Genomic DNA, 72,089 nt, shown 5'->3' on the forward strand with positions numbered 1-72,089 from the left:
CGTACGATTTCTTGTTTAAATTTTTAATGCTGGGTCAGGAAAATCGTGTTTATTGCACCAGTTCATATAACTTAAATTTAAGGATGAAAGTAATCACACAGTCAGTGTTGAGTTTGGATCAAGAATAGGGAATGTTGGAGGAAAATCTATGAAGCTACAAATATGGGACACATGCACAGTGCAGTTATTTTTAGCCAGGGGAAAAGGAATAGACTGTCCAAGGGACATCGTGTAGCCAAAATTGAGCTTGCAACGGATCTTCTCCACCTACGAGAATTTGGTAGTAGTAGCAAGTTGTTTTGAGCAAGGAGTGTTTATGAAAGCGAAACGTGTAGAGCTTGAATGAAATGGAATTTTAATCAATGGGACTAAGTGTAACATAATAGGACCAACCTTCCTCTGCCAGTGTCAATTCAGGAGTCACGCAATTGAATGTTACGGAGCCACAGCTATACTGGCCAGAAACCACTTTAGAGTTTTTGCCAAGGCAGAATATGACCTTGTTAAATCAAACTCTGGAGCCAGGTCTGTTGAGATTTAGAGCAAGAGGGGCGCGTATCAGCCGAACAGCTTGTTCAACATGTCACTCAGTATAGGGAAAGGCAACAGCAAATAACAATCATTTTGGGCACCTCTGTGCCTAGTTTCATCGCAGCCTTAACTTTGTTATGTGTTGTTTTCTTTCTGATCAGGTAGAGAGCCAATTCCCAGAGGGATGAGAGGGTAGTCCAAGTACCAGTAGATTGGATACCGAGAGTGTAGGTCAGGGGTTGATTGTGCATTCAGCGGAGTAGTCATCCATTAAGGATTTTTTTATGTTTTTCCCCTCATGTAATGTTGTTAGGAGCACTAGACCACATTTAAATTTGCTAATAGTAAGTAAGTATGTCATAAGTGCCAATCCAAACAAGTTTAAGAGTTAGTTAAAAGACACCCCGGGGACTGGGTCTTTCCAAAGGGGAATAATGTAACAGCACCTAGGATAGGGAAAGTTAGTTTTGTGCGATATTCGGAGCACGAGTTACAGCCGGGTGCGGGCCAGATTGCAGTAAGTTACACATACCAGCAGTTGCGAAGGCAAATAGAGGCCACGGGCATAGAACTGCCGGAAAAGGCGCACACAGCAGTTTCCATGGCGTAAGTCACAGGCAGAAGAGGGCCACTGGCTAACTTAAGTGTTACACGTATGTGATGCGAACTGGCATGCTTGGCAAAACAGAGGTGCACAGTTAAGTATAAATAGGTGCTGTTTTCTAACGAGATTCATTCAAGTGTGGCATGGCGAGGCATGTCACTTTGCCGGCTACACGAAGCAACAGATGGGGCACCAGTGTACCAGTCCATGGTGGGTCATTGGTTCGACCCTCTGAGGCTACCACAGGGTCCACAGCTAGCCAACAGAGGGCCACTCTTTGGCTCGTTACCGCGGGCAGTCGTCTCGGCTCCTGACATACCGGAGACATCTGAGGCGAGGGCCGCAGATGCAGACGCATAAGCCACCGCAATCTCAGCCACGCCGGCGAGGAGGAGGACACAGCTGGCCACAATGAGCGGCGCTGAGTCGGCAGAGATGCAGACCGCCAAGTCAACCATGGCACCCTGACGACGACGCACTCCGCTGGCATACAAGGCCGGCTCGACACAGCATTGCGATACACAGGCTGCTGGGGTGCTTCCTCAGCATTGCGGGGCCGTGTGACGCAGACTAAGGTGAACGGAGCGCTGTAGTGGAAACAAATAAATCATTTGGAAAGTTCTCACCGAGTTTTAATACGGCAGCCCTCCACTACATTTGGTGTCTTCACGCTACATTTGGTCATTCTGATACATTTGGTGACAGAAGCCGCCACAACAATACATAGAAAACTAAAAGAGAGCAAAGAAAGGAATAGATACTGAAAACAAATGCTGAGACTGAAGAAATTAATGTAAATTATGCCCACGTGGTTGTCAAGGACTAAGGACATGGTCTATTGCCAGTTCCCACCTGCAGAGCTCTCAGACACGGGTGTCAGGGGATGAGAATCCAGATGGTATATATATTGAAAGAGGACCCAAAGTTCTGACTGTCATGCTGCAGAGCGGAGGTCACCAAACTTGTTTCACCATGGGCCAGATAAATGACAAAAAGAGTGCGGGCCACATCATCGTTCTGCACAATACTTCCAATCCAGAACAAAAGCTCTGGGAACAAGACAAAAACTACGTTCAGCATTCAGTGTAATCTTGATGTAATGCACCAAAAACACAGATAACAAATGTATTTATTTGCTAAAAAGTTATCAAAAAAGGCGACATCAGACCCTATGTGCACATATCTGAATATCGGGAACTAAGCAGCAAAAAACATCAGTGAGATTTATCGAACTATTGTTTCGTTTCCAAGATATAATCAATGTTTAGTATTGTTTCATCTAATCAAGTGAATTGCTTTCAAATGTTCATCAGTCAATCTTGTCAACATGGTGTCTTCAGATATTTAATTTTTGATAATATTTGCTCATTCCAAACACTGGTGCTATACACCAGCAGCAAATTTCTCTGGTTTTGGAAACTCAGCATCAAGTAAGCAGCAGTAAAACTGAACACATTTTTCTCCTATGTGCTTCTCTTTCAACAAATCCTCACCATGCAAGTCACTGAGCTCCAACTGCTGCTCAACTGGCACATCATCAATGTTACATTCAAATGAATTCTATAACAAGAATACCACTCTCAGTTCTGTCAAAATCTTAAAATCTCTCCAGACTTGAAATCCTCAGGGGTTTTAGCGCAAAAATTTGAAACATTGTAAACAAGAAAAATTTTCTCCTTTCAGCTGTGTTTTGGACTGACAGCTTTCTCTAAAATCCTTTGATGATTGTGTAGAGATCACAGGCGAGGTTATCGTTTGCCTTCAAGTTTCTAGCGATGTGATGTCAACCAAAGATGACAAATTTGACAGCCAGGTAGGATCCCAGCTGTGGAGCATCTCTTCTTTTCTAGTGAGAAAAAATATCTATTTCATTTTGGAGCTTATAGAAATGGAACACGACTTGACCACAGCTGAGCCGCCTCCGTGCTGTGTGATAAGGCAAGTCATAATTCAGAAGCAGTTTCTTCACAAAAAGACTGGATCTGATGATGATGATGATGCATGAACTTCACTCCAATAATTACTATTTACATTACACGTGAAATATCTAGGTGTTTCTACAGAGTGCTTGCTGATGTATGAGGCAGAGTATGAACAGAGCACTTGGAATTTGTGAAGCTTCCAACTGAGTCCAGATCTGCCCCACCAGGTCTTTCCTCACTCCAGCAACGTTTTTTACTCCATCAACTGTAAGATCTCAAAGCTGCTTACACTGAAGGTTATAGTCTTGCAATTTGTTTTCCTTCCATGAATATGTTCTTCCAGTTATTTGATACATGCTGCAAACAGATACCAACTCTGCCATTATCTGAAAGTCTAAATTGATACAATGAATTGGACAGTAGAAGTCATGAAGTAGTCAAGAGATTGGTAGGCTCATCCAGCAACAGATAAAAGCATGTGAAGCTCCTAGATTTCTCACATATCTGCATTTCTCACATATCTGCACTATTTTGTAGCTTTTACTAGTAACATTCATTTCCAGCAAACTTTCTCATCACGAGATTTCTTTGGCTTTCTTAATTACATTTCATGGATTCATATTTCTCAGAGCATGACTTTCCAGAAAAGTCTGAATATTTTGATAGATGTGTTGTTTCATAGCGACGCCTAGGACAGTACTATTTCAAACTGACAATACTTTTGCTGTATATTATAAAAACAGTTTCTGGTCATTTGTATCAACAAAGAAATATTTTAGTTCCCATTCTTCACTGAAAACACAACACACTGACTTCTTTTCTTTACTTAGTAGCATAATGAAGGGTGAACATGGAAGTACACATTGGATTATAAACATAACTAAAATCTTGGAATAGCACAAAATAAGCAAACATTACAATAAGCTACAAAATCTAGATACAATAATTTAAAATTGAACATAGTAAATCTAAGGCACATGGCAGCCAGAGGGCCTCACGTATGATCTCATATTCTGCTTAAAGTATTCAAATTTAAGGTATCACGTCTCACATTTCAAACATTTTTATCAAGCAAATTCAAGTATCGCTGGCTGGAAGGATGTGCCTGATCTGGCCTGTGGGCTGTAGTTTGGTGACCCATCTTGTAGAGCATGCACTGAAACAGGATAATGTGTGTGGCAAAACATCTACTACCCAGAGCATCATTCTACTGGTGCAGGAACAAAGAAACGGAACTAACAAAATTCTTGAAAGGAGAAGACCATATAATTTTTTGTTGTGGAATTGAGGGTTTAATGAATTTCTGTAACATGAGTTATGATCCAAGTCAGTGGAGGTTTTTTGGAGACTCTTCAAATTCTAGCCTGAAAGGTGTACTTTTGCGTAATGGAAATTTGTTTGGCTCAATACCTGTTACCTGTTCACAACACCAGAAGCAGACATATGAAAACCAGAAAGTTGTGTTGAAATACATAAACTATGAAAAACAATATGTGGGGATTTGAAAGTTACTAGCAGGTTCCTTGATCAACCTGCCAACTACACAAAATTGCTGTTTCATTTGTGAGTGGGACAGACAAGCCAAAGACAAGCATTGGAAGGTACACCCTCCAACCACATTCGTACAATACAGGGTGTCCACAATGAGACTCCAACATATTAATATCCTATATCTTTCTCATTTCAGATGGTGGACATGTGAATCCTGAAGAGGCAGGCAGAGCAACTCAACAAGTTTGTGATGTGCAAATTTGATATGCCAAGTGGCCGTTGTGGAGCTGCAATCAATAGTTTTGGCAAAATGGAGGATATGAAGGAGCATGCAAAAGCGGTCTGGTGGTATGCAGATACAAAATCGGCGACCCAAGTGTAAAGAAACTTTTGTCGAGTTTACAAAAAAGCACCCCCATCGTTCAAGACTATAAAGAAGTGGTGTGATTAGTTTGTGGCTACTGGGAGTGTTGCGAAAGGGCATGGTGGTGGTACGCCTAGGATCAGCAAACATCATGTGGAACAAGTGCGGCAGTCATTCAGACAAAGTCCACAGAAGTCAGTGTGACAGGCTGCACGAGATTATCGCATGAAATGTTCAACAGTGCACAAAGTGCTTCATCAGTGATAACATCTGTATGCATATAAAGTGCAGGTTGTGCAAGATACCAAGCCTGATGATCGACCAAAGCGAGAAGAATTTGCATTTGTCATCTTAGATCGCATTGCCGCAGACAAGACATTTTTATCGTGCGTGATGTTTACTGACGAGGCAACTTTTCACGTGTCAGGGGCTGTCAATCGTCACAATGTGTGCATCTGGGGATCCGAAAATCCACATGTACCTAGGAACACATGCGTAACAGTCCAAAAGTTACTGTATGGTGTGGTTTGATGATAAATCACATTGTTGGGCCGTTTTTCTTTCAGGAGCTGACTGTGGATGGAGCCATCTCCTTGGACATGTTGGAACAATTTGCCGTGCCACAGATAACAGACCTGCAGCCAAATGTGATGTTTCAACAGGACAGTGCACCACCCCATTGGAGCCTTGATGTCCGAAAATTTTTAAATGACACATCCTCGCAACAATGGATTGGCCGTGGAGGTCCAATTCCATGGCCGACACGTTCGCCTGACATAACCCCCCCCTCGATTTTTTCTTGTGGGGTTATGTGAAAGACCGGGTATACGCTCCACCAGTAAAGGACCTGCAAGACTTGAAACAGCACATAAGAATTGTCATCAACTCTGTCACAGAACAGATGCTCCGCCGCAACATATGGCCCGAAATCGATTACAGACTTGATATTCTTCGCGCTACCCATGACGCCCATGTTCAAGTGTACTGAACCGTCCACCTGTGTATGAAAACTTGATGAGCTGCTGTATGATTTCCCTGTATTTGTTCGTCAATAAATTGCGTCAGATTTTATGAGTTCAAATGTTGGAGTCTCATTGTGGACACCCTGTATAATAAATGAACCAACCAACTGTTCAACCAAGCAAAATACTATTACCTCCCCCTCCTCACATCCAGCTTTGATTAATGAAACAGTTCACCACAGCACTACCAAAAGATGGTGACTAATCCTGTATTTGGTAACAAGATTTCCACAAGTATCTTATGAGAAACTTAAAGAAGGACTCTCATTGGACTGCAGATCTAAAACTTAAAGAAAATTTGTGTAAAAGCAGAGTGATTCTAGTGGAAAAAGGGCTCAGGTTCCGCTGAAAGTAGTGGGCAACTTTTTGGCCATCAACAAACATTCAAATTATAAAAGAAGGGTTTAAAAAATGTTGCGGAGTTTCGAGGAAGTAGAATGCAGTGAAGAACATGGAGAATGGTTTCACCAGGACACCAAGGAGATTGAAAAGACATACCAGGGATGCGGAATGCAAATAGCATTTTTAAGAAAACATATACCAATGTGTTTTCTAATGCAATGTATAAGATTTCTAGAGAGGGTTACAAAATAAGCAATTTACTTTTAATACAATTAAAAAATTTCCCTGTGGAAAAAGATTTCAGTTGACACTTCAGACATGACTTGTACAAGAATCTGAAATATAGAAAAACAAAGATCAGAACAAAAAATACTTTGTGGTTGCAGGATACAAAACGAATGAAATGAAGTGGGAATTATTTAATGCTCACTTTGATAAAAACAAGGACAGTTCAAGAGGTCCTGGATGTAACGAAGATGGACAGGTGGAAAACATTGGGGTAACATAATAAAAGATAGAGGAAATGACAGATACATGGCAAGAGAACACAGGATATTATGAACAAAACTGCCCCACAATGTAAAATAAGAGACAATGATATGAAAGGAGCAGACAGTCACGTAATATAATCAGAGTTTGACAGAGCAATGAAACATTCAAATGTAAAATTATAACACAGTGTGGGAACTAAACACTGTTTATATTGATCCAAAAGTCTCTGCAATTTGAAAGATCTACAACATTTCATCATACTTACCAAAGGAACTATATGTGAATATATTTAATTACTGCATAATCAGTCAGGTACCACCATCTGTAAATAGCAGGTTACAGTAATATACAAACAACATAACAAAAACTCTGTGGAGGGCTGAACAAACTTTGTTTTTGCTTGAGGGGACAGGTAAAATAAAGTGTTCAAAATCCTAAAAAAGAGAGGATGCAGTAAAAAAATTATGGTGAGAATAATACAGGTGGGAAAATAAAACAAGTTGGAAATGAGATAAGGCAAAGTCTTAATTTATTCCCTTTACTGTTAAACTAGTATTGGAAGCATCGTATCAACTGAGACAGTTTGTAGGAGAACTGAAAAATGAAGGTATTTGTAAACATTTGAATTGTGGTACTACAGGGAGTTGTTAATAATCAATTTGACAAAATAATTGTTAAATGATAAACTTGCAGAAATAATTTTTGAGTAGCCTGTAAAAAACATATATCAGATGATGGGATAGGTTACTAAGACATCTAAGAACAGTCAACACTGGAAGGAATACTAAAAGGAAGCATGGATTTAAAGTTCAATGTCCCGTCAACAGTGACGTCACTAGAGATGGAGCACAAAGCTGTATATTGGGGAAAGAAATCGGCCATGTCCTTTCATCGAAGGAAATTGGCCATGTCCTTTCAACAGAACCACCCTAACATTTTCCTTAAGCTATTTTCTGAAATCATAGGAAATGTACGACTTCCCTTTACCATTATTACAAAAGAAGTCTGCTTTATACTGACAGTCGAATTTGTCTCCTCTTTCTGAAGTGAGGTAAATAATTGCTGCCAAGTTTTAGATAAACTGGTATACTACAAACGCTTTAATTCATCCTAAAGTAGATCACTAATGTATAGGCTGGGGTTTAAGCTAGCCAGTCCTGCATGGATTTCCTTTAAAGCACTGTAATAATACTTGCTTTGCGGACAAGTGGGTTATTCCGTGCCAACTCACCAATGCCATTCTGCTCAACCATCATGGATTTTATGAATATTCTCACATGTCCCTGATGAACACTGGTAAAGTTCAACGTCCATCGAAGCAATACTGGCAGATAAATAGTCGCTTGTTTTATTCGATGAGCAACTTTGCACAGAGTGAACATGAATTTCTGGCTCATGAACTGTTATATCTCAGACAATATTTTGTCAAAAGGAACGAAGTTTGGCCATCTTGTACACCTGTATGCACTCTCTTAAGAACAATAATGAAAAGAATTTTACACGCCATTCAATACGCTATACAAAATTGCCCAAAGCAATTTCGAAGTTGGCTTCTTACTCCCTTTCTCAAAAAAGATCCAGGACAGTTTTTTTTTTTTTTTTTTTTTTTTTTTTTTAATTTTTAAGAAAGAAAAATTTCCCTTACCAATTAATGGGTTGGGTTGTTTTGGGGGGAGGAGACCAGACAGTGAGGTCATTGGTCTCATCGGATTAGAGGATGGTGGGGAAGGAAGTCGGCTGTGCCCCTTCAGAGAAATCATCCCAGCATTTGCCTGGAGTTATTACGGAAATAAGGGAAAACTTAAATAAAGATGGCCTGACGTGGGATTGAACCGCCGTCCTCCTGAATACAAGTCCAGTGTACCAAATATGATCCTAGCTCCTATTGAAGTAATCCCTTTGGCTATCTACAAACATTTGCCAATGTTTCTGGGGGTCTTGGAAGCACAGAAATTTTCATCTGCAATGCTTGTTAGCTCACTTGTCACAGCCCGTTGGATGCCCACGATATCTTGATGAAGCTTTCCCTTCAGTCGCCTTTTCACTTGCACATTGTTGTTGTGGTCTTCAGTCCTGAGACTGGTTTGATGCAGCTCTCCATGCTACTCTATCCTGTGCAAGCTTCTTCATCTCCCAGTACTTACTGCAACCTACATCCTCCTGAATCTGCTTAGTGAATTCGTCTCTTGGTCTCCCTCTACAATTTTTACCCTCCACACAAGCCCTCCAATACTAAATTTGTCATCCCTTGATGCCTCAGAACATGTCCTACCAACCGGTCCCTTCGTCTTGTCAAGTTGTGCCACAAACTCCTCTTCTCCCCAATTTTATTCAATACCTCCTCATTAGCTATGTGATCTACCCATCTAATCTTCAGCATTCTCCTGAGCACCACATTTCGAAAGCTTCTATTCTCTTCATGTCCAAACTATTTATCGTCCATGTTTCACTTTCATACATGGCTACACTCCATACAAATACTTTAAGAAACGACTTCCTGACACTTAAATCTATACTCGATTTTAACAAATTTCTCTTCTTCAGAAATGCTTTCCTTGCCATTGTCAGTCTACATTTTGTATCCTCTCTACTTCGACCATCATCAGTTATTTTGATCTCCAAATAGCAAAACTCCTTTACTACTTTAAGTATCTCATTTCCTAATCTAATTCCCTCAGCATCACCCGACTAAATTCGACTGTGTTCCATTCTGTTCAACTGCTCTTCCAAGTCCTTTGCTGTCTCTGACAGTACTACGATGTCATCAGCGAACCTCAAAGTTATTATTTCTTCTCCATGGATTTTAATACCTACTCTGAATTTTTTTTTGTTTCCTTTACTGCTTGCTCAAAAAACAGATTAAATAGCATTGGGGAGAGGCTACAGCCCTGTCTCACTCCCTTCCCAACCACTGCTTCCCTTGCATGCCCCTCGATTCTTATAACTGCCATCTGGTTTCTGTACAAATTGTAAATAGCCTTTCGCTCCCTGTATTTTACCCCTGCCACCTTTAGAATTTGAAAGAGAGTATTCCAGTCAACATTGTCAAAAGCTTTCTCTAAGTCTACAAATGCTAGAAATGTAGGTTTGCCTTTCCTTAATCTTTCTTCTAAGATAAGTCATAGGGTCAGTATTGCCTCACGTGTTCCAACATTTCTACGGAATCCAAACTGATCTTCCCCGAGGTCGGCTTCTACCAGTTTTTCCATTCGTCTGTAAAGAATTCATGTTAGTATTTTGCAGCTATGACTTATTAAACTGATAGTTCGGTAATTTTCACATCTGTCAACACCTGCTTTCTTTGGGATTGGAATTATTATATTCTTCTTGACGTCTGAGGGTATTTCGCCTGTCTCGTACATCTTGCTCACCAGATGGTAGAGTTTTGTCAGGACTGGCTCTCCCAAGGCCGTCAGTAGTTCTAATGGAATGTTGTCTACTCCCGGGGCCTTGTTTCGACTCAGGTCTTTCAGTGCTCTGTCAAATTCTTCACGCAGTATTGTATCTCCCATTTCATCTTCATCTAGATCCTCTTCCATTTCTGTAATATTGTCCTCAAGTACATAACCCTTGTATAGATCCTCTAATACTCCTTCCATCTTTCTGCTTTCCCTTCCTTGCTTAGAACTGGGTTTACATCTGAACTCTTGATATTCATACAAGTGGCTCCCTTTTCTCCAAAATTTCCTGTAGCCAGTATCTATCTGACCCCTCATGAGATAAGCCTCTACAACCTTACATTTGTCCTCTAGCCATCCCTGCTTAGCCATTTTGCACTCCCTGTTGATCTCATTTTTGAGACGTTTGTATTCCTTTTTGCCTGATTCATTTACTGCGTTTTTAAATTTTCTCCTTTCATCGGTTAAATTCAATATTTCTTCTGTTACCCAAGGATTTCTACTAGCCCTCATCTTTTTACCTACTTGATTCTCTGCTGCATTTACTACTTCATCCCTCAGAGCTACTCATTCTTCTTTTACTGTATTTCTTTCTCCCATTCCTGTCAATTGTACCCTTATGCTCCCCCTAAAACTCTGTACAACCTCTGGTTTAGTCAATTTATCCAGGTCCCATCTCCTTAAATCCCCACCTTTTTGCAGTTTCTTCAGTTTTAATCTACAGTTCATAACCAATAGATTGTGGTCAGAGTCCACATCTGCCCCGGGAAAGGTCTTACAATTTAAAACCTAGTTCCTAAATCTCTGTCTTACCATTATATAATCTATCTGATACCTTCTATTATCTCCAAGATTCTTCCATGCATACAACCTTCTTTTATGATTCTTGAACCAAGTGTTAGCTATGATTAAGTTATGCTCTGTGCAAAATTCTACCAGACGGCTTCCTCTTTCATTTCTCGCCCCCAATCCATATTCACCTACTAAGTTTCCTTGTATCCCTTTTCCTACTCTCGAATTCCAGTCACCCATGACTATTAAATTTTCGTCTCCCTTCACTACCTGAATAATTTCTTTTATCTCATCACACATTTCATCAATTTCTTCATCATCTGCAGAGCTAATTGGCATATAAACTTGTACTACTGTAGTAGGCATGGGCTTCGTGTCTATCTTGGCCACAATAATGCGTTCACTATGCTGTTTGTAGTAGCTTACCCGCACTCCTATTTTTTTATTAAACCTAATCCTGCATTACCCCTATTTGATTTTGTATTTATAACTCTGTATTCACCTGACCAAAAGTCTTTTTCCTCCTGCCACCAAACTTCACTAATTCCCACTATATCTAACTTTAACCTATCCATTTCCCTTTTTCAATTTCATAACCTACCTGCCCGATTAAGAGATCTGACATTCCACACTCCGATCCGTAGAATGCCAGTTTTCTTTCTCCCGATAACGGCGTCCTCCTGAGTAGTCCCCACCCGGAGATCCGAATGGGGGACTATTTTACCCAAGAGGACGCCATCATCATTTAACCGTACAATAAAGCTGCATGCCCTCGGGAAAAATTATGGCTGTAGTTTCCCCTTGCTTTCAGCCATTCGCAGTACTAGCACAGCAAGGCTCTTTTGGTTAGTGTGACAAGGTCAGATCACTCAATCATACAGACTGTTGCCCCTGCAACTACTGAAAAGGCTGCTGCCCCTCTTCAGGAACCACACGTTTGTCTGGCCTTTAAACAGATACCCCTCCGTTGTGGTTGCACCTACAGTACGGCCACCTGTATCGATGAGGCACACAAGCCTCCCCACCAACAGCAAGGTGCATGCACATACAAGAAAAAATTTCAAAGCAAGAGGTTGGGCAAATTTGGCAATGTGAGATGGCAATAACAGAATGCCTGGTCTGATACTTGGTAACAGATAAAGCATTATTGGCTCTTGCATTGCCATGCAATAAAAACCAGTCCTGGGAATGCCATAAATCAGGACAGTGACATCAAATTGCTAATCAGAAACATTTCAAGACTTCAATGTAATGTTTGACCTGGAGGAACAGACTTGTGGTGAACTAATCCTTCACTATCACAGAATGCAATTAATATTGCTTTTTTTCTCTAAGGTTGTCATTTGACTTTTTTCGAGGCTACTGATACAGGACTCCGCCATTCAGCACCTTTGACACTTCATGTGGGGGTCATACTGGTAGCACCAACTTTCATCCCCATGAATAATCTTTGACAGGAATGTGCTATCACTTCTGGCTCTATCCAGTAGTTCAGCAGAAATTCTTTGCCTTTCCTCTTTCCGTTTGTCTGTGGGGGAAGAGTTTTGCATTAAGTTTCCGTTTCCTAAATCTTCACATAAAACCTTATGACATGCGTCACAATTAGAATAAAGTTCTTCCGATATCGCTTGCACAGTTACATGACAGTCTTTTTACAATAACTACCTTATACACTCCACACTTGCATCAGTATGTGCTGTAGATGGGTGACCAACTCTGGTATTGTCTTGTACTGAATCCCTGTCTTCACAAAACCTTTTGTGGTACTTGAAAACATGACTTCTTGAAAGTGACTCATCTGCATATGCTTGCTTAATCATTGTCCACATTTCACTTGGGTTTTCCCAAGCTTAACTTTTGCTAACAATCATCATCCATCGTGTCACCGTAATTAATATGCCAAGAACTCAATGTGTTGCTAAGCACAGCCCTGCCACCTAGCGAGTTTGCATGGAAACATGGCCAGTCATTTCAAGGACGCGCGCATACCAGGTAACATAAAAACATCATTTGTTCCCTTTTAGTACTGCAAGCTCATAAATAAAAAGAACCTCTCCTGATAAAGGGTATGAGGTACCTGAAACTATTTAAGTTCAGGGTGTATACGGGGAGGGGGGGGGGGGGGGAAGCCAGATTTCCCAGTTAAAAGTACACTTTCTCCTGGGTGAAAATACACATTTTCCCAGTTTAAGCGCCAGTAAACTTTCCCTCAGAACTATTTTTATCAATCTTTGAATGGTTTAGGTTTTAGAGACCGGTGTAGAACTTCCGGGCACTTTAGAAAACGAACACACACCGGGTTGGGGGGTTGAAGACACCACACACGCATGTTTTGGGACAAGCATCTATGTGCAGCAACATGTACGCTGCCCGTTTTCGTATTACGAAAATATATATTTCAGTTCACCAATCACAGCACTTTAGTGAAATCGAGATAGTGATGCTTTTGTAAGCCAGTCATAGATCACATCACGTGATCTCAACAGCCGATGACAGCAGATCTTCAGAAGACAGGGCATGTGATGTAGTCAGACAATAGACACATCATGGTTATGAAGCGTTAACACACAAATAGGAAAAATTAATGGTTTAAATTAATGTACATAGTGTAGCTACAAGAAAAGCTAAGCTTTCACGTTCAGTATTCGTTTTCTTTGCATGTGTTACACTTTAAGATACATTGCACAAATGTGCCAGTAAAATTTTAAATAATGACGTAAATGTCTGGCCTTCAAAGTTTCACTCTGTGATTTAAGAAATTCATGGACATTCTCGTACGTAACATAATTCACCTTGCAAAAATTAAATTCACTTTGAAAGTAACGCTTTTCAAACCACCATTCGCAATATTTTCCTGCGACCTGTTAGAATTCGTTTCACCAATTATCAGACAACACCAGAAAACAGGTGTTACTGCCCATGCGCAACTACGATGACGTAGGAAGCCCGTATGTTCGTAAGTATATAGCATCTACAGATCTTCCATAGCATTAAGAGATCTTGTATTATGTCATAAATGAAACAGAACATCACATGATACTCCGGAAACAATGGAATTTTGTAAATAATACTAATAGTTGAAACTAGCCAGTGGTGTGGAATGAAACAGATTTCAAATAAATTTACTGCCTCTGCGAAAAAGACTAATATAAGGCAAATTTCTTTAGCAGATTGACAAAAATAACTTAATTGTTCTGCAAGGCAATTAATGCTTGACTGCCAAAAACGTGGAAATAAAATAAAATCAGAATACTGAAACTAATAACATATTTTAGCCTTCCGTAATTATGTGAATTATTTTAATTCACTTGATAGCTCCCGGCCACAGAATTATTTTGCTTTCCATTTAACACAAGAGCTGCAAATAAACCCTCGCAATTAATACTGTATGGCATTATTTGTACCTCAGAGAACAAGAACTCCCCATAAAATTTGCGCTCTTTATTGCCTATTAGTTAATAACTTGCCTTTTTTTTGTAACATAAAATTAAATATAAGATACATGAAACCAACAGAGACAAGTGACAAACAAGATAGTACAGATTTCTTCAATCTTTAAAGTCCTAGCATTTTTTTCTCTCTAATCTTGCTACAGCTTTACATGGTGTGCTTTCCTTTCTGCGAAAGGATCTATTATCTCATCAAACGTTTTGCTACATGAAAAAATGAAATGTTGTATAATACCGAAAAAACTGTTAATACAAAAAGTACCCATGGCTGGTGTGGTTTCTGGATCTGATTACATGTATTTTGTCACTGTCTGCTACGTAAAATGAAATAGGCCTGTCTAAATAGTGCAGCAATTGTAACACACACCAAACAAACAAGACCGTTTTGGCACCAACAGTCACTTTTTTTTTTTGACACGACAGAATATAATTAATGAAGTACTAATATCAAATGCCAATTACGCCTACTACAAGCAAAAGGCTTTATGTTCGGAAATAATTGCACATTTCATTCATAAACTCCAGCTTCTCAAGCATGAGATAGAAAAGTAGTAGTTTTATATAAATTTGGAATAGTCATATTCTTCCATTATTTGTGTGATGTCTCCGTTTCGTCTCCTTCCTTGTTCTAACTTACGATTCATTCAGAAATAAACTTAGAATATGTTCAAAAACCAACAGGGATGTGTTTAAAAATCATATGAATAATCGATTGACCAACATGCGCTGGGATACTAGGCGCTCTATGAAACAAGGTTTTTTCCCCTCAACTGCTCGAACGAACCTAAGGTAAACAGTTGTGACGTCGTGCTCATCGAAGGCAATTTGTTGTTATGTAGCAATGCACAGTCTTCCTAAAGCCTTTGACATTTTGCTGTTAGCAGACGCTTGTATCAGCACTGTGTTTTGTTGTTGTATATGGCACATTTCCTTTCCTACTTAAGTTTTATTTTCATTTTTTTCTCTCTCGTTCACGTTTTATTGCTGCAATGTTATTCTGCAGTAGAGGGATACAGTAATATCCTTTGTTAGAGTATTGTTTCTTACCAGTCAAAATTACAAAAATTTAACTGAAAACTAAAACAAAAAAAGTCCCCGAATTCTAAAAAATTCTCGGGTTTTTCCCGGTTTTCTCCTGGATGGAAAAATTCCTGGGTTTCTCCCGAATCTCGCGGGTCATATACACCCTGCTGCTATTACACAGCTATCGGGGGTGATCCCTATGGCGTGGGGTTGCCAGTTCCTATTCTTCAACAGACAGTAACAATGTCATCATGGATTAACGCAATATAGTGAAACATTACTTGTCAATTTAAAAATAAAAACAACATGCAACAAAACATGGACAACAGGTTACTACAGTATAGCTGCTGTCGTGGTACATTCTCTCAAAGATGTCAGTCATTTACAGGTAATATTAGTGCACACTGGATAATCAAACATGTTTTTCTGAATTCTTTAAAACATGCTATTTTCAACTCTGATTAGTCTGAAATCAATTACAGAAAACATATTTTCTAAAAGCAAATTGAATGTATTTACTTTTGCAAATTTTATGAAAACCACATTTGAAGTGATTCCACAAAAATTTAGAAAGCAGTATGTGAATGATATTTTGTATTGGAAAACCTTATGTAACTAAGTTGTTGTGTCTAAAGTTTTACGTTTATCATACCTTTAATCAGCGAGATATAAGAAGCCAAAGTTAAAAGTTTATTCACAGAGCTATTTTTCCGACAAGTTTGCCTCAATTTATGCAGCACTGTTAGCCCATGCTGGAAACTTTCACTGTTTTTGCAGGGCTTAAAACATGTTTCAAATGAGACTGGTTTTGAAGCTCTAACCGAAAACTGTATTTATAAAAGAAGTGTTGAATATACAATATTTTCAGCTTCTCACAAAAACTCTCAGCTGTTTAATGTATTTGCAGATTATTGGAAAATAGTAGGTGTATGAAATTTTGTATTCCACATTCTGTAACTATTTAGCTATATCATATTAAGTTTCATAGTTAGTGTGCGTTTGCTCTACGAGGCTACATTTTTTCATGCCACAATTTTCGCGCCCAAATCTAATTCAAATTATTGAACACGGTTTGGTTACGTTAGATAATCAAATACACCATTTTAGGTGGTTAAAGCCTTGGTCTTTCCAAAATATTGCCCGAGATATAACAGCTCAAAGTTGTCCGAAATTCACACTTGCTCTGCGCAAAGTCACACGTAAGTTATAAGGGACTGTATCTTGGCCAGTATTGCTTTGATGAATGTTAAATTTTACCAATGTGCATCAGGAACACGTGCTAATATTCACATAAAATTTTGTCAAACTCTGTGAGTGTGAAGCAAGAAAATGTTCCGAAATTAGGCGATTTGACATGGAATGACCCAAGTGCATTACCATGCTAACTGGACGGTGCGAGTTATTACCCAGTAAAATTACCTAAACTTCTCCACTGATCAAATGAATGCATTGTTGGAATTATTCTGAGTAGCATTTGTACTGTGATCATAGATTTCTACATAACAAGACATGATCCTGACACAGAGTTCTACTTTGCATCTTTAAAGGGCTTTCTGACAATATTCTCTCTATCTGGAGTGCAAAATGTTCTCTGCTGCAAGTCCGGTTATTGGTTCTACAACAATCCTTAAAGAGTTCACTGCTCTCTCAGTTAAATTTTTTTTTTTGAAATTTCCAATTTACAGAGATGCTAACGCCTAGGGACCCCCAAAAATCATGTTACAGTCATAGTCACTAAAATCTGCCTGTTGACTTATTTTGACAGAAAACATATCCACAAAGGTCAAACATTTTTCTTGCAATTTTATACTCAGACATGCTTAATGGCATTATGCATATCAAATTACAGATCTACAGTCGTTTGGCCACATAGTTAAACAAATACTCCTCCAGCTCATTTATTTTTAATGTCTCAATAAAATACACAGCAAGAGGTTCACACTACTTTTTATTATTGTAATAACATGATGATGGATTTATGTACATGAGTATGCAAATAAAAAACTAACTCATAAATGAACATGCTAAACTGAGATTACATTTTCTTTCAGTAAACAGACAAATCATTATATTTAAGGATTATCTTCCTTATAACTGCATACAAAACCTGTACTTTTGTGTATATATATATATTTTTAAAAAGATCATCATTAAAATTAGCTTACAATGGAAGGTCACACTCTGCTTGTGAACATGAATTATACTTTAAAAATGTAATATAATGTGCAGGGAGGCTTGTATTCTGGCCACCCCGGCCATTCGTCTTCACTATCACTGGAAAGACTTTCAGTACTGACATATTTTTTCTTTATCTCCACCAAATCAGTAAGAAGAAACACTTCTTCAACGTCCATATCACTGTCACTTTCCACCTTCATGTTCCAGTTTATTAGTTCTTCCACATGGTCATTTTCTTTTACAGAAACTATCTCTCCTCCTGGAATTGTATTTAGTGGAGTGACCCTAGAGTTCCACCCCAGCCAATCTTCTTCTTCCGCCTCAGAGTCGGCAGTGCTCATATGTGCATGCTGTGAGTCACTGACATTTCTATTAATCCTGCCAGAGCGTGTCTTTTCCCTATTTTTTTGGACCACATTGCTTGTCAACACATTTGAATCACCTTTGGAAGAATTCATGTGTCCTTTTTTATCACAATTTTTATTAATGGAAGCTACTTTACGAGCTTCGTCTTTTTCTGAGACAACCAAACTTTCTGTATTCTCAAACTCTGCCTCAAATGGAGTATAACTATCTTGTTTTACTTCAGAAGCAAAAGTAGAGGCAGCTTTCTCTAACTCTAGATGAAGCTCTGTTTTATCGACTTCATTTGGAACTCTGACTGCTGGTTTCACAGATGTATCACACCTGCTTTTTTTCATTTTTGTTTGTCTATATCTGGGTGCACTTGCAGAAATACTTCCTGCCTTATGAGTATCTGATGGTATCACTAAGTGACCACCACTCATTAACTCTCTTTCAGACAAACGAGATAGCCTAACTGAACACGGTCTGATTACCCCACACCAATTGTCTTCAACATTTCGGGTAAAACATGTGAGCACCTTTCCTTCTGTGCTTAAAATAGTTCCAACACTCCCGTTTTGCCTTCTGAAATTGTTAAATTTGAACTGGAAATTCTTCTTTGTTTTTATGTTCTTCTTGCTTTGTAACACCTTTGCTATATCCGCTGCTGGATGAGGCATCATCTAAAAAACCAAAAAACAAACAAATGCCTTACATGAAATTTTAAACATGTAACAATATACAATTATTCTAGAGACCAAGCAATTATGGGTTCTGCAATGCAACTGGCATTGATTCATGCAAGAGTAGACATCATTAAGCTGAAGCTGTGTATATTTACAAATGAGTGTATTCCCAACAATTTCTGATATGTCTTGTGCAATTTGAGTGTTTCTCCGGTAAAGAAAGTTTTCTTCTTTTGAATGAACATGAGTCTCAGTACAAATATTAAAGCTGCCAATTCAGAGTCAAGGGAGGGAGAAAGAGAAAGCGTCCACACTTCAGCAACCACTGGGTGGCATGACAGATGATGCTCTGCACTGTACAAAATATTACAGTTGCTTCCCGTTCCATTCACATATAGAGTGTAGAAGGAATGACAGCTAAAATGTTTTGCCTAGCTGACACTGTTAATTTTATCTTTATAATTGCTGAAACAGTAATCAAGTTTCTGTCATCTGTAGCAGGCCTGAAGAATGAAAGTCAGTAAGTAAGCAGACATCTCAACCTTCTCTATAACCACACCAGACATTTAGCTTCAAGTGGTGGTCTGTTCTATTAATGATAAAATGAGGTCTAATAAACCTGAAATTTGTATGCAATTTTTATAAATTCACTGCTTTGCTTTCACGAAAATCCCCCAGTTAATATATATTGTGTATGTTTTCTGTAGCTGCACTAATAACCTGAAACTAAACCACTCATAAGCACATAAATTGAAAGTCCTTTAACACTGTCAACAGTACTAAAAAGGGCTCTTTGTGGAATGTTTTTACTTGTACACAATTTATCAGTGGAAATTTCAGTACACAGTGATGCAATAACCATTTGTAAATTATGTTTTCCTATGAATTTTTGAAAACCTAAATATATGCAATTGAAATCTCTTCCTAAATATTCTTTTGACAATAGAAAATCTATACACACAAGCATCTGTTTATTAATGCTTTATCAGAGCAGATCAGCAGAGTGTGGTGCATGTCTAATCTTGTCTACACTGTTCAATTTGTCAACACACGCCAATGGATCTTTCAAGAGTAGACCATCTAATTTCAAGGCGAGAAGTGATTATTGCACCGGAAATTGTCACTGAATTGGTATAAGCCATAACAAAGTCACGTGAACACGTTTAAGAAAGAAGTGGTACAGTCACTTTTTTGTGTGTTTTGGTGGCTCAGTGCCTGGATTTCAGTTCCCAGTTTGTCTTAGTGCTTCTTTCATCTCCGGTAATATTTGTTAAAGTGAAAAATGCCGAGTTACATTGTGTTTCAGAGGCCACATTAAACTGTAGGACAACTGGTTGGGTACATCAGTTTCAAAGTTTGGTGGAAGGCAAGGGCATATACCATGCTTAGTACAGCACAGTGGTGTTTAAACAAACCTTTGAGTTGACGATTGCTTTACCTTCGGAATATACAGTGTCAAGACAGCTTTCATCATTACTGTGGATAACTTGAGAGTTGCAGTAGCTGGACACTTGAGAATGACAGAGGAACCCAAATTAACGGCACAAAAATAAAAGCAGAAGTGCTGTATGCCATTTTCAAATATTCCTTTACAAAGGAAGACAGAAGGCTATTGCCCGAGTTTAATTTTTCAATCAATGCGAAGGCGAGTAATAAGATATTAGACTCATCAGTGTTGAGAAAAAAATGAAACCGCTAAACTGAACAGGTCCTCATGTTCTACATAGAATTTGTGACCAAGTTAGCTCCTCGTTTAACTGTAATATACAAATGAAGCAAAAGTAATGGATGGCACTAGGGGGAAATAAAAGGGTAAAGATAATGCTGAATGGAGTAACAGTAGAAAATGTGCAAACTTTAAATGCCTAAGAAGCAGAACAGAAAGCAGCTGTCAGCATGGCACACAAATTAAAACCAGGTGAGCAATGGAAAAAAAAGAGATATTCTGTATGGAAAGGAGAATTTTCTGCAGCAATATCGACAAAGATTTAAGAAGATGTAAGAGAATGTTTTGGATGGAGTGTGCTCCTGTACAATGCTGAACTGCAGACATTGAGGAAGAAAGATAGAGCAAGGCTGAACCTTCCTAAAGATGTAGCCATGGTGAAGTATGGGTATAATACTCTGGATGGATAGTGTGAAAAATGAGGGTGGTGGTAAAAAGAGTGGGAGAGCAAAGGCAATTACTGAATGTAATAAAAAGCAAACTGAAATGGACATATAATAAGAAAGGAGGTATGTATAAAGAAACAGTTTTAGAGGCGCATAAGCAAAGGAAAATGAGTTGAGGGAGGAAGAGATTTCAGACCCTGGATGATGTAATGGATGGCAGCACATATAGTCAAATTAATAAGGGAGCAACAGATCCCAGGGAATGGAGATACCAAGGACCTGCTAACATAGTACGAAACTGATGATGATGACTATAGATCGCTTAAACAAAAATGTTGTGAACAGTTGAAAGAACGTACAGGAAATAGACCATCCTATACCCTTGACATCCACCTGTTGTACAATCTTAGCATATATTCTGAGATGAAACATAATGATATATTTCATACTATACTGATTCCATATCATCATCATGCAAAATCCACCCACTTTTCTCACACGACAGCCTGAAAGCCATGGACCAAGGCAGCTACATAGACGCAGTAATTCTTGACCTCCGAAAAGCATTTGGACCGAGTCCACATCTTCAATTATCAACAGAAGTACAATCGTACTGTGTATCAAATGAAATCTTTGAATGATTTACGTTTGTCTAGTACAAGGACACACCACGAAATTTTCAATGGAGAGTCACTGACAGCTGTAGAAGTGATTCAGTTGTGCCCCAGGGAAGTGTACTGGGAGCCTTGTTGTTAATGTTGTATACTAATGACCTACCAGATAATATTAACAGCAATCTCAAACATTTTCCAGATCATACAGTTAAGTACTATGTGAAAAAAGCTTCACAAACAATGCAAGATATGTACAAAATTTTGAAGCAGTGCAAAAAATATTGTCAACTTCCTTTACATTTGTGCATTCAACATAACATAAAAATGTAATATCCTTCAACTACGATAAGTCACATTTGGAAATAGTAAACTTATACAAATGTCTAGGTGTAACAATTTATCAGGATACGGAATGGAATGATCACATAGGCTCCTTTATAGATAAATGGAGGTGGTAGACTTCAGTTTGTTTGTAGGATACTGGAAAAGTGCAATCAATCTGCAAAGGAGAATACTAACGAAAATCTTTCACAATCAATCCCAAATATTGACCAAGTATGTGTGATCCATACCAAATAGAACTAACTTGAAGTACTGAATCTAAACGAATTAGAGCAGCGTAAATTTTCATAAGTTTGTTTCATAGCCAGAAGAGTTTGAAGGATATGTTGAAAATCTGAAGTGGTGGTGGTGGGGGTGGTTTGTGTTTAACGTCCCGTCGACAACGAGGTCATTAGAGATGGAGCGCAAGCTCAGGTTAAGGAAGAATTGAGAAGGAAATCGGCCGTGCCCTTTCAAAGGAACCATCCCGGCATTTGCCTGAAACGACTTTAGGGAAATCACGGAAAACCTGAATCAGGACGGCTGGAGACGGGATTGAACTGTCATCTTCCCGAATGCGAGTCCAGTGTGCTAACCACTGTGCCACCTCGCTCGGTGAAAATCTGAAGTGGCGGCACTTTAAGATAGATAGCAACTATCTTGTGGAAGCCTACTTACAAAACTTCAAGAATCACTATTATGTGAGAAATTGAAAAATATGCTACAGCCTCCCACAGGTCAGTCCCTTAGGGCCTGTGAAGACAAGATTAGACTAACTAAAAAGCATAGTCATTTTTTTACACGTTCTATACACGAATGGAACAGGAGAAACCCTTACACATGGTACAACTGGAAGTAGCCCCTGCCATGCACTTCACACTGATTGTCCAGTTCTGTAGTTCACACTTCAGCAAAAGTGCTGTCTTTCATGATGACAACGCACAAGAACAATGTACACACCTAGTGAACAGCGTCCTCTGGAAGAGAAGAATCAGCTGAATGGAACGATTCAAGTTATTTGCCTACATTAAGCTGAATGAACATGCTTGGGATCTACTGACTTGAGCTGCTTATCAGCCAACTGTGACAGAGTGTCAACTGTGACTATTCATGTGCAGCCATTGCACATATCAAAACATGACTTCTTGAGTGACAGAAATGTCGATTGATTTGCTGGAATGTCTGCTCTAAGTCTATATGGCAATAACTGTTTATTTAAAACGATAACCAAACCCAGTTTCGATGCTTCTCAGAAACAGACATCTTATTTTTTCCCATGGGATGAAGTCATAACTGTTCTAAGAACATTGTATATTCAGCTGTGATGAAACACAATCATTCTTCCTATGGGGATGGGGGGAACACCACTGATTCACCTAATTTGTAAACTCGCACCTAAAATACACAGAGCAGCAGCTCAAATTTCATCGTGAATCTAAAATGTTTACAGTGAAAGTGCTATGAACAGAACAGGTGTGTTTGAGTTGTGTACTAGGGAGTTTAGAGGAGACAGAATAAATGTTCATGACGAACAGAGGAGGGAAGACCTGACGAACAGAAAGAAGACCTTCCATTTCGACTGATGACTTGGTGCAAAAAAAAATTGAGCAAACTGTTTGTGAAGACAGCCAATTGACAGTGCATGAAGTTTACCCTATGTTTCCACAACTCTTCTCATACGAGACACACACAGAAACACACTGGGATACCAGAAACGGCACAAAATGGGTCCCAAATCAGCTGATGGAGCAGGACATGAAAAATCAGATCAATAGTGCCCACAAGTTTCTTGAGCAACTTGACCTGGAAGGCGAGGATTTTCTGAGCTCTATTGTGACTGCAGATTAAACATGAGTGGATCATTACACACGAGACGTTAAGACCAATTGTGAAGTGGTACCAAACCGATTCCCCATCTGCTACAAAATTCCCAAGCCACAATTTCATGCAAAAAGAAATCATGGCGTCAGTGTTTTGGGACTGATAATGCATCACTCTGGTCGAATTTCAGCATCCGGGGGAGACCATCAATGCACAATGATATTTTAAGATCCTAAAATAAAGAAGGATTCAAAACAAAAGCACAGGCATGCTGATGGAGGAGTGTGCTTGCTGGACTACAACATCTGTCCCCATACAGCCTTAGCCACCAAGGTGCTCTTGGCCTCATTTGGCTCAGATGTTTTGAATCACCCCACATATCCTAACTTGGCCCCTCCAGATTATCATGTGGGGGAAGGAGCAGACGAGAGAGTTCAAGGAGTCATAAAGCAGCTTGCGCCAAGAAGCAACACATCCAATGAACAGGATGGTGATTATATGGAAAAATAGTCAACTAGTGCATAAACAATAACCTGTAATTTTTTACAAATACACTTTTACTAACAACATACAAAAACCTAGCACACTTATTCGGAACGTTACAGTTGACGCCCAGCTGCCTTGAAATCTTTCCTGGTTCTCAAAATTGGATATCATGCCCATTGTATTTTGGCTTTCGAAACTAATATACCGTATACAATATGCCATTGCACTTTATACTCGGGGACATTATTCTCAGGACCACAATTTCCTCTTCATTGCCATAAATATGCTTTACAAGCACTGCGTTGAGTACAGGTCTTTCCTAAAAAGAGTCCCGGCCTGTTTGTTCTCACAATTTCACAGTGCCATTGAATTATGACATTGAAAGTGTGTTTACATTTATAAGAGTTTCATATGGCTTGCTTTATGGGATAAGCATCAAAAAATCCTCAAGCGACTCAAAACTTGAGCTCTCATTTGCTATTCCTTCTCCTGATATTTATGGATGATTAGACACTTAAAGAGTGGGACAGGATTGACCAGCGATGCCAGGGAGAATCCAAACAGGCAAGGGAAGGAGAGAAATGTTACTGAATGTTACCCAGCAGCAGATTTTGATTTCACATGTGTGCTCTTTCTTACACAGTTTGCCTTTATATGGTTTTGATATCACAATAAAGTTATATAGTATGGACACTTTAACGTGGCAGTCAACTGGGAGAATTAACAAACGAGAACGTATACTGTTGTGAGGAGATGAGAGGTGTGTGGGAGAAAGCCCCACCTCTGTCTTGTAGGACTGGCAGCGTGGCCTGTGATTTAGGCAAGTAGAATGAACACATGGTCATTGAGATTTCAGGTCCTTTTTGGTGTCATGGGAGTCATATCTGAACCCCACATAATAGTCTATACTTGAATTGGTGTAACTAGATTCCTGGCAGTTGCAGTGGGCTGGGCACAGCTGCTTTGTGCACCATCTCAACAAATCACACACTGCAATGTTGTAAATGTTTCTATGGCATTGCCTCAGTGTTGCTGGGGCTCTATAGACAGCTAATGTTTTTTGCTGCAGCCGTTTGTGCTCTGCAACTGAAAACTGGCAACACCACTGGCAGCTGTCAGGAATCAGCTTATGCCGACTCTACAATACAATAAGAAAAGAAAACAATGGGCAACTGCACAACACAACGAGGAGTACTCAAAGAATTCAGTAACAGCTAATGCACACGTGCTTGCTGAGAATGGCAGTAGCATAAACAAAGTAGTAAGACCTGATCTCTTACCGATAATCTTATGCAACCATACTTCAACTGGAGAAGCGGCTTCAGTTTCAGTCCACACTACACATTTTATCAACTGAGAATGATACAAAGGGCGTTCAAAAAGTTTTGCACAGTCGTCTCTAATTTTTTATTTTTTTGCAGGAGGAGAATGAATTTTTTTTGTGAACATACTCGGGTGAGCCATAATGGACCGTGAAGTAGATGCCAGGTTGCAACAATGGTCAGTGATGGAGTTCCTCTTCAAGACTGGCTCCATAATTAACCGGAACCGTTACTGTTTGTGAAACTTCCTGGCAGATTAAAAATGTGTGCCCGACCGAGACTCGAACTCGGGACCTTTGCCTTTCGCGGGCAAGTGCTCTACCATCTGAGCTACCGAAGCACGACTCGCGCCCGGTACTCACAGCTTTACTTCTGCCAGATGGTAGAGCACTTGCCCGCGAAAGGCAAAGGTCCCGAGTTCGAGTCGCGGCCGAGCACACAGTTTTAATCTGCCAGGAAGTTTCACATCGGCGCACACTCCGCTGCAGAGTGAAAATCTCATCCTGTTACTGTTTGTGATTGGACAAGCTGTGACGTGCCGTCAAGACCCACAGACCACCGCTTCAGGGTCAGCTCATCAGACTACACCATGACAATGCCAAACCCCATACAGTCCTTATGACGCAGGAGAAAATCAGGAAAATGGGTTGGAAAATTGTTCCTCATCCTCCCCACAATCCGGATTTGGCTCCATCTGATTTTTACGTCTTTGGTCGTCTGAAGGCCCACCTGCCCGGTAAAAATTTGATAGTAAGAAAGACCTCATTTCCTGTATCAAGCGATGAAATAAAAGTCAATCCCCAGAATTTTGTCATAGTGCATTTATATCATGGAAAGAACATTGGGCCGGATGTGTCACAGCTGATGGAGGCTACATTGAGCAGGCTTTATGTATAGCTGAATGATCCAAGTATGTTTATAAAAATTTTGTTCTCCTCCCGCAAAAAATAAAAAAAATTAGACACGACTGTGCAAAACTTTTTGAACACCCTTTGTACTTTCCAAAAACTGAGAATGATTCTATTATTAAAAAAAAAAAAAACACACACACACACACACACACACACACACACACACACACACACACACACACACACACACAGGAATGTAGGACGAGGAATCGGGGTGCCCGCCTAGAGAGCCAACAAGTACCTTCCTTGTCAGCTGTTGAGGTAGGTGCCCCAGATGCTGGTCCTACACTCCCATGCATTTGTTTAGTATAGGCATGGTTTTGCACAACTGATTGTCATACATATATGGTTTCTTAATTATTAGGTGACACCTGAAGGTCAGGATTTAGGCGCAGAAACTGGCTGAGCAATAAATAAGAAATTACTGTCAACTGAAGCGGTTTTTTACTATCTGATCAAAGTTTTTCTGCCCACAAAAAAGTACATACACATACTTTTTGTTGGTTCTACCCCTCTCCCCCTTTTAAGACAGAACTGCACTTGTCAACGTTAATTGCTTTGAGTGTGTCGAGGTAACTGTGTATCATTCCGCTCCTACAATTCTGTTATGGTGTATTTATTCTTTTCTGCATATTTATATATAGTGTGTCCACTCTGAGTTATTCACTTTGAGTAGTGCAATTATCTTTTTGAGAAAACTCTTTTCTCTTAGTAGATTTAGATATATAACATAATTCACAGAGGAATTACAACTGTCAACTGTAGAGAAACTTATTAGGATTTTATGTTTCGTAATGGAACTTCCGAGCAGAGTTAAAAATATATACAGTACTGGGATTCTAAATCCTGCAAGTCAGAGTAGCAGAATTGTGTCCAAGTCCTCTACACAGTTTTAATCTATGAGAATTTAAAGTACTTCATATAAAAGTTTATAAAAACACAAACTCCCTCTCACAGGTTGCAAAAACATCTCTAAATGGGCTGATACCTGATTATAATTTTAGTTCATTCACTGAAATATGACAATGAGATAATGTATTTTTTCTCTTTAGTAGAGTATCTGCTGCAATGAACATTTGTAACAAGTTACACTGCATGCCTGAGAGGAACTACAGCCCAGGCATAAATGTCACAAATATTCGTAACACTGTAAATGCCAGTAAATTGTGAAATAAAAACTCGTCAGACACACAGAAAACAAGCAACAACTTGAAGTTTTGAGTTGGTCCATATGACATGCTCCAGTAACTAATTGGCAGTGCATTGCTCTACAAGGCAGTGGTCAGATCTGTGTCCCCGTCAACCAAACAGTTTTAATTCATCACGAATAATTATCAAACAATACTTGAATTCTAGATAAAGGCTAATTACAGTGATCAAAAGATTAACTGTGTTACGATTGCCACCAAATACTGTTGAGTCAACATCACACTGGAACGCGACATTTTGCTTCTCCTTCGAGTTGCCTTTCAATGATTTTTGGCATTATAAGCATAATAGAAAATAAAATTAAATAGTTATTGAAACAATATATGAAAGTAAATCAAATGAACTGAGGTATTTTAGTGAAGTAGTCAAAATCAGCATGAAACATAACTGTATCCATTACACATAAAAAATAGACAAATAAATAAAGTGGAGCAAAAAATTTGCTCGTACATACTGCCTTGAAAATGCATATGAACAGTAAAAATAAATTGATTTGGAATAACTTAGAACCATGGAACATAATGTACTGACAATTAGTGTACGCAATGCCATATGTGAACAATACTATACATTATTAGAGTAGAACAACGCTGCTGAAGACTTGTATTCTGGACAGTCTTGACAGTCTTCCTCTCTAACACTAGAACATTCTTCAGTACTTTGCAGGTTCTGTTCTACAGCTTCAAATCCTTTCAATTGCATCTTTCCCACGTATTCCTCCTCTTCAGAGTCAGGTATTTCACTGTAGCCATCTTTTGTACCCGCTGCATCACTGCTTGATTTCCTATTTCTTTTGAGGACTTGTTTATTTTGCTTATGCCTAGTCATGTTAATAAAGCCAACTGCACTTTGTCTTTTAATACTCTTCATATGTGGCAGGTTTGTATTTTTACCAACATAAATCTGTTTCTGCCAACCACGTTTTCTTGACTTTGGAAGTTTGCCTTTACTTTCTTGCGATTCTTTGAAACTGTCTTTAATTGTTTCGGTTTCACGTGCAAACGTATTTGTTGTTTTCTCTAACTCCATGAGAAGTTCCTTACTGTCAACCTCATTTGCAGGTTTAACGGTTGTTCTGCTTTTTCTCATTGTCCTTCCCACACTAATACGCTCAAGCAGAATCTCTCTCTCTCTGAAAACTGGAAAAGTGAACAAGAATGCCGAAAGTGTTTAACAATTGAATTTCATACAAATCAATTAATGCCACTGTGAAAAATTTCTAGTATTCTCTAAAGACCTGTGTTTAGTGCATAATTCCCATGCGCAGAAGCTGAATTGCACTTCGCTGCGCCAGAACAGTAAATGGAAAAGTCTTCAATTGTCCACAGCTTTTATTCCAGAGATCCTCTTGTATGTTCGAGGATGAATGAGTCATCATCTGAAAGTAAATTACAATAATAATCTATAAATAATCATTATATTACAATAAAAGTGTATGTGATACATGAAAAATAGTGTGTAGGGAAAGCAATTTAACTGTTTTTCACACAAAGAGTAGTGTGGTGTGAATAAAAAAGGTATCATTAATTGAATGGCAATTTAAACACTTTAAACTAGTTGCATTAAAATTTTGAAAAACTGTTTCAGTTTCACTCATACAATATGGCAAGGATATGATGTCACCAGGTCGTGTTGTATGCTTTACGCAAGTAAAAAAAGATGGCAAGCAGGTGTTGGCGTCAGGAAAAGGCTGTTCCTATGGCAGACTCGAGGGACACAAGATTATCAGTGATAGAGTGACCCTGGCGGAAACCGCCCTGACATTGGAGCCAGTGGGCCACATGACTCCAAGACCCAACCCAACCGCCAACACACCATACATTCCAGCAGCTTACAAAGAACGTTGGTAAGGCTAATGGGCTTATAGCTATCCACATCAAGCGGGTTTTTACCAGGTTTGAGCACCAGAATGATGGTGCTCTCCCGCCATTGAGATGGAAAGACACCATCGCACCAGATCCAGTTGAAGATGATGAGGAGATGTTGCTTGTAGTCGGACGAGAGATGTTTAATCATTTGACTGTGGATCCGATTTGGTCAAGAAGCGGTTTTGGGGCAATGTGCAAGGGTACTGAGGAGCTACCATACTGTTAAGTGGGGCGTTATAGGATTCACTGTAGCGTGCAGTGAATGAGAGGACTTTCCCTTCCAGTCGCTATTTGAGAGAGGAAGGCTGGTGGGTAATTCTTCAACACAAAGGCTCGAGTACAGTGCTCAGCAATCGTGTTGGTGTCAGTAGGTAACACACCATTCACATTAAAACTGGGGACACCTGTTGAGGTTTGGTACTTGACAACATATTTGATCTTTGTCCAGACTTGGGAAGGTGACATATGGCACCTGATGGTCGAGATATATTTCTCCCACCCAACACTCCTGTTTCCGTCATTTGATAAGCTGGCAAATGTGTGCACGAAGCCGTTTAAAGGCTATGAGGTGCCCCACGTAAAAGAGCTGCTTATGCCGCTGTAGAGCTCACTGAAGCTCCTTAATTGCTTCAGCATCTTCAGGTGACAACCGAGGGACTGCTTTTCACCAGGGGCACCCTAAAGAGCGAGGGATCGTGTCTTCTGCCACAGAAACGATTGTTGTAGTCAGCTGCTCAACCATCACATTGATGTTGCCATGTGGGGAAGATTCAACGGTGACAGCAGAGGTGAAAGTTTCCCAGTCCACCTTGTTTAAAGCCCATCTGGGCAGGTGTCCGTGGGCCTGCCGCCTGGGTAGTGACAGGAAGATGGGGAAATGGTCACTACCACACAGGTCATCAAGTGCTCTCCAGTGGACAGATGGGAGAAGTCCTGGGCTGCAAACTGATAAATCAATGGCCTAGTAACTCCCATGAGCCACACTGAAATGTGTGGTAGTCCCAGTACTTAAGAGGCAGAGGTCGAACTGATACAGTGAAGTTTCGACATCTCTGGCTCAGCCAATAAGCATGGTGCCACCCCACAAGGGGTAATGGGTGTTAAAATCTCCCAAAAGTAGGAAAAGTTTAGGGAGTTGGTCACTTAATGCAGTTAATACATTCAAGGACACTGTCCCATCTGGAGGAAGATACACATTGCAAACAGTTATTTCCTGCGTCGTCCTTATTCTGACAGGCACACCTTCAAGAGGAGTTTGAAGGGGTGCAGGTTCACTATAGACTGAGTTTAGGACATAAATGCAAACTCCATCAGACACACTATTATAGTGGCTACTGTTCCTATAGTACCCCTTATAGCCACGGAGGGCAGGGGTTTGCATTGCCGGGAACCAGGTTTCCTGGAGGGCAATGCAGAAAGCAAGTGTAAAGCTTAACAATTGCTGTATGTTGTCAAGTACCAGACCTCAACAGGTGTCCCCAGTTTTAATGTGAATGGTGTGTTACCTACTGACACCAACACGATTGCTGAGCACTGTACTCAGCCAGGCGGTGAAAAAAACCGCTGCAGTTCCACTGGAGGATGTCATCATGAGACCGGGAAGGCATGGAACATTCAATGAGGCCTCTGGGTCACCTGCTGCCACAAACTTTTTGCCTGAGCAGTCTATATCCATTGTCAAAGAGTTTGGCGAGATCTAGGTCCTCAGTGGATACCAGAATCTCCACCTCATCTGCAGATGCAGAGCTTGTAGGTAGCTGTGGTGTGGGTGCCACAGCAACTCCCTTGGTCTTGGTGACCTCCTTTTTGGATTTATCTCTCACTGCTCCTTGGGTTTCCCTGGCTGGGAGGACGCCACTGATTCAGCCTCTGGGACTGAGGATGAGTGTGAAGCCTTACAACCAGCTGCTTTTGGGCTCTTCAGCCACTGGTGGGTGTCATCTTTCCCACCGGCAGAAACCGGGGAAGGGAGTGACCCAAGGGACCCCTTCCTAGTGAGTGGAGCCGAAGAAAACTTATGCTTCTCCGGCTCAGAAGTGGGGACTGATAACCCAGAATGGTTGAGGGGGTGTTGCTCCTGAAGTAGGTGGTGCGGGAGCAAAAGGGAGGGAAGTGTCCCCAACTGTCAAGGGGGCAGGTGCAGTCTTTCGGTTCTGAGAAGCGACAGGAATGCGAGGAACTGATGGGGAGACAACTGTTTTCGTAGTGGCAGCATAAGAGGTGGTCATAGCCACAGGATGTACGCACTCAAATTTCCTCTTAGCCTCAGTGTACGTCAGTCCACCACATTAGGCATCTGATCTGGTCATTGAGAGAAAGAGTTCAGGCTGGGTATGGACAATACGCAGACAACAGAAATGCACGACACACTTCGGTTACAGAAAACTGGAAGCAACAAGTGGGTGCCCAGGACTGCACCTTCTGTACGGCATCCTATAACCAGTGTTCAGCGACATCCATAGTTGCAGATCAACTGTAGATGCAAAAGTCATCAGTGAACAGGGAGGGTGACACTGTAGACCCCACAGCTGCAGATAGACCATTGATAACCACTAGAAAAGGGGGACCCCATTCTATTGTACATGGGGAGCACTGCGGGAACACCAGCTTGAACCCGGAAAGTACAGTGAGACAAGAAGCTTGGGACAAGCACTGGGAGCTGGCTATAGAGATAGTGATTGTGAGGGTAATGAGGATGTGGTGTCATAAGCTCTGAGCAAGTTGAAGATGACAGCGGTAATACGTTGATGGTGGGCAAAAGCTGACTGAACAGCAGACTCCAGGCAGACCATATTGTCAGCAACAGAATGGCCTTGGTGAAAACCAGCTTGGGACAGAGTCGAAAGACCCCAAGACTCAAGTTACCAACACAGCTGTTGTTTCACCATAGTTTCGAGCAACTTGCAGAGAACATTAGTGAGACTAATTGGGAGACAGCTGAGCAGCTCAATGGGATGTTCATCCGGTTTCGGTACTGGAGTGATCACGACCAATTGAGATGAAGATTCACTCTCACTCCAGACAGTTGAAAAATGGCAAGGCTATGACTTTGCTAATCCACGGATAAGAATTTGGGCATTTGGCTGCATATGTGGATGTGGCCCAGCTCTGGACTGTGTCAGGACAAAGGGATAGGCAGTGAGGAATTCGCACTCACTGGACAGAGCATTATATAGCTGTAGGTGACATGTAGTAAACAGTAAAGGAAGTCACTTCACCTGCTATTTAAGGACACAAAATGCAAGCTGTTAATTCTCAGGTGCAGGTTTTGAGCATACTGAAAAGCAAAATGTTCAGCAACAGAGTCTGGATCAGTGTAGACTTCACCATCCACAGAGAAATCAAATTTTTGCACAAACCAGTGAAGGAGGGGTACATCGTCCAACAGCAGTAACATAACTGCTCCCGGCATTTCTGTTTCTGTCACTTTATGAGATGACAGACCTTGGCACAGAAGGCAATGAGTGCTTCAAGATTCTATCTTCTGATGGGGGGATCCCAAGGAAGAGGGAACCACTGAGTCAATTGCCAATAGAATAGTTGCAGTTGTACTCTGAATCACATCAATTCTTCCATGAGGCAGGGTGCAAAGGATGACGGCAGTGCTGAAAGCATTCCAATCAGCTTTGGAGAGTATCCATCTGGGTGGGGGCCCAGGCGTGTGATTCTGAGGAAGGGTCAAAACAATCAGAAAAACGATCACTGTCACACAGATCATGGTGGACTCTTCAGTGATGGGATGGGAGAAGACCTGGGCTATATATGGAAAGGTCAAGACCCATATCCCACACTGAAGTGTGTGGGAACACCAGCATTCAAGAGGCAATGATTGAACTCTGCAAGCAAGTTTCTGACAGCTTACTGTGAACAGTAGCCACAGTTGCATTCCATAAAGGGTTGTGGGGATTGAAGTCTTCCAGTATTAGGAAGGGCGGCGGGCACTGAGAAAACAGTGCAGACAATGCATTCTGATTCACTTCATCATTGGCAGGGAGATACAGACTGCAGATGGTGAATTCCTCAGATGTCTACACACGAATTACCACAGCCTCCAAGGGCATGTTGAGTGGCACACACTTGCTGTAGACGGAGTCAAGAACATATGTGCAAACATCACCCGGCACTCTTTCATGGTCAGTGTGATTCTTAAAATAGTTCCATTAGCCATGGAGGTTCCACATTGCTTGGAAACAAGTTTCCTGGCGAGGACGGGGAAGGGGAGGGGGGGGGGGGGGGGGCACAGGTGAAATGCACAAAGACATTGTAGCTGTCATGTGGCAGAGAAAACCTCTACAGTTCACTAGAGGATCACATTCTCAGTAACCTGTAGTGGATGCAAAGGGACCAAGGAGGCAGATCATGCCTCGGTGCTGCCATCTGGTATGAAGATACACCACCAACACACATTTGTTGCGAATCACGGTTCGAGGGAGGGGAGGGGGAGGTGTCCAGAGCAATTGGCGTCACCCCAGTAACAGTCTCAAGGATACAGAGGTGGAACAACATGAGGGGTCTGACAGGAGGGGGTCCATCAAAATCTCCCTATTTAAGCGAGGACTTTTCTTGTCCTTAGACGATTATGACTCCTGTGAGGGCTAGTCTGCACCTGATTCTAGGACAGTGGAGGAACACAAAGTCCTACAACCTGCAACTCCTTCAGCCACTGGCTGGCATCTGATAGCAGGACAGCTGAGTTTTGGCAGGGGGTGTCCCAACAAATCCCTCTCTGGATATGTCTGCTGAAGGAGGACATTACTTCTCCACGTGGGGTTGTGGACTGGTATCCCCAATGGACAGAGATTTGACACTCCAAAAAGAGGTGTTGGGGACAACATCCAACCACCAAGGAAGCGGCTGTATTTGAGTGGCCTCAATGGCCGGATGAAGACATGGAGGATGCTGGCATGGTCACTAAAGAGGGCATCGTCATCGTAGCGTAGCGTACAACATTGTCTTATGTACAGGATGTAGGCGATTGCATTTCTTCTTGTCCTCCTGATATGCGAGACAGTCTAGGGACTTGTATTCCTCGTTTTCTTTCTCGCTTGAAAATGGTGCAGTCTGGTGAAGCCCCCCCCCCCCCCCCCCCACAGTTGATACACATGGGGGGAGTGGCACAAGGAATGTTCATGCACAACTGACAGCCACAATTCCTACAGAACGGTTTGGCATTGCAAGCATATATGCAAATCGCTTGCACTCGTAGCATCGCATGCTAAGATGAATATACAGCTTGACCTTCACAGGAAGTCACCTTCGAAGGCCAAGATCGGTCTGTAAAAGAAGATCTCAGTGAAAAATGATACCCTGTAACATGGGAGTTATAGTGACAGGAATGTCACTCAGCTTGTTGCATGCAAGCAGCACCCGCAACTGAGCAGGGGGAGACATATTAAACAGAATGGACTCACTTTTCATTTCGAACTCACTCCCACTTCCCCAACTTGTCCCTGATGCACTCCACAAACAACAATGGGTTTGTAGTCAAAATGGAGCCCCTGTTCATCCTAAAACAAACCAAGCTTTGTGTGTGTGTGTGTGTGTGTGTGTGTGTGTGTGTGTGTGTGTGTGTTTTTTTGGGGGGGGGGGGGGAGGAGGCACAATTCTTTAGTCTTGTCTCTGAGCCTTTGCCCCTATCATGGCATAGTCAGGGAAGGGAACCTTTTGGGGTCTTACCTCTCCACATTGTCTTAGCTCCAGAAGACACTGCTGGTTACTTTACGTGCAAATCTCCTGCCATGGGATCAACCACTCCAAACGATTACCCTACCAACGGCACCACCCACCCACAGCAACAATACCCAGGCCAGTAAACTGTTGCCTGTAGTCCCTGTGCCCCAGCCATGACGGGCATATACTCCTTTGCTTGCTTGTGGAATTTTCAACTCAGGCACCAATAATAAGATTCCTGTGTGGTCAGGGGGCTACCACCGTGCAAGTACTTGATCCCCAACCCCCATCGCAACAGAATGGCTACCGTGCTTGGTTTTGAGCGGCACAAAGGTGGAATACACGCTGTATTCGGCAACCTTCAATGCATGTACCGCACTTCTGTAAAATTTAGAAAAATTGCAGCTAGTCAACCCCAACATAAGGACCATACAATTAATAACGAAAAGTTGTAGAAGGCTGGAAGATAAGACAATGTGTCTAAAACACAATTCAGATACAAGCACAATCAGCACCAAGAAAACCAGCCAATGGAAAAAAATAAATAAAAAAAGAATACGAGAGAAATAAACTTGCAGCACAGAAAGTGAAGTAGTGCTGCAAGGTCTGGGCCCTTGTGGTGGTCAACCAGGTACTCACAAGAGAGATGTGAGCCCTCTGGGGGTGGTTGGTTTATGGTATTGAAGGGACCAGACGGCTACGGTCATCAGTCCCTTTTTCCAAAACTCCAAACACCCACACAGAATAAAAACAAACAATGGAGATGACAACAGACGACACAGGACAAGAAAGACTCAGACAGAGACCAGACAAAAGTAACTAAAATCACACACAGTGTGACAGTGGTTGGCTGACCATAGAGACAAAAAAGGAAAAGCCAACCACCTAGAAACACACTAAAAAAAATAACCCAGTCTAAAATCGTAGGCCAAGGGCCAGACTAAAAAAAAAAAAAGAGAGAGAGAGAGAGAGAGAGAGAGAGAGAGAGAGAGACAAACACTCAGATTAAGAGATAAAAGCCCCCTGCCCACATAAAATGCAAAACTAAGCCTACCATGGCAGTGTCACCTGTTAAAAGTGCAGGGAGCGTATCAGGCAGCGCTAACGTCTGCCTGAGCACAGCTAAAAGGGGACAGGCCAACAAAATGTGGACCACCGTCAAAGCGGATCCACAGTGACATAGAGGTGGGTCCTCACGGTGCAGTAAGTGGCTGTGCGTTGTCCGGGTGTGCCCAATGCGCAGCTGGCAGAGGACAACAGACTCCTTGCGAGAGACCCGCAAGGAGAAGCGCCACGCACTGGTAGCCTCCTTGATGGCCCGAAGTTTGTTTGGTGAAAGCAGGGTGCGCCATTCTTCACCCCAGGTGCGAAGGACATTCTGCCGCAAAACTGCTCTGAGGTCACTCTCCGAAAGCCCAATCGATAAGGCTGGTGCACCAACAGCCTGTTTGGCCAGCATGTCAACACGTTCATTGACCGGGATGCCGACATGACCTGGGGTCCACACAAAGACCACAGAGCGGCCGCAATGGGCAAGAGTACGGAGGGACTCCTGGATAGCCATCACCAGACGAGAGTGAGGGAAACACTGGCCGATAGCTCGTAAGCCGCACAGGGAGTCGCTACAGATAACAAAGGAGCACCTGAGCAGGAGTGGATATACTCTAGGCCACGAGAGATGGCGACCAGCTCAGCAGTGAAAATGCTGCAGCCAGCCGGCAATGAATGTTGTTCATAATGGCCCCCTAGAGTGAGAGCATAACCGACACTACCAGTACAACCATCGAACCGTCAGTGTAGACAACTGATACGTGGCAAGGATGGAAAGAAAGCGGCGGCGGAAGGCCTCAGGAGGGACAAAGTCCTTCGGGCCCTGTGCCAATTCGAGCCGAAGACATGGGCAGGGCACACCACGGGGGTGTACGCAGAGGGGTCTGAAAAAGAGTTGGAAGAGGGAAAACTCCAAGCCTGGAGAGAAGCTCTCGGATGAGAACTGCGATCGTACAACCCGACCGGGGCTGATGTTCCAGGAGATGGACGACAGACTGAGGGAACAGGAGACGATAATTCGGATGCCCAGGCAAGCTACAAACGTGTGTAGCATAAGAGGCCAGTAAATGTTGGTGCCGAAACTGCAGTGGAGGGACACTTGCCTCCACAAGTATGCTGTTCACAGGGCTGGTCCGGAAAGCTCCAGTGGCAAGTCGGATCCCGCTGTGAGGGATGGGGTCCAGCACCTGCAATGCAGAAGGGGATGCTGAACCATAAGCCAGGCTCCCATAATCCAGACGGGACTGAATTAACGCCTGATAGAGCTGTAAGAGGGTAGATGGGTCGGCTCCCCAGCTGGTGTGGCTCAAGCAACGCAGATCATTAAGATGCCGCCAACACATCTGTTTAAGCTGCCGAATGTGAGGGAGCCCAGTCAACCGGGCATCAAAAACCACACCCAAAAACCAATGGGTCTCCACCACACCAAGAGGTTCGCCGTCAAGATAAAGCTGTGGCTCATGGCAAACAGTGCGTCGCCAGCAGAAATGCATAGTGCAGGTCTTGGCAGCCGAAAACTGGAAGTCACGCGCTACAGCCCAAGACTGCACCTAGCAGATAGCACCCTGCACCTGACGTTCAGCAGCTGCAATGCCAATGGAGTTATAGTAGAGGCAGAAGTTGTCAGCATACAAGGAAGCTGAGACAGACGTTCCCAACCGCAGCGATCCCATTAATTGCAATTAAAAACAGACAGACACTTAAGACAGAGCCCTGCGGTACCCCGTTCTCCTGAACTCGGGAGGGGGGACTATGGGAGGCCACAACTTGCACACGGAAGGTACGATGCGACAGAAAATTTCGTATGAAAATCCGCAGTGGACCCCGAAGACCCCAACCATGAAGCGTAGAGAGGATGTGATGTCGCCATGTCGTATTGTATGCCTTCTGCATGTCAAAAAAGACAGCGACTAGGTGCTGACGGCGGGCAGAGGCCGTATTGATGGCAGACTCCAGGCTCACCAGATTATCGGCGGCAGAGCGGCCCTTACGGAACCCACCCTGAGATGGAGCCAGAAGGCCCCGAAATTCGAGTACCCAACTCAACCGCCGACTCACCATGCATTCGAGCAACTTGCAAAGAATGTTGGTGAGGCTAATGGGGCGGTAGCTGTCCACCTCCAGTGGGTTCTTGCCAGGTTTTAGAACAGGGATGACGATGCTTTTCCGCCACTGCAACGGGAATTCACCCTCGACCCAGATACGGTTGTAGACAGTGGATGCGAACTGGCCCGGGAGCCGTATCAGTGCAAGTGGCTAAGGCACTTTGGAATTCCCACTAACTGAACAGAACAGTGTGGGATTCAGGGTGGCGCGTGTGAAATGAAAGGCTCCAGCGTTTCAACGGCTCTTACAGGGAGCGGAAGGCCAGTGGGTAATTCGCAGAAGCAGAACTCTGAGCAAAATGCTCTGCTAAGTGGTTGGCAATTGTGTCGGGGTCAGTACAAACTGCTCCATTCAGTGAAAGCGCAGGGACACTGACGGGGGCTCGATAGCCATAGAGTCGCCTAATCTTAGCCCACACCTACGATGGGGAGGTACGGAGACCAATGGTGGAGACATACTGTTCCCAGCACTCCTGCTTGTGTTGGCGAATGATGCGGCGGGCCCGCGCACGGAGCCATTTAAAGGCAATGAGGTGTTGTAATGAGGGATGCCGCTTGTGATGCTGGAGCGCCCGCCTGCGATCTTTAATCACCTCAGCGATCTTGGGCGACCACCAGGGCACAGTCCTCCGCCGAGGGGACCCAGAAGAACAGGGAATGGCAGATTCTGCTGCATTAACAATGCTGGTGGTGACTGAGTGAACCACGGCATCAATGGCGTCATTGGAAAGAGGCTCAATACTGGCAATGGAGGAGAACAAGTCCCAGTCAGCCTTATTCATAGCCCATCTGTAGGTGCACCTAGAAGAGGGACGCTGTGGCAGTGACAGAAAGATCGGAAAGTGGTCATTACCGCACAAGTCGTCGTGCACACTCCATTGGACAGACGGTAACAGGCTAGGGCTCCAGATTGAAAGGTCGATGGCTGAGTACGTGCCATGCACCACACTGAAATGTGTGAAGGCACCATCATTTAAGAGGGAGAGGCCGAGTTGTGCCAATACATGCTCAACAGATCTGCCTCTGCCTGTTGCCACTGATCCACCCCACAGAGGGTTATGGGCGTTGAAGTCGCCCAGTAACAGAAAAGGTGGTGGCAATTGGGCTACCAGCACAGCCAGGACATGCTGCGGGCCATCACCATCTGGTGGAAGATACAGACTGCAGACTGTAAGAGCCCGAGGCGTTCACACCCGAACAGCGACAGCCTCTAAAGGTGTTTGGAGAGGAACAGACTCGCTGTGAAGGGAGTGAAGGACGTAGATGAAGACGCCACCAGAGACCCTGTCGTAAGCTGCCCGGTTCCTATAATAACCCCGATAGCCACGGAGGGTGAGGGTTCGCATCACCGGAAACCAAGTTTCTTGAAGAGCGATGCAGAGGAAAGGGTGAAGACTGAGAAGTTGTCGGAGCTCAGCAAGATGGTGGATAAAACCGCTGCAGTTACACTGGAGGATGACATTATCCATGGCCGAGAAAAGCATGAAGGGACTGGGGAGGTAGATTACGCCACCTGGTCACCTGCTGCCACCGACTAGTACCTGCGCAACTGCTATCCATTGCGTCTGAAGGACCGGCGAGATCCAGGTCCTCAGCGGATGCCAAATCTTGACCTCATCCTCAGACGCAGAGCTTGAAGATTGCGAAGGGGTGGGTGCCACTGCGAGTTCCTTGGTCTTAGTGTTCTTCTTCTTGGCTTTCTCACGCTGCTCCTTGGGTTTCACTGGCTGGGAGCACTTCACCGATTCAGTCTCCGGGACAGAGGAGGATTGCGAAGCCCTATGACCAGCTGGTTGTGGGCACTTATGCCACTGTTGGGCGTCAACCTTCCCACCTGTGGAAGCCTGGGAAGTGAGGCACCCAAGGGACCCCTTGCGAACGAAAGAAGCAGAAGTTGGACGCTTCTCTGGCTTAGAAACGGGGACGGACGTCCCCGATGGGTGGGGGTGGGAGGGTGTGTTGCTCCCGAAGTAGGCGGTGCAGGAGCAACAGGGGGGGGGGGGGAATAGTGCCCCCTACGGGCAATGGGGCAGGTGTTGTATGGTTCAGCGATCAGACTGGAATTCGCGAAACAGATGGGGCTAACACAGTTTTCGTTGCAGCGGCATATGAGGAAGTCATTTGCACAGGATGCAGTCGTTCATATTTCCTCTTATCCTCAGTATAGGTCAGTTGGTCCAGGGTCTTATATTCCACGATTTTGCGCTCTTTCTGTAAGATCCTGCAGTCTGGCGAGCGAGGTGAATGATGCTCTCTGCAGTTGACACAGATGGGAGGCGGGGCACATGGAGTATTGGGATGTGATGGGCGTCCGCAATCTCGACATGCGAGGCTGGAAGTACAGTGGGAAGCCATATGGCCAAACTTCCAGCACTTAAAGCACCGCATCAGGGGGAGGGATATAGGGCTTGACATCACACCGGCAGACCATCACCTTGACCTTCTCCGGTAATGTATCACCCTCAAAGGCAAAGATGAAGGCACCGGTAAAAACCTGATTATCCTTCGGACCCCGATGAACGCGCGGAATGAAATGAACAGCTCGACGCTCTAAGTTGGCGTGCAGCTCGTCATCAGACTCCAAAAGTAGGTCCCTATGGAAAATAATACCCTGGACCATATTTAAACTCTTATGTGGTGTGATGGTAATGTTAACTCCCCCCGACTTGTCACAAGCAAGTAACATTCGTGACTGGGCAGAGGATGCTGTTTTTATCGAAACTGACCCGGAGTGCATTTTGGACAAGCCCTCCACCTCCCCAAACTTATCCTCTAAATGCTCTACGAAGAATTGAGGCTTTGTCGACATGAATAACTCCCCATCAGCTCTCTTACAAACTAGGAACTAGGGCGAATAAGGGTCACTGCCATCCTGAGACTTACGGTGTGGCAGGGAAGGGAACATTTTGGGATCGTATTTTTGACCGTTGAATTGAGCCCGAGAATGCACAGAGACTGCTGGTGGCTGGCAACAAGCGAGAGATGATGTACCATGCTTCATTGTGGGTCATCCGCCCTGATGCCACCTACTTCGACCCACGGGCACCATCCAGCCTCAGCAAGGGCCACCTGGCAGGATGGCCATTGTCGGGAGTCCCGATACCCCAGGAAGATAGGTATCTAATCCTTGGCAAGCGTGGGGAGTTAACAGCGCAGGCATCAACGGACTTGCTACCGTGCTGGATATTAGGTGCAAGAATGTCCAAGGTTGTCGTCTCTGCAAAACGCAACACTGCACAGTACACAGTGGTAATTGCACCCAGGAACGTATCCTCGCCCAAGAGATGGAAAACGAGCAAGACAGCATTGCAACGACGAGGAAGTGGCTAAAGTTCTCAATGCACGATGCACGATGGATACAATGCACCATGTAAGGCGGCCTTCCCCAATTGGCTTGCTCTTCAGAAGAATTTGGAAAAATGGAGGTCAAACCCGAGAGGGGACCATCACATAAAGCCGAAAATTTTGAAACACTTTTTAGTCGCCTCTTACGACAGGCAGGAATACTGCGGGCCTATTCTTACCCCTGAACCCCCAGGGGTTGAAAAACAAAGAGTAATGTCTGAGTGAAACAGTACGTGGAGACAAAGCCAGTCATAAGGAGTTGATTAGACAAGGCAGAAAGTTTATAGGCATTAAGTGTGCAAAAAATAAATTCAATCAGCGGATACACTGTTTCAATGTCTGAAGCAGGCTGTTTTCTTCACCTGCAACAGCATGTCTGCCTTTATGAATGCAGAGGAAAACAACCTCCTTCCAAGGCTGGTGAACTACACCTGTTAATGGGACTTGGTTGCTGTTAAAAAAATAAAGACACACACACGGTCCAGCCACATTTATGTGACCATTCGACGTCAGTGTGCAATAACCACTCTCAGACGGCAGGTGGCAGCACTAGCAGTGGAAGGTATATAAAACATGTCAGGGAATGTGGAAAACATTGGAGCTGTTGCCTTAATGGGGAAAGGAAGCAGTTAATCTACCGTCTGAAAGGACACAATCATCAGCTTTCAGGCCACGGGTGAAAGCATTTCCACAAAAGTTAAGTCTGTGAACTGTTCGTGTGCCACCATGGTTAAAGTGTACAGTGCAAGGTAAAACTGGTGCTGAGGCAACTATTCTGCACCACAGGCCACTGATGAGAGGTGTGGACGACTGATGACAGGCATGCTGACAGCTGGTCACTGACGATGAAGGCAGGAATTTGCACATGAATACAACCACTGGAAATACATTATGTGGAGACATGTTGCTTTTTCAGATAAGTCACATTTTATGCTCCTTCTGACAGATAGCCATTAGCTGGAACGGGGTAAAACATCTGAAAGCAAACATTCTACAACAATCACCAGAAGGTTCCAGGCCAGAGAAGAGAGTGTTATTGTCTGGGGAATGTTTTCGTGGCATTCCCTGGGTAATCTCTATAATCACTCTGGAAGGCACAAGGGATCAACACGAGTATCCATCTATCCTTAGGGACCATGTCCACTCCTATGCACAGTTTATTTTTCCTTGGCATAGCGGCATCTAACAGCAGGACAATGTAACGTGTCACACGGCTCGCAGGGTACTCGCCTGGCCACCGACCTATGGGACCACCTGAATCCAGCTGTTCGCACCAAGGATCCTCAACTGAGAAACCTGGCACACCTATACATGGCATTGGAGTCAGCATGGCTCCACATCCCTGTTACCCTCCAGAATCTCTGACAATATTTCTGCATGAGTAGAAGAACATGGATGAGGCGAGAGGAAAGAAGAGGGATGCCACATGGTGTAATTTTACACAGTGTAAAATTTAATCATTGTTAAATCTTGGTTTAAGAATCATTACAGAAGGTTGTACACTTGGAATAGACCGGGAAATGTAGGAAGGTTTCAGATGGATGCTGGTACGGTAGTGGTTTCGAAAACAGGTTTTGGATTGAAGAACATTTCCAGAGGCAACTGTTGACTATGGTCATAATTTATTGGTTATGAATTACAGATTAAAACTAAAAAATATATAGGAAAATAGAGAAATTAGACTTTAGGAATACAGCGGATGATGAATGGGTAGATTTGAGAGATGAAATAGTGAAGAAAGCAGATGATCAAATGGCAAAAAGATAAGGCTAAATAGAAATCCCTGGATACCATATGAAATTTTGTATTCAACAGACAAAAGGAGGAATATAAAAATGCAATACACAAAGCAGACAAAAGGGAATAGACATTCTTAAAAAATGAGATTGACTGGAAGAGCAAAATGGCTATGTGGAAAGGACAGAGGAGAAACACAGATCTGCAGACGCATGCCTTACTTTTGTGTTAATAGATGCTGTTAGTAAGAAAATTAAACAAACCTTTGGAGAAGAAAGGATACAATTGCATGAAAATCAAGAGGTCATGTGGTTACCAAGCAAAGAAGGGCCAAGTAAAACGGGAAGACATATACAGAGTGTTCAATTTGCACTGAAGACACAAAAACGACTCTAAACCTACACATTGGATAAAAAAAGTTACAATTCCAATTTGTCTGTCTCAGAAGAGGACATCTAATGATACCACACTTGACGCACCACCCCACTCCGTATGCGGGTGGAAACTTTGAAATGTTCAGTATGAAACCCCGTATTTTATTGCAGATTACTATTTTATAGTAAAATCTACATACATTTTGCTGAAGCATTTTCTTCATTTTGCCAAAGATGGTACTGCAATCAGAGGAATAGAAAGGGGTACATAATTGTAATTTACAACACGGTACTTCCCCTTTGCAACAAATGCAAACGACCCCCATGTTCTTTGCTGAGGTACTATTTTCCAATAAGTCTACACTCACAAACCACTGCACGTTTGGCATAACATCCCCATTGGTTATGGAAAGCTGATCATTGACTTTTGTCAGTTAACATGCGGTATGGCGTGATGGAGAACAATCTCAATGGTCTGTATTTTATTGACAGCAGGCTGAATGGGCACAAATATCAAATGTTTTTGAAACAGGAACTACCAGTGCTACTGCAGGACGTTGGCCTGGACGTTCGACAGTGTATGTGCTTTCAGCATGATGGTTGCCCAGCACATTATGCAACTGAAGGCAGGAGGTATTACAGCCGGTTTACGCTGGTCGGTGGCTCAGTACAGGTGGCCCTATTAATTGGCCTGCATGGTCTTCAGTAAAATCATTTGAAAAGAGGATCACTAAGTGTATTGAAGTTGGAGGTACTAGGTTTGAATATTTTTATGAAGAAAATGCTCCAGACAAAACTTACACTATGTGATCAAATGCATCCAGACACCTGGCTGAAAACGACTTCCAAGTTCATGGCGCCCTCCATCCTTAAAGCTGGAATTCAATATGATGTTGGCCCAGAGTTTGCCTTGATGACAGCATCCACTCTCACAGGCATATATTCAATCAGGTGCTGGAAGGTTTCTTGGGGAATGGCAGCTCATTCTTCACAGAGTGCTGCACTGAGGAGAGGTATCGATGTCAGTTGGTGAGGCCTGGCACAAAGTTGGTGTTCCAAAACATCCCAAGGTGTTCTACAGGATTCAGATCAGGGTTCTGTGCAGGCCAGTCCATTACAGGGATGTTACTGATGTGCAACCACTCTGCCACAGGCCATGCATTACGAACAGGTGCTCGATCATGTTATAAGATGCCATCACCATCCACGAATTGCTCTTCAACAGTGGGAAGCAAGAAGGTGCTTAAAACATCAATGTAGACCTGTGCTATGATAGTGCCACCCAAAACAAAGGGTGCAAGCCCGCTCGATGAAAAACACGACCACATCAATAACCCCACCGCCTTCAAATTTTACTGCTGCCACTACACACACCGGCAGATGACGTTCACCTGGCATTCGCCCATACCCACCCCCTGCCATCGGATCGCCACATCGTGTACTGTGATACGTCACTCTACACAACATTTTTCCATTGTTCAATCATCCAATGTTTACACTCCTTACACCAAGCGAAGTGTTGTTTGGCATTTACTGATGTGATGTGTGGCTTATGAGCAGCTGCTCGACCATGAAATCCAAGTTTTCTCACCTCCCACCTAACTGTCATAGTACTTGCAGTGGACCCTGATGCAGTCTGGAATTCCTGTGTGATGGTCTGTATAGATGTCTGCCTATTACACATTACGACCCTCTTCAACTGTCAGCGGTCTCTGTCAATCAACAGACGACGCCGGCATGTGCGCTTTTGTGCTGTACGTGTCCCTTCATGTTTCTACTTCACTATCACATCGGAAATAGTGGACTTATGGATGTTTAGGAGTGTGGAAATCTCACGTACATATGTATGACACAAGTGAGACCCAATCACCTGATCACATTCGAAGCCCGTGAGTTCCGCGGAGTGCCCCCTTCAGCTCTCTCACGATGTCTAACGACTACTGAGGTCGTTGATACGGAGTACTGGCAGCACAATGCACCTAATATGAAAAACATATGTTTTTGGGTGTGTCCGGATGCTTTTGATCACACAGTGTATGTAGATTTTGCAGTAGAATCATGATCTGCAATAAAAAAATGGAGGTTCCCATTGAATATTTCAAAGTTGCCCCCAGCCACCAACACATGGGGTGGGCTGAGGGGTCGAGTGTGGTACTATTTCAATAGGCTCTATTCTCTTCTGTTATCGTCTGTTTCATTCCATACATGGCCACACTCCAGAAAAGACAAGCTAACATTTAAATCGAAATTCGATGTTAACACATTTCCCTTCTTCAGAAACATTTTCTGGCCACTGCCAGTCAAAACTTTATATCTTTTCCACTTCGGCCATCGTCTGTTATTTTGCTACCACAATAACAAAACTCATCTACTACTTTAAGTGTCTCATTTCCTAATCTAATTTCCTCGGCATCACCTGATTTAATTCTATTACATTGCTTTATTCTTGTTTTGCTTTTGATGATGTTCATTTTATATCCTCCTTTCAAGATAATGTGCTTTCTGTTCAATTTCTCTTCCAAGTCCTTTGCTGTCTCTGACATTACAATGTCATTGGGAAACCTCAAAGTTTTTATTTCTTCTCCCTGAACTTTAATTCCTACTCCTAATTTTCTTTGGCTTCCTTTACTGCCCGCTCAGTGTATAGACTGAATGACACTGGGTATAGGTTACAACCCTACCTCACTCCCTTCCCAACTAATGCTGGCCTTTTTTCCGCTTTAACTCTTAACCGATGCCTGGTCTCTGTACATAGCCTTTGGCTCCCTATATTTTATACCAACTACCCTCAGAATTTTGAACAGTGTATTACAGTCAACAGTGTTAAAAGCTTTTTTTTAATTTACAAATGCTGTAAACTTAATTTTGCCTTTCCTAAAGATGTATTTTACGAGAAGTCATAAGTCAGTATTGCCTCACATGTTCCTAGATTTCTCTGGAATCCCATCATCTTCCCTGAGGTCAGCTTCCACCAGTTTTTCCAGTCCTCCGTAAAGAATTCTTGATAGTATTTTGCAACCATGACATACTAACCTGACAGTTCACTAATACAACTGTCAGCACCTGCTTTCTTTGGAATTGGAATTATTACAGCCTCCTTGATGTCAAGGGGTATTTTACCTGTCCAGATGGCTGCCTCTCCCCATACTGTCAGTAGTTCTGCCAAGAGTGTCGTCTACTCCCAGAGCCGTATTTCGACTCAGGGCCAGGTCTACTTTTGGTAACACCCGTAACACTACTTTTTTGAGTAATAACCAGGAGAACAATAAAACAATTCCAGTATCAACATTTATAACATGAAATATAATGTAAGCCTTAAAAGTTTTCAATATTAAATCCAATAAATATTTTTCCTTACATTATTTTTCCTGATTTTAAGGTGTGTGCATGTAACACCCGTAACTATGGAATTGCCCTCAGATCTTTCAGAGCTCTATAGTATTCTTCTCATATTTCATAGTTCCCATCTCATCGTCATTTACGCCCTCTTCCATTTCTATAACATTGCTTTCAAATTCATCTCCCTTCTTTCTACACACTCCTTCCACCTTTCAGGTTTCCTTTCTTTGCTTGGTTTCTCATCCAAGCTCTTTAATTTTCCTGTAGGTGGTATCTCTCTTTCCCCTAGTGAAATATGCTTCTAAGTGTTTATATCTGTCCTCTAGCCATTACGCATTTTCTGTCACTCTCATTTTTTCGACATTTGTACTCCCTTTCACCTGCTTTGTTTTTATATTCTCTCCTTTCCTTAATTAAATTCAGTATCTACTGTGATATTTTTGGTCCTCTGCTGCCTTAACTATTTCATCTCTCAAAACTAGCCATTTGTCTTCCACTATATTTCTCCTGTTCTAATCAATTGTTGCCTAATGCTACCTCAAACTCTAGAACAACCTCTCGCTTTTTCAACTTATTCAGGTACCATCTCCTTAATTTTCTACCATTTTGCAATTTATTCAGTTTTAATCCATAGCCCATTACCAAAAAGTCTGCATTGGACACTAGAGATGTCTTGCAGTTTCTTCTTTCATGATTCTTAAATAAAGTGTTAGCAAATATTAAATTATGCTCTATGTATAATTGTACAAGGTGGTTTCCCCTTTCATTCCCCTACTCCATATTCACCAACAAATTTTCTTTCTCTTCCTTTTCCTATTATAGAATTCCAGTTCCACACCACCCGTACAATTTGTCTCCTTAACTACCTAAATCATTTCTTTACCTTATATATTTCTTCCATCTCTTCATTATATGTGGAGTTAGTTGGCATACGAACTTGCAGTACTGCCATGATCTTACTGTCTTATCTCGCCTACAATAATGTGCTGTTCATAGCAGTCTACCCACACACCTATTTTCTTATTCATTATTAAACCTACTCCCACATAACCCCTATTTGATTTTGAACTTATAACCTTGTATTCACCTGACTATAAGTACTGTTCTTCCTACCACAAAACAAATTCCCAGTATATCAATATTCAACCTAGCCATTTCCCTTTGTAAATTTTTGAACCTACCTGCTCCATTAAAGAATCTAATATTTCACACTACAGCCCATGGAACATTGGTTTTGTTACTCCTAATGATGACATCCTACCGAGTACACCTGCACAAGAGATGAGAATGGGGGACTATTTTAGCCAAGTGGATGCAAACATTTTAACCACAGAGTAGAGCTGCATGCCTTAGGAAAAACTTATGGCTGCAGCTTCCCCTTGCTTTCATCCGTTTGCAGCACCAGCACAACAAGGCTATTATGGTTGATTTTAAACGTCCGGATCAGTTGATCATCCAGACTGTTGCCCCTGCAACTACTGACAAGACTGCTGGCCCCCCTTAAGCAACCATATTTTTCTCAACAGATACCTTTCCATTGTGGTTGCACCTACAGTAGGGTTATCTGTGTTGCTGGGGAAAGCAAACCACTCAACCAACAGCAAGGTCCATGGTTCATGTTCACCTAAAATCTCTAAAACAAAAAATTACCCCTGTTATTCTATTTATTGTAAAACAAACTTAAATGAATCAAGATTTTCTTCTTGCTAGAGATGCAGCACTGAGAAAGTAATGTTGTAAATATTTTGTATACAGGAGTTACCATGGTTTCCTAGACACTTTAAAGCGTAAGGAATTGAAAAGAAAGGAAAAGGAGGAGGAATTCCCATGGGCCAGTAGCAGTAGGTGTTTTTATTGTCCCTAGGAATACTAGATGGAAGGGGGGAGTGAGGAAGGAGATAACAGTGTTGGAGATTTTTAGCTCAAAAGTATTTCTTTTAACGCTGAAGTTAACCTCAGTCAGATAACAAAATCTTCAGTGGCTAAACTGATGAGTCATTTTCAATAGCGAATTCTGAGCCAAAAACTGTGTAAAAATATGTAGGGACTCAACATTTTCATTAAACTCCTACCATGATACTGAAAACAAATATGCTTTATGTATTCAGTGTAAGGCTTTCATGTGGTTGCAAAGAAGGTCAAGCTGCACACAAAATTTCACCAATGAGTCAACACTGTGTGATCAAACAAGCTTAAGCAAAAAGTTGGCAGCACCACAGCATTTAGTTTGACCCTCACAGTGCTTTACTCCTGTTGGAGGTGTTTTACCATTTAAAGCCCATATTCTGAAGAGAACTAAACACTTTGGTGTTGACTCACAGAGACTATACCAATACCTATTCAGGACACTAATTTTCTCCCTTTGCAAATCACGAGACGTACCTAACATTTACTGCAGTATGTCAGGGCAGTAGCCCGAACATATGCAGATTTTTTTATCATCTTAGAAGTACTGAGATCAAATTCCACATGTCATGCTAAAAAGTTTTACTAATTGACTACCTCAAATAGAAGTTGAGCTTGGGGAACTTGTCCATGATGAACATGTGATCATTTTATTTAAGTGCATCTACTCACTAAGAAGAGAGAAATATTACCTATTAATAAGATGTTACAGCAATCTATTTGGTAGAAATAGTCTGTCGAAGAACAGAAAGGCTACTTAATTCCAAATAGAACTGTCTGGATACAGGGTCCCATAATTTTGAAGGCTTTCTTTCACAGATAAACGGTAATAAAATGTTATGCTGGATGTCAAAGAGGTTCTAGTTACTGCTCTTATAAAAACACACATAACAAAAAAAGTTGAAGCAGAATGAAACATCATATTCTTCAGCATTTCCATGGGGTGGTCCTACTAGTAGTAATGTAATAAATGTGTGTGCACACAGAAAGAACAGAACCTCATGATCTCAACAAGTCATAAGGCAAGCACACTGAGTCACCACTTGCTCCCAATTTCTTTCATGGGACACGGACACATGTTCACGAACCTGGAGGGAGTGCAAGGGATATAACAGGGGACTAGTGTAGCAGGGGATACAACCCGTCGGCTTTGGACAATGATATCACAAGTCGCCAAACGAGAAGCGATTCTTCTTAGTGTTGTAGCTCCCTTCAGTAGCTGATAAGTGTTTTTTGGCTTAAAAAAAAAATCTCACGAGATAGAATAAACAGATCCACTTTATTAAGCAATCAGTAAAAAAACGAAACTGAAACATAACAGCAAAAGCGACTTGTGACGTCATTGTCCAAAGCCGACGGGCTGTATCCCCTGCTACACTAGACCTTATAACAGCATGTTCGTGGTAGCCTATAGGAGGCACCAGCAAACGTCCTTAGCATGTGCTGTGATGCAGCGCAAAACTATTACATAGGTCATCTAGTGCAAACTGTGTATAATAAAAACAATATTGTACAACAGGGACTAGCTGAAAGAGGCAATGCAGTTTTTAAGAAAATGAGCTCATACTCGGGAGATGAAGTACATATACACAAAACAAATGAAAATATGACTTTCAATAAAAACATATAATATGTATATCTCCTAATTGTAGTGACAAATGCGCGTCACTTCATTTAAGCTACAAAATCAGTTGCAGCCTACGGTTCAAAAAATAAACGTTGAAGGAAATTTAACCTCTATTAATGTGAAGTTGTCAAAAATGTGAATTTGATTTTGAGCAGAAATGACTTCTTTCCTCAGTCACCAACCTAAAAAAAAAAGTTAGTCTCATACTCTCGGATCATTCCCGTAATACACGATTAGTGATCAATAATCTCACGATCAATTACACCGTGTCGTTCACAAAACCTGATCTTCATAGTCTCAGTCACTTTTCGTCGCCAAAACGAAAAAGTACAACTCCTGCACCGATTCTAATAATTTCCACAGCAGAAAGACCATTGTCATTTAATTTTCTAACGTAAACCTCATCCACAAAGCACCATTCAAAATTGCCTTAATTTTTATCCGTAATACTAAACAAAAATATCGGCAACACCTCGGGTAATATTTATTTTTTTGTCACTTTTAAATAAATAAACCATTTGTAATGTAAACAACCGTCAATACTAGGTCACCCTATTAGCGCTGATTGTATACTTCCCCCATTCTTTACCACGCCGCAAGCCATGAGAACCTCAGTAATTGTATATACTTAAAAAGAAACAAACGAACTAATCCACGCAGAAACGACAAATGTATGCTCTACTTTTTACCTTTAAATAATTCCAATCGTGTAATATCAATTCTGATACCTATCAAATAAGAAAAACAAGATAACACTGATTAAAATGCATAACAGTATCCCCCGGACTATGGCTTGCATGTTGCAATGTATGCTCTCGCGTCAGTAGCTTAATTAAACAACGATACCATAGGACATAAAAATTGTAATTTCACATCGCTTCACGAATCGACGTATTCACACCCGATAAAAACAAATTGTTTTCGCTGGAAGTAGGGGTCCTCCCCGGTCTGTCGTTTTTTGTTCGTAATTCCACTACGCAATTTCGAACCAAGTATTTCAACGAACGTGAAGATTTAACAAATTTCATACACAAGCTGCTAAAAACAGTACTTACAGTTCACCTAAACACGAATTATTGTTTACTCATAACGAACATCACATTTTACCAGCGACCATTGTGGCGCCAACTACACTCCATTCCCAACCTTATTACAAGGAAGACATACCAGTTCAGTATCCTCAAAGATGTTCAGTTAAAAACAGCTTCTTGTGCGCCTCCCACATGCAATGAAAATTACCATTGCTGCCTAAACGGCAGGTCACAGGTGGCAAATAGTGAACATTCCGTCAGATATGGTGGACAGCTGCGATACAGAATAAGCAGTCCCAGACCAAGGCAAAACAAAACCAGATCCACTCTGAGTCTGTCTTGTAGCAAGTGGCAAAGTAGTCAGCGTCTGTTCACCAGTGGTGCAGCTGAAATGTATATTCTGGAACTAATCCTTCCTATCTTATAACCCAGAGTTCACTCAATGACTCTATTCAGTCCCACCTGACTACAGGTAAAACCATCGTGGAGCATTTTGATAATCACAGTATTACTCCAGGTGTTCAATCTACCGCCAGTATTACTGGTAGGCCTACAACTGGTTTTTCGATTTCTGGGGTGGCCATATTAAAATGCATTGTGATTCAGTAGACGAAATCGGAGTCCACTGGCCAAATTAAAACCAAAATAAACACTTTTTCTGCAACGCTTAACATACAAACACTTTTGCAACCAAGTGAACTTAATAAATTGAAACATACATTAAAAGACCAGAAGGTTCAAATTTTGGAACTTCAAGAAACACGAATGATGGACAATAACATGATGGATTTCGGCGGATATCGTCTTTTTAAAAGTACAACTCTTAAAAGTATAGTTAATAATACACATCTGGGAGCTGCTTTTTCAGTCTCCAAAAATATTTTAAATTCAATAACGGAGGTAAAACCCATTAATGACAATTTCTCTTAAATGTGCATATAAAGCATACACTTTAATAAATGACCATATGGCAGTCAATGAGGAAAACCGTAAGAAACACAAAGAACTTAAAGAAGCTTGGAAAACTTTAGAAAGCATTATCCTGAAAATTCCTTCGAACCATGCTAAAATTTTAATAACTGATTTTAAAGAGAAAAAATATAAGAAAACGGTGGATGGATTTCCTCCCCATAAATGGACAAACAAAAATGGGAAAGGACTTTTTGAAATTTGCAAAAATTATAACTTATAACCTTAAAATCATTCCAACACATTTTAGAAAGAACTTGGCGGGCACCCAATAAATTTATTGGGGATTTTAAGATCGATCGTGTTGTAATTTCATACCTTAACTACAAATAAATTTTAACTGTCCAAGTTAGGAAATGGGCTAATACTAATTTTGACCATTATTTAAGGCGAATAAATGTACAACTTGAACCTAAAAAATTCTTCAAAACAAAGAAAGTTATCCCAAAATTTGACACTGCTAAAACAACCCCATCTCTAATAAACGAACTTGACGAAAAGCAATCCAAAGCCTGAAAGAAAAGTTCATAAATACAGCACAAAATTTAATGCCCCCTTGAAAGAAACAGAAACACCCTTGTCGGAACGCGGATTGTAAAAGAGCAGTTAAGTCTAGGCATAGACATTCGAAACTGGAATAGTAACAAAACTGAAAATATGTACTGTAAGAAAAGAAACATTTAAATTAGTCCGGCAGACTGAAAGAAACTACCAAAATGCTCAACTATTAGAAATCGAAAAAGACTTCCAAAAGTACAATACAAGAAACTTCTATAAAATATTCAAAATAAAACTAACCCGTTACCAACCTCAAAGACTTTGTTTCAAAAATGAAAATAGCAGTTTGGCTCTTAACAACCAGGAAAATTGTAAAGTACTTGCTAATTATTTTGAAAAACTATTAAACTGTTCAGAACCAGTCAATAAATTCCAACCACAGCAGACTTATAACATCAACCCTAACTCTAAGGAACTTAGAGAAATCGAAATAACTAAGCGAATTAAGAGACTTAAAAACAATAAAGCATTTGGAGAAGAAGAACTATTTAGATCAGCTGACCCTAACACCATAAAAGAGATCACTCAACTAATAGGACGTACCTGGAAAACTAAGAAAATACCAGAGGACTGAAAAACTGCCCTAATTCATCCATTGCATAAAGAATGGTACAGAACCGATTTTAATAATTACTGGTTACATGCAAAATTCTCTTGCAATGTTTACTTGATTCATACCAAGAACGGTTAGAACCTAAAATTGATAAATATCAAGCAGACTTTAAACCAAACAGATCCTATTCAGAACAAATTCTTAATTTAAAACTAATCCTTAGGCACCAAAGGATTCCTAGTAACGATATTGTATGTACATGCGTGGATTTTAAAAAGAGTACAACTCAGTTGATTGTGGGTCTCTTTTTCAATTTTAAAGGAACAAGAGCTCGATAAAAAATTTCTAACAATGATTAAGGAAATGTTAACCGACACTAGCTCTAAAATTAAATTCATGGGAAAAATTTCTGAACCATTTGATTTAAAGACTGGTGTTAGACAGGGACATGGACTCTCCCCATTACTGTTAAACTGTGTTTTGGAAAAAGGTAATTAGAAATGGCGAGAGAAAAAGTCGAGTCAAAATATAGATCAATCAATCAAGTTAGGTGGAAGTAGTATTAGAGTAGATTGCCTCGCCTTTGCAGTTGATCTGGCAATTTTAACTAGGGATATTACCACAGCTCAAAAACAAATTGAAATTCTTAAAGAAATTGCGAAAAAAGTAGGACTACAAATATCATTCGAAAAATCGGAATGAGCAACACTCAACAACAAGCACCAACGTTTTTGAACACGAAATATGGACAAATAAAAAGGGTTCCTCGGTTTAAACATTTGGGGGAAATCATACAAGAAAACGGTCTGGAAAAAGCTGAAACGAAGTTCGCTGTCAAAAAATGGGAATTTGCATTCAGATTAACACAAAATATTTATAACAAAAAATCACTTTCTAAATTCAGTAAACTTCGGCATTACAGTACTGTAATCAAACCTGAATGTCTTTATGGAGCAGAAACTTTAATTTTAAATAGAAAGAGGGATACTGAAGAAATTCGAAACAAAGAAAGAAATATTATTAGGAAAATATTAGGCCCCAAAATTACTGATGGAGAAACTTATAGGCTGAGAAGTAATCGGGAAATGGAAGAATACGCAGACATACATGGTGACACGAGAAAATGAAGACTTAAATTTTATGGGCGCATTAAAAGAATGCCACCCACTAAGTTGACAAAACAAATATGAAAACAGAAGTGAGGTCAAAACTGAGCCAATTAAATAGATCGCTGCGATTAGGGAGGATCTTAAAGTATCCGGCATAACTGAGGCAGACATTACAGATAGAAAAACATTCAGCCAAAAAGATACGTGAGTGGGAAGTTGGTCAGAGGGAAATTAGAAAGCAGACTGGAACACTGTGGTCTGATGAAAGAAACAGACTTCTGAAAGGGTGAAACAAATTTGGACACAAAGGAAGGCCAACCATCAAAATCGACATTTACTAATTGTGCCTCACGTGGTCCTAATGGGCCCATATGTGAATAATAAATAAATAATAATATGGACCACTTGTGCGGAGCAACAGGTCTTAACAGTGTATGGTAGCTAATAGCACATGACATTTAATGATGCTACTCATTTAGTTAATGTAATCTCAAATTGACAGTCTTGAGCAGAAACCAGTCGTTGCAGTAGTCTTCATGATAATGGCTCGATAATTACGCTATGTCTAAATACATACAAATGACACTAGCAAGTTGGGTTTAGTAAGGGGCAAGACTTGGTCCAGTAGGACCATTCGTGTGGTGCTGTTTCTCCTCTTTACTAACTGATAAAAGAATTAGCACCTATTAAATACTGTAACAGCAGTTGAGTGGTCTCTGTTAGTCAGATACTCCATGTATGCAAATCATTTAGTTCCTAGTGAGCTTGAACAACTGTCTGCAATTGCTCCATGTGTTTTCTTTGTCTGCTGCCAGCTCTCCAAAGGCAATGCAGTGTGCCACAATGCTGCACATGTTTCAAAACCAACTCACTCACTACATGTCTTCTTCCTTGAATTCAACTAAACATTCAGCAAGCCATTTAATATCTAATTGTGTTTCCTAACAAACTTTAATTAATAGTCACTAGCTAATACCTCTGGACACATATACCTTAGGTGTTGCTAGATGTTTCCTTTGGAAGTGCAGTCGAGAAGAATGTTTCCTGCTGCACGGTTTTTCTGGGAAAAGGCATTCTTGGCAGAGAGGTGTGTGAGAGACATAACTACTGTTTATTGCTGTATGTGGCCTGCTATGCTGTGTGCTCCGGCTGATGCATTGCTGCTGTGATGTTAGCCCATTTGCTACAGTAGATGAATGGCACACACAAAAAAAGAATCTGTGCATTGCCATACAGTTTGCCCCCTGCAAGATAGGGACAGCTGGCTGACAGACATGGTGGCCAAATCCTGCATTGATCAGCACTCTGTGGCAGGAGACAGCTTGGTGGCATTGAGGAGAGACCAGTTGTTATGGCAGATGTTAAGGGGGATCATATATGGGGACCCCTGGGAGATTCACCTTGCGGGCTAAGCATGTGGACTACTGCCCACTGCACTACCAATAAAGGCTGCAGGGCATGTGGTGGTATACTGGAGTCGGGGCAGGTTGTACAATGTGGGTGACCCAGTGTGCATCCCACAGTGGTAGTAAAGTGCATGCTATTGTGTGGCAGCACCACATGTTTCTGCTGTTGTAGTCCCTTGCCAGGATCGTGGGTCACACATTGCCATGTTGGCATGGACTACTGTTGTGGTGTCATTGATCTATGCTTGTGTCAGGCACGAGCTTGGCAGAGCAGGTGTCATGCATGGCTCTGCTGAGGTAGCTGGTGGTGGAAGTGACAGCACAGCCCTCGCAACAGGCATCACGGATATCTCTGATGAGGTAGGCGGTAGCGGATGTGGCAGCAATGCCCCTGTGGCTACACAACGTGTGACTCTCCCGAGCCATGCAGTGGTGGGAATGGTAGCACTGCCCCCAACGTGGGGTCCCACGTGTTGCCTGCTAAGTCAGTGGCAGCAGCTGATTTTTCACTTGCAGCCTCCACTGGTAGCTTGATCTCAAAATGAGGCTGTGCACATGTGCCTGAAGATTGAGCATGTATGCCAGCTTTAGATGGTCGATGGAGACCAGGCGTGGACTGACTGAGGTACTGCAGGCAGAATGGCTGCTGGTTGGTGTCACCTCAGAGTGTAGCGCATGTACATGTACAGAAGTCCTTGTGTGTGAATTACTTGTGCTCACCATGGTGGCATAGGTGTGCTGGGCAGTCGTGGAGCTATGGAATGAAGGCTGGAACACAGGTGGTGGTTGGCAGGGCTTGGCACTCGATGAGGTCTCGTGGAATGATGAGTGGTTGCCCGTAGATGACTCCGATGGTAGACACACCGAAGTCAGCCTCACAGGCCACATGCAAAGATAGGAGAACTAGTGGCAGAGTGGTAGACCAGGTTGTGGTGTGCCTTGTTGAGGCACCTTTGAATGTCCTGTGAAATCTTTCCATGATGCTGTTAGTGGCACTGGTTGTGAAATGTGCAAGTGTGCTGCATATTGCAGCCAGTATTTTAAATAGGCCTGATGTGAACTGTCATCCGTGGTCCACTGTTATGTGGCAAGGGCACACAAAACATGAGACCCAAGTGTCCATGAAAGCCACAGTTATCATATCAGCTGTGATGTTGGGCAGAGGTATGATCCCTTGCCACAGGCTGAACCTGTTGATGACATTGAGTATGTGTCTGTGGCCGTTTGATGACGGGAGGGATCCAGTGAGGTCAGTATGTACATGAGTAAAGTGGTGGTTGACTGAGGGAAAGGAACAATGGGACTGTGGATGTGGTGACTTACTTTGGTATACTGGCAAGGGAGACAAGATCATACCCAAATGGTGTAGCTCTGTTGTACACTGGGCATACAAGGGCTGCGGGTGCCAAAACATGGGTGTGAGACAGGCTATGGAGGTGCTCAAAAGCTGAATGGGGGAAGTTGAGAGGCAGGTACTGACATATGCACTCTGTGGGGCCATCTGGACTGTTGGGACTCATGCAGAAGTAGCACAAGTACAATGGCAAGTAGCATAATGCTGCATAGGGAACTGTGTATGGTCACAGGTTGGGGTCGATGTGTCGCTGCATAGCCTTCGTAGTTCTTGATCAGCTGCCTGAGAAACTGTCAGGGCAGCATTATTGAGGGGGTCTGTTGTGGCACAGGAGTGACTAGAACAATCGGCGACAATGTTGTCAATGTCTGTCATGTGTTGTATGTTGATTGTAAATTGTGCGTTGTATTCCTGCTGGTGGAATTGCTGAAGGAAAATTTGGCTGCTTTCTTTTTGGCAGAAAAATATGGTGAGTGGTAGGTGGTCAGAGAAAACTGTAAAGGGGGTCTTTTAATGGAGGGGTGGAAACACTTTATCACCTCATGTGTTGCAAGAAGCTTGCAGTCATATGTGGTGTAATGCTGTTGCACCTCAGACAGCCTTGCTGAGAAAAATGACATTGGCTGGTGCTGGCAAGAGCCTTTGATATGTTGCTGAAGGACAGTCCCTATGGCAGATTGGTTGGTGTCCATAACAATCATTAAGAGGCAGGTGGGTGGGAGTGGACCAGAAGGGCAGCATTGAAGAGGTCTTGTTTTGTTAACCTGAAGCTATCAGTCATTTGCACTGTCCAGGTTTTGGGTCTATAGCCTTTAGTGCAGTCAACCTGGAGAGCAGTAATGAGCACTGCTTGTACACTAGCCACTTTCCGTAGCTGACATTCACAAAAAATTGCCATTCTGAGGAATCTTTGGAGTTCTTTACACGTTTTGGAGTGAGGGAAATTGGCAGTCACACAATTCTTTTCATGGAGAGGGCGGGAGGTGGCTGAAGATATTCTATACCCTGGGAAGTTGATCTCCATACAACAAAAATGCACTTTTCCTTTGGAGGTGAGGGAAAACCGCCTGGAGGTGATGGCAATGCTCCACTAGGTTGCACAAGTAGATGAGGACATCATCCAGGTATGCAAAGCAGCCCCAAAGACCACATAGGACATTATCATGGGAACGCTGCCAGATCTGCACGGTGTTGTGGAGTCCAAAAGGTATATTTTAAATAGATAAAATGGCGTGATTAACACAGAAGTAAAACTGCATAATGGTCGGGAACTGTCCTGGCATTGAGGGTGCAAAAGATGCCATGTGGGTGCCAAATCCCATCTTTCTTTGGAATGAGGTGCAAGGCAGAGGCCCATGGGCTCTCTGACAGGTGTGACACCCTGGCTGCCTTGATTTTGACCTTTGTGGCCCATCGCATGACCATTTTGAGGGGGCTGGGGTGACAGGAAACCAGGGTGCCTGGAGTTGGCTTGGGCTGAGCTCGAAGGAAGGGGTTAGCTGAGGTCAGAATCATTCTCAGTATGATCCATGACACTATGCTCATAGGGTGCTGGCTGGATGGAGCATAGAATTACGCTATATGCAGGGTGGAGAGTGGTGGCAGTGGTTGGATGGGGTAAAAGGTGATGTTAGTAGTCAGTCCACAGGTCAGTAGTGTGGGAACCACACTGTGGATCCAAAGAACTGCTCTGATCCATCTAAGTGTGACATGGGAATGGACTGGATGGAATGGTCCAGGACATACAAAATGCACATCTACTGAGTATATGTCACAAATAATATTTTTATTCAATGAAAGAAGAGAAAAAAATAAGCCAATTACAATTATCAAATAGATGTGAGCATCTGCACTTTGGACTAAACAGTAAGAAACAAAAAGCTGGCACTGTGCATGGAGAGAACACAGGTGCACTGATGCACAATTTAAAATTTTACAAGTTATGAGTCCACAAGTAATGCAGTGAAACTAACAATATGTCTAATACTAAGAGACACATCATTTGTTACTAATAATGTGGACCAATTGTATGAGGCAACAGGTCCTAACAATGTCTGGTAAAAATAGATGATTTTTGATGAAGCTACTCAAGTAGTTAATTTAACCTTAAATTTAAGATAGTCTTGAGAGGAAACCTCATGTTGTTGTTGCTCAACTACTCTACAAATGTTCAGAGGCAACAGCTCTGTCCAGTGGACAGTGTTCATGATAATGGCTTGATTATTACACTATGTCTACATATATAGAAATTCATGACATTGACACTAGCAAGTTGAGTTTAATGGTGGGTAAGACTTAGTCCAGAAGGTTCTTGAGTGTGGTGCCATTTTTCCTCTTTTCCAACTGATAAAAGGATTAGCACATATCTAATACTGTTGCAGCAGTTTAGCGGACTCTGTTAATTGAATGCTCCATTTACGCAAATTGTCTAGTTGCTAATGGCCTGAATAAGTGTTTGTAATTACTCCTTGCCTTTTCTTTGTCTACCACCAGGTCTCCAAAAACAGTGCAGTGGCTGCAATGTTGTTGTATATTTCAAAACCTACTCACCCAGTACGTGATCTTCGTGGTTGAGCCTAACTAAATACTCAGCAAGCAGTTAAATATCTGATGGCATTCTCTAACAAAATTTAATTCATAGTCACCAGTAAAACACATATGGACACATCATGCGCATTACTCAGTGTCTCCACAGGAAGTGCAGTCAAGAAGAATGTTGTCTGCTGCGTGGTTTTTATGGGAAAACACATTCTTGGCAAAGAGGTTTGCGAGAGACATAACTACTGTTTGTTGTTACACATGGCCTGCAATGTTGTGTGATGTTTTGTGTGCTGTGATTCTATCCTGTATGCTACAGCAGATGAGTATGTTCACAAAAATAAATTTGTGTGTCACCATAATGTTATTATTTTCAGTGGTATTACCTTCTAAAACAAAATAATGAGCATAAAAAAAATAGTAATTAGATTACATCAGACCTCCTGGAATATCATCAATCAAATGTAACAATTAAAACACAACACCACACGCGCACCCAGCCACACACACACACACACACACACACACACACACACACACTAATGTATGTATATATATAATCTGGGACAAACAGCAGAAAGTGACCTCTGTGAAAGAGGTGTAGAAAAGCTCATTTGGGGTTATAGCTGGAAATGAATTCCAAGAAAGTTACACTCATTAGAGGATGGAGATGGAAAATCTTTGAGAGTGTAGGTTTCAATGATTGAAAATGCAAATGAGAACACCCTGGCCCCTGGGAATATTCTGTCTGTACTAGTGCTTGAGACCCACACTCAAAAAGGCTGTGAGCTGGGACACCACCATGTAGTAGCCACATAAACCTTCATTCAACTGAAGGCATGCCTTCCTACAGAGGAGGCAGAGTCACCTGTAGAAAATACAGATATGCCTCAGTTGTGAGATGTTGTGGAAAGATGACTGCTCCCATGAGGCAGTCACCAATAATTCCCATCCACGCACTGTAGCTGAATCAGTGTCAATGGTTTACTACAGCTCATAGATGTGTATTGTGAAGACTAACAATACCAACCCTCTTAAAATTAGCATCATCTGTGAACAGGATGGATATTAGAAATCCCAGCCGTATGATGGAATGTGTGATGAACCAGTAGCAAAACCAATGCTGTGGAGGCAAGTCTGTAGGTGATATGGGCTGTATGCATTGCAAGAGAAGTGATGTGAACAGTGACAGATGTTATGGAGGATGTTCCACACGGTCCATGGCTTAGCCCACCTGCCTAATGCTGACTCCAGGATCACTGTGAAAGATCTTTTCTCTCCACCTGCATGTGCATGCACCTTTTTTATTTTTGTTTATTTGGTCCCGTTGATTACATATTATACAACCAGTGTACATGTAATATAGGACAAGTCAATTGATACAATTACAGTAGTACATGAACATTTATACATCACATTTCACAGATATTTGTTTATTTAACAAGAACAATTACTTGCATGCAGTATTAAAGACTACATTATGCCAAAATCAGTTTAAGTGACTGTTTAAAATAGTAGAATAAGTGATAGTGCATATTTTTATGCTACTGACATATATAAGCAGGTAAATTTGCTTCATGGTCATGGTTTGTTTGAATACAAATTTTAACTGCATTCCTTAAGAAGAGGTTTAAATGAATGCTCAAGAGTGTGGGACACATGTGAGTTCACATTTTCTCGTAATGACATAGATAAATTTACATTTTATCACCACAATTTTAGTTAAACTGCAAGTAACAGCATCACACTTTATCTCTAAGGGAGTCCTTTTATTAGGCAGTTTCCCCCACTCTTATACCTTATAACTCTAAGTATTCATTCATTTTATAGAAAATTTGTTCGATGAGGAATAATTTTAGTTTCCTTTTGAAAACCAGTATATTATTTATTTCGTTTTTTATATTGATAGGGAGCTTATTGAAGATCTATATACCTGACTCAGCAATTCCCCTATGCACTTTGGTGAGAGTTGCAGATCCTTGGCGAAAATTTTTCACCTGTCTTGTGTCATGGTTGTGGATGTCACAATTTTTCTGAAACAATTCTCTGTTGTTGGCTACAAATAACATCAGTGAGTACCAGTATATATACTGACCTGTGATGGTAAGTATTCTGAGAGGTTTAAAGAGACCTATGCAAGATGCCCCATGAGGGACCCCACATATTAGCCTCCCTGCTTGTTTTTGTATTCTGAAGACTTTTTCAACACCTGCAGGATTTCCTGAGAAGATTATGCCATAGGAGAGAACAGAATGGAAATATGCAAAATATGACAACAACATTATTTCCCAGTCCACTAACTGATGGAGAGCTCTTAGTGCAAAGCATGATGAGCTAAGTTTCTTGACCAGCTGATCCATTTGTTCTTTCCATCTTAGGTGACTGTCTATCTGAATACCCAGGAATTTTGTATGTGTGGTTTCATTAATTTTGCGATTGCTAACATGTATTTCAGGAACTTTATTTTTTTATTTTTTGTCAGAAACTGTATCATAGTGGTTTTTGAAAGATTTAAGGTTAGGCTATTCGCAGTGAACCATTTGTGTATTTCAGTAGAGACTGTCATGGCTGTATCCTGCATTGTGGAGTTGGGTCCTTATATGAGGATACTTGTATTGTCGGCAAACATTATTATTTTTGCTCTGTTATTAATTGTGATTGGTAGATCATTAATGTAAATCAGGAAAATTAGTGGTCCAAGAATCTACCCCTGCAGGACTCCACACTTTATATTTCCCCAGTCTGATTTTAATGCTGTACCTATCCACCTTAAGACAACTGTTTGCTTCCTGTTCTATAAGTATGATTCTATCCAAGTCGAAGACTTGTCTTTAATGCCATAATGTGGAAGCTTTTTTAAGAGTGTGTTGTGATCTACACAATCAAATGCCTTGGCAATGTCACAAAATATCCCCATTGGATACCTTTTGTAATTTAGTTCACCTAAAATTTCATGTTAAGTTAAATATAGCTCTGTCTGTGGAGGAGCCCTTACGGAAGCCAAACTGTGTAGGAGCCAGTAAGCCATTTTGTGTAGTGTGACTATAAATCCTATCATACACTATCCTCTTAAATACCTTTGAGAACACTGGCAGCAGAGAGATGGGCCGATAGTTGGATATTCATCCCTTGCCCCACTTTTGTGGATTGGCATCACTACTGCATGTTTTAATCTATCTGGGAACACACCAGTTTCCATAGATTGGTTGCACAAATAGCACAGTATATAACTGATTAAGTCTGCACATGATTTTAAAATCCTACTTGATATGCCATCGTATCCACAGGAATCTGAATTTTTGAGTAATTTTGTGGTTTTTTGAATTTCTTTAGGGGTTGTACTTCTGAAATGAATTGCTACTTTAGATGTTATTTGCATGTGGTTAAGTAGTTCAATAGCTTCTGTGTCAGACTGTTTATTATGGTTCACTGTTTCTTCAGCTATAGTGAGAAAAAATTGTTGAAATCTGAGGCTACAACTTTGTGTTTATTATTGTCAGGTTTTATGTTCCTATTTGTGTCACTGTTTGTCATGTGCCATATGGTTTTTGTTTTATTGTTTGAGTTGCTAATGTTTTGTGCGTAGTGCAACTATTTGGCCTTCTTGATTACACTTTTTAGAATTTTACAGTATTTCTTGTAATGTAACTTTACTGCTGGGTCTGTACTAGTCCTCTGTTGTATAACAGTAGTTAGCCACTCTTTCCTTTTACTACAGGTTGGTTTGATTTTAATCTGTCTTTGGGGGAAAGAAGCTTCAAAATGTTTAAGGAATAAGTTCAGGAATGAGTTGAACTTCTCATTCACTGTGACAGCCAGTATACTTCCTCCCAAAGTTCATGGCATGATCTATTTCTGAACAAGCAAGTAGATTCAGCATTTATTGTTCTAACATGTTTAACTTGGTTACAATGGCCATGTGCTGTTTTTTTGCTGGCAAGTTTTAGGGTTGTCATTTGATCATTGTGATCAGACAGACCATTTGTTACTGTCCATATCATGCATTTCTGGTTGTATGTCCATATGAATTTTGTTATTCCTTATACTCTCAAGGATCATTTTCTGTAGTTTGTCCTCGTTTAGCAAAATCACTCTTACAAACAAACACACACACACACACACACACACACACACACACACACACACACACACACACACACACAGTGATTTTGCCAGATAGGGACTTACTGCAGATACCTGAGGGGATAATACAGAAAAGTTCATATGGAAATATGGATATAATTCACGAATGAAAAGAAAGAAAAGAGAAAAAATTACCTGTGCACCCCTGCTGGGAGATTTTAAAAAAATCTGTAACATTGCAAGACATACATTAAAAATTTATTTACATAGCCTAAAAGTGTCTTGAACTGAATTTTCTGAGTGCTAGAGTCTACAATATGGCAATAACATGTTGTGTATCTATTGAAATGCAAACACACTTGTATAATAATGGATTTCTGGGGATTGCTTTGACTCAGTCAACTACAGAATTAGGAGTTTGTTTTCATATTGTATCAACAGATGAGATTTAAGTAATTACGAAGGCTGCTTTGTGTTCAATATGATACTAGTGCATTTTAAAGGGAAACTGGAATCTTACTGGGATTTTGCCACATCAGTAGGCAACACTGACCCTTGGACATAGTGTGCCTTGTATCTGCAGACAGTTTACCCAAGTAGATAGCTTACTGAAACTGCTCTTCACTTGCCATCCCTCAGTCAATCACTGACCTCATGACACATGTAATGATGTCTGAAGTGCTGTGCATTGTTGATGGAAGTACATAGTTCACATCACACCACTTCCCAATTAAACAATTCCTTCATGTTACAGACCTCATGCTAGAAAAAGTTTCTTCTTCTACACATTACTATACAAACCACTGTGAAGTGCATGGCAGAGGGTACATTTTGTTACACATTTAGGACATTTTTGCGTTTCAGTCATGTATGGAGCTTGGTTGCTTAAATGTCTCTGTGCATACTGTAATTAGACTAATCTTGTCTTCATGATACTTATGAGAGTGATACATATGGGGGTCATAACATATTCATTGAGTCACCTTTTAAAATTGATTTAGAAAATTTATAACTATGTTTTCATGGGATAGTTAGCATTCATCTTCAGGTATCTGCCAGTACAGTTCTTTCAGCTTCTTCTTGACACTCTCCCATTAGTCAGACAAACCTGTGATCATTCATGCTGCCCTTATTTATTTCTGTTCAATATCTGCTGTCCGTCCGATTTGGTATGTGTTTTGAGCAATATTCTATGATTGGTTGATGAGCATTTCATATGCAGTCTCCTTTGTAGACTGACTGCATTTCCCTAGCATTCTACCAATGAACTGCAGTCTGGTAGTTGCTCTGCCTATGACTGAGCCTACATGTTCATTCCATTTCATTTCCCTATGAACTGTTACACACAGCTATCTGTATGACTTGACCAATTACAACTGTGACTCACTGATGTTATACTCATAAGATACTATGATGATTCATTTTGTGAAGTGCTTAGTTTTGAAAGTCTCAACATTTAAAGCAAGTTGCCTATCTTTGACCACTTTGAAATCTTATCAAGATCTGGTGCTGCTTCTTTCATACAGTATTTCATTAAAGATGACTGAAATCTCTCAGGCTACTGTTAATACTTTCTGCAAGGTCATTAATTTACAACTCAAACATCAAAAGTCCCATTACACTTCCCTCTAACACATCCAAAGCTACTTCTACATCTGTTGACAAACCCCTATCCAAGATGCTGCATCCTCCTTACCAAAAGCAATTTACAAATTTCACTCAATAGTCCATATGATCATACGTCTGATAATAAGTGTGGATGTGTGACCGAGTCAAATGACTTTCAAAGATCAAGATACCTACCCACCTGTCTTGTTACAAGACTGACAGTATGCTGTGTGTGAAAAGTGCAAGATGGGTTTCACATGATCTATGCTTTTGGAATCCATGCTGGTTGGCATTTTGTTTGAGATATCTCATTATGTTAGAGCTCAAAATATATTCCAAAATTCTACAACAAATGACTGTAAAGGGTATTGGACAACATTTTTGTGGATCTCTTCTGCTACCCTTCCTGTAGATGGTTGTGACCTGTTCTTTCTTCCAACTACTGGGCATGGTTTTTTGTCCAAGGTATCTATGGTAGACTATAGTTAAATGGGGGGTCCATCTCAACCACAAATTTACTGATAGTGATTCTGTTGGGCCCTGGAGCTTTGTTCAGTTTTAGTTGTTTCAGCTGTTAGTCAATGCTACTGACACTAATATCTATTTTACTTATCTTTTCAGTGCTATGAAAGTTAAACTGGGGCAGTACTCTTGGGCTTACTTTGTTAAAGGAAAGCTTTTGCTTTACTACCCTGAATTTCAGTTCCTGTCTCATCCATGACTGTTTCAACACTAACTTTGATGCCACTAACAGTCTTTACAAGTAAGCAGAATTTCTTTGGATTTTATGAAAGATCTCTTGACAGTATTCTGCTGTGATAGTCATTGACGGCTTTACACTGTTACAGCACAGAATAGTAAAGGGTAGGAAATTATTATTTTTTTATTAAAACTCATTTGCATTGCCACAGGATATATCCAACTAAGCCAGAAACAGAGGATGAAGCTGAAGCATGCCAGTATGCTGCACACATTGTGACATCATCTGCCAAGTGAGAATACATGTTCAGTAGAAAGAAGCCAGTGACAGAAAACCAAGAAGGTGGAACAAGCGTATTTGCTAGATGGTGCAAGAAACTATCTCTTCCACAAGAACCTGTGGTAAGGACCTGATGTAGCAATTAACAACCAGTTAGGTGAATATGGCAGAACAAGGACACATGTGGTTATTATGAACCAAGTCTCACGTCATAGCCTCACAGTAGCTCCCTCTAAATACTTTTGTTTTTCCAGCTCTTGTCAGTTGATTATTGGGATCAATGACATTCACAGTAATTACACTTGATTTTATGATTATCATACTGCAGTGAACCTATGTCCTAATTGCTCCAGCACAGTGTATGTACTAGATGGAGATGTACTCGAGATGATGATTTTCACATGATGAACTTCATTCTGCTCACCATCTACCATCTACTGATGGAGGAACTGACAGTCTTCCAACTACACCACATTTGCAGAGTGCTGCCAGCACTGATCTTCAATGCAGAAGCCATCAATAGGCCCTTTGGGGTCCACTTCCCTGTTCAATAGCCAGGCATCTTCAGGTAGTGAAACCTATTAGGCTGGTTGGGAGGAGATCAAGTGATGACACAACTACTGATACCAGGTACTTCACTTATGGATTATCAAGAGTCATTGTAGAACCTGGAGTGAGACCAAGAACATTCCAGCAGCCAGCACTTGGCAACAGTTGTGCCTGCCTGCGGGCAACATGTCATGGTGCCAGTGTCGCTAACATCTTCTCCTGGGTGTGCAGACATTGAGTTGGTGGGACAGACATCAGCTAGAATTCAACATGCAGCTGAATCAGCAACAGCCAAGGCTGGTGCAGGAGAGCAATAAATTGTAAACATAGTGAATACATGGTTGACTCTAACAATGTTTTACTAGCATCAAAGATGCTTCACAGGTTCCAATAGTTTTCCTGGCTTCATGCTGAGGTGTCTCCACGTGGGCCCTCTGTAACACATTGCTTTTGACAATTAAACGTGTTTCATTCAGCACCTGAGTCCTTATACTTTGTTTCAATTTTATAATGCATCAATTTTTTTTCTTTACAAGTTCCTTTACAGTAACTATATACCATGGAACATCCCTTTAGTCATATGTGTCTATCCAGTGTTTGGTCAACTATTATTTTAAATGGGAGCCATAGTTTCTCTATATGTTCCTGCCCTGAACTAAAGGTCTTAAGTTACTATTGAGATATGACACTACTGCTTCTTTGTTTAGTTTACTGAACAGAGGTCAGGTCTATTCATTGCCACTAAATCTAATATGTTTATATCATGAGTTGGGTTCTAGGTAGTTTACAGAGAAGGAATTTAGTAATGTTTCATTGGATGGCTTGCCACACCCACCACTAACAAAACTGTAACTAACTCAATTGATTGTTGTGTGATTAAAGTCTCCTCTGATGATCTTGGTGTGATTAGTAAGCTTACATATTAGTGAACTGAGGTTTCCTCTAAACTTTTTGGTTGCATCAGGAGGTGAGTCTAGTGGTTGATAGAATGATTCTTTTATAATTTTATGGACATCCTTGAAACTGGGTCTTGACCATACAGTCTCTCAAGCAGCTACAATTTCTGTCTTAGTAGATTTTAGTATTTGGTCTGCTGTGAGAAATACATCACTTCCCCTTGCCATTAGTCTGTCCTTTTGATATATGTTCAGATTTTCTCCAAAGTCTCACTTCAGTCAACTTCATGTTTAATAAGTATTCTGTACATCTTATTCTGTGAGCTTCCATGCTTTTTAGAAGAGCTTCAAATTCTGGCACATCATTATAAATGCTTTGGCAGTTAACCAGTAGGATTTTAATACACATGCCTGTGGGGAGCATTTCTTTGGCTCTAATCCTAATATTTCTGGATCCCTTATAGTTATCTTTATCTGGACTGGATGGAGAGCAGCCTACTACAAAAAAACCTTTGTGTGCGCACTGCACAGTCAGCTACCTAGGTAGCAGACTCTGGTGTATAATGCACACCTGACCAATTCAGGGGGACATTATAGTTCTCAACACTATGGCACAAACCCTGAAAGTCACAGCCTTGCTCACCACAATTTGAGACCATTTCCAGATAGGACCAGTAGAGCAAATAGAGAAGATTCAAAGAACAGTAGCACGTTTCATCACAAGTTGACTTAGTAGGCAAGAAAGTGTTATGAACAGTGAAATATCACAGGCTGAATCGAAGAGTTCAATACTTAGCTTGGTATCTGTCACCCAAATGAAAGGTGGTATAACTCATTTGATTTTATAACTCCTCCCTGAAACATGCTGCTTCTGATACATTTCCTAGCAATGTCAGGAAATCTGTGATGTGCTAACTACAAAATGATTTTAGCAACATTGAGAATTTAACTTCAAAAGATTTATTACAAAATTTTAGCATCATATAACACAGTCTTGACATCAAAAACTTTTTTACAACACCAAGACATGCATGGCTATCACTATACCGGTACTTGTTTTATAATGTTACAATAATGAATACGGAACATGTAAATCGTTATTTGAATCCATCTCACAAATTATAATTAAGGTTTTGCAGTTTTGTATAGCTGATTAGTAAATCCAAATATGTTTTTGAATGAACTTCATGTGTGATAATAATTTAACAGAAATACTTTCGCTGTGAAAATAAGAAATCTCATTTGTCTGAATAATTCTTCACATAAAAATGTTAATTTATTCAGTGTTATGTAAAAGTATTTGCTCCTAGCATATTTTCAATGTATTTTTGTCGTATGTTATTTGATACATTTGTTATTTTTGTATCAATATTTGAAATATAGCAGTAACTGTTTTTGTTTACATTACATGGCAACTGAGAAGATCTTTACCATACAGTAGGCATGCAAGTCCATTGAAATAACATAGGAAGGTCACTAATTACATCACAAACTGTCTGTTTAATTTGAATAACATTGATACACAATGTAGAGAACTGAATGTACTTCACATATACAGCGAGTTATATGGGTAACACAGTTTCCAACATCAATCTGTTAATAAGGTATTGTCTCAAGAGCTGCTATTGATTTGTTCATAATATATACCCCATTCTGCCACATTACAACATGTTTATCCAACTCTAGTGTCAGATGGTACAAGAGAATCGTGTATCACAAACAACAAAAAGAGGTGTGCCACAGGGCTCCATACTTGGGCCCTTCCTGTTTGTAGTGTATGTTAATGATATGCCACAGTATTTACCCTGTAAAACAGTCCTCTATGTGGTTGATACAACTTTTATCAATTCAGGACAGACTCTTGAATCTGTATGAGAAAAAAATATATAATATTTGAAAAATCGGTTCATTGGTTTAGTGCAAACTTCCTATTCATAAATGAAACAAAAACTGAGGAAATATTCTTTAATTTGAAGGTATCAAACAAAGAAAATAAGACCATTAAACTGTTAGGAATGGTGATTGACCTGAAACTTAGCTGGGATAAACATATCACATACGTCTGTTCTAAACTTGCACATGCTATGTTCCTACTTTATAAGCTTAGGAGTAATGTCAGCCAAAACTTGCTGCTGCATTCATATTTTGCTTATATCCTCCCCCATCTTTCATATGGTATTCTGCTCTGGGGAAATTCTCCCAATTCAATATCAATTTTCAGATGGCAAAAAAATGCTCTTCGATGTATAGTGGGTTTATCTCCTAGGGATACATGCAAGAAACATTTCAAAAAACTTAACATCATGACAGTTCCTTCTTTGTACATCTATTATTGCTTATTACACGTAAAAGAAAACATAGCTCAATATCCCCTTACGTCATCTGTCCACACCCACAATACAAGACAAAACCACACAATCGATCTGCCATACTCTAGACTATATAGGTGATTTAAATGATTAATGGAAAATCTCATATAAGATGTGAAACAAATACTAACAAAGAGATAGAGGGGCTGGCCAGTACTTACCTCAGCTCAGTACAGCCGATAGATACACACAAAACAGAACTGAAAATTTACATTCCTAGCTTTCGGAACTTTGTTCCTTCATCAGGGAGGAGAGAGGGGAAAAAAGGGAAGAAGGGAAAGTGGATTCAGTTACTCACAACCCAGGTTATGAAGCAACAGGGAAAGGTAAACAGGAAGGGTAGCAAGGATGGAGGCATGGTTGTCAGAGGGAAGCCAAAGATATTCTACTGTAAGTACTGTGCCAGCTTCAAACCAGAGAGGATGCGTACAGAAGTAAAGAGGTATATAGTATAAAGATAAACACAACTATGTAGGATAAAAAGATTCGTGAATGGCTAAAGAGGAAAGGGAAAGAGGAGAAGACTGAAGAGTGAATGGGAGTGAGGTTGTTTAACGTAGGTTCAGTCCAGGGGGATGGCGGGATGAAAGGATGTGTTGGAGTGCAAGTTCCCATCTCCGCATTTCAGAGGGACTGGTGTTGGGTGGGAGAAGCCAAATGGCACATACGGTGTAGCAGGTTCCTAGGTCCAGTGACGAATCCCTCAACAACTACACCAATAACCTGACCAGTGCTTTCCTCTCCCGCAACTATCCTGCAGACCTTGTCCACAAACAGATTTCCCGAGCAATACATTCCTCCCCGTCCAACAACAATGTTCCTACCCCCAGACCACACAGAAGCATCCCCCTTGTCACCCAATATTATCCTGGCCTCGAAAACATCAACAAATTACTCCGCCAGGGATATGACTTTCTCAAGTCAACCCCTGAAATGAGATCATCCCTTGACAAAATTCTCCCCACACCACCCAGAGTTGCCTTTCGTCGCCCCCCTAACCTCCGTAACATCCTTGTTAAACCCTACAATATTCCCAGACTACCTTCTCTACCCAGCGGTTCCTACCCCTGTAACCGACCCCGCTGCAAAACCTGCCCCATGCATCCCCCCACAACCACCTACTCCAGCCCCGCTACTGGTAAAACATACACAATTCAAGGCAGGGCTACATGTGAAACTACACATGTCATTTATCAGCTGACATGCCTGCACTGCACAGCCTTTTACATCGGCATGACAACAACCAAACTGGCTGAGCGCATGAATGGACACAGACGAACTGTCCGCCTAGGAGATGCCCAATACCCAGTAGCGGAGCATGCCCTCCAGCATAACTCTAGGGACCTAGGAACCTGCTACACCGTATGTGCCATTTGGCTTCTCCCACCCAACACCAGTCCCTCTGAAATGCGGAGATGGGAACTTGCACTCCAACACATCCTTTCATCCCGCCATCCCCCTGGACTGAACCTACGTTAAACAACCTCACTCCCATTCACTCTTCAGTCTTCTCCTCTTTCCCTTTCCTCTTTAGCCATTCACGAATCTTTTTATCCTACATAGTTGTGTTTATCTTTATACTATATACCTCTTTACTTCTGTACGCATCCTCTCTGGTTTGAAGCTGGCACA

At 41.4% G+C, this 72,089-nt stretch overlaps 1 protein-coding gene across 1 annotated transcript; it reads right to left on the minus strand.

The window, feature by feature from the left end:
* Positions 1 to 17,359: 17,359 nt before the first annotated feature.
* Positions 17,360 to 51,618, minus strand: LOC126475369 (uncharacterized). Its single transcript, XM_050103188.1, has 4 exons — positions 51,511 to 51,618; positions 28,673 to 28,813; positions 28,006 to 28,574; positions 17,360 to 18,636 (listed from the first exon to the last, which is right to left on the minus strand). Exons 3-4 carry the CDS (start codon positions 28,522 to 28,524, stop codon positions 17,629 to 17,631), a joined length of 1,527 nt encoding a protein of 508 aa, XP_049959145.1. The 5' UTR covers positions 28,525 to 28,574; positions 28,673 to 28,813; positions 51,511 to 51,618; the 3' UTR covers positions 17,360 to 17,628.
* Positions 51,619 to 72,089: the final 20,471 nt, after the last annotated feature.

Source organism: Schistocerca serialis, chromosome 4 (genome assembly GCF_023864345.2).
Source record: "Schistocerca serialis cubense isolate TAMUIC-IGC-003099 chromosome 4, iqSchSeri2.2, whole genome shotgun sequence".
NCBI classification, from domain to species: domain Eukaryota; kingdom Metazoa; phylum Arthropoda; class Insecta; order Orthoptera; family Acrididae; genus Schistocerca; species Schistocerca serialis.

Bases quoted from the DNA above. Each gene is read 5' to 3' on its own strand.
- LOC126475369 (XM_050103188.1), bottom strand. From the start codon at position 28,524: ATGAGAAAAAGCAGAACAACCGTTAAACCTGCAAATGAGGTTGACAGT. The intron at 18,637-28,005 runs GTATAGTATTGT...TTGGTTTTTTAG, and splicing joins CGTTGTTCTACTCTAATAAT to ATGATGCCTCATCCAGCAGC.